The 72,089-nt window shown below is 39.2% G+C and overlaps 1 pseudogene; it reads right to left on the bottom strand.

Moving 5' to 3' along the window:
• Positions 1-49,466: 49,466 nt before the first annotated feature.
• Positions 49,467-70,590, bottom strand: LOC124508881 (vomeronasal type-1 receptor 90-like; annotated as a pseudogene).
• Positions 70,591-72,089: the final 1,499 nt, after the last annotated feature.

Raw genomic sequence — 72,089 nt, 5'->3', positions numbered from 1 at the left:
TCACAAGAGGAGCAAATGCAAATGTGGTGAGTTTCTCATGAAGGGGGTAAGGAAAACACGGGCACATGTTCTCATCTCTTCCATAGCTTACATGGCAGTTCAGGAAAACCAGCCAAAACCTGGGATGTTGCCCAGGCTTGGGACCATAAAGAGGAGATAAGAATAATGTCATAATCCCTGTAGGTACTGAAGGATATCCTAAGCCCATTCCCTGAGGAACCTGAATCCAATCTATACAAGGTCCTGAAGTGGCTGGGCTATCATTCCACCAGCAGCTGCTGAACATAGAAGGAGTGCTGTGGTTCCCAGTAAGGGACCCTGGGGGGCAGAAATCCAGGAGGTATATGCACTAAATTGTATGAGAAGAGAGCCCCAGGAGTTATTCCTCATCTCACTCCGCAAGACCCAGCCCTGTATTCCCAACCTGCTTAAATCACCCAAGAGCTTCCCCATAACATCAATAGTGGGGATGAGACATTGGGAAGTTTTTGATCACCCCCTTCAAACATCCAGGAGTTGAGGGAAAATGACAAAGTCCCCGAGGCTCATGCAAGCAGGACAGCTCAACTTGCTCAGCTGTGCATCCCTGAGGGCACGTAGTAGACACAGTATCAATGGGGAGGGGGCTTGTAGGATCCCTATCTAATTGGGAGATTCTAGTGTCCTAAAGTCCCCTGAACCTCCAATAACCCTTGGGAGATATGGAGTTACCTCAGGGTACCACTTCCCAATATGAGTTTCAGATTCTGTAGATTCTGCCTCAATCTGTAGGCAAGTACATCAGGGAAGTCCACACTGGCTATTCCAAACACACTCATGTCCTGCAGTCAGTGTGTGTAAAGTCATGCCCATGTGTGCCAGGGTCCTTGAAAGTAGGGCATGTTGAGAGCTCTCAAAGAGAGTGAGAATAGGACAGCAAAGCAGGAGAATGACTCAGCAGTCACAAATGTAGGACAATCAGGGAAGGGCTCTGATGACACTGGGATGTAGATTTCATTCAGCCCTGGGAAAACCATGGAAGGGTCTCTTCCTTCATGCCAGCCATGGGTTCTGCAGGAAAACTTCCACCCCAAGACCTCAAAAGACATGTTCCAAAATAAACCCTAGACCTGTTCTAAAATCTGCCCCAAACAACACTCCACATGATCTCATACAGCTCCTCCTGATGTTTCCTGAAGCTGCAAAAGAAAATAGATGGATCTTGTCTAAGATGCTCCAGATGCTGTAGAAGACCTCACAGTAAGTGAACCGGGAGTGCCCTCGGTCCCCAGCAACAACTTCGTTGGTGGCCCAGAAGAACCAGGCCAAGATAATATGTAAGTAAAATTGGAAAAGAAACAATGCTGGAGGAATTCCTCTCATGCACCTGACACTTTAAGGCCATACAAACAAAAGATTTTTGGGTTGCAATGAACAGAGAAGACTGTGACTCCTGGGGACAACAGAACCCTGCAAGATGGCCACCACACCTTGAGTGGGTTTCCAGGCACAGCTGATAACTGAGACTCTGAGGAGTAAGCAGCACTCCAGACCATCAATAGTGCACTGTGGGGTGAGTGTGTGCCCATTTGGGACCGTGGGCTAAGCATCTTTCCAGGGATTCCCCCTGCTCACTGCAGGACTGCTCCTGCTCCTCCTGTCCTTCCAGCCACCAGTGGGAATGTGCCGCAGGAGAGATGCAGGAAAATGCAACTCTGCCAGGGTCAATGGCCACCCTGGAATCTGCTACAGGGGCAGCCTGGCTGTATCCTTTGCATCAAAAGGCACCAGGCTTAACTGGACCCCTCTCCACCCTGACAAATATGCTTGCAGACATCTTTTCACACTCACTGTCCTCAGCCCCTTACACCCAGATAGCCCTTGCTGACTTCCAAATATAAAGCCAAGCCAGTAAATCTTGGACAGCACCACAAAGGTAGCTTTTGATGATTTATCACCTATTACTTCTCCCTTGGGTACAGGCGTCAGCACCCATCCAGGCTTTGCTGCCACCCTAGTTATATTCCCCTGTGGCACAGCCCCTGAATAACTCCTGTTGCCTCCATGCATAAGACTGTGACCAGTGCTGTCCTTAACATTGCCAGAAACACCACAAAACATACCTTTTTCAGGCTGGGGGATTCTGAAGCACCAATAGATTTAGGGAGGAGAGGCTGCCCCACATCTAAACTCTAACTTTGGAGCACTCATCACCACAACAGTACCATGTGTGGCCCCGAACATCACACTGCAATTTTGGTAAGTATGGGCCTGAACATTTAGGACCCCCTTGCAGTATTCAGGAGACACTATTACCCGAAGCTCATATCCCCAGGGCCTTGCCATATCAGAGCCCCCAGAATTAAAGGTTGGGGCCCAGCACCACTGTCTGAAAGACTCTCTTTAGAGCTGTTTGTCCAGCGCCTACTCTTAGCGGCCCTTCTCCATTGGTAAACACAGTGAGGAGAACCTTACCAAGAGTACCCCTCATTACCTGTCCAGGGCTTGCTTAGACACAAAATGCTGGGTTATGTACCATGACATTTCTCTCCAGGTCAGGACCCACTTCCTTAGGGTCTAAGAGGAGAATGCTGGCCTTGGGGAACCACTTCCTTTAGAATTGGCCAATATCCACCTTCCTCCTGGGCTGAACTACATATGAGCCTTGTTTCAATTTGAAATGCATATCTACTGCTGACCTCTGTGATCTTGGAGAAAATTAGGGGCTCACAGCACAGCATGCACAAAAGTGGGCAGTTTGAGGCTGTTGTTTGATTTTTGTGGTTGGAGCCTTTAGCATGGTAGACACAGGACCAGGTTCCTTTTTCCCACAGTTCCAGATCTGGATCTTTGACCTATATTTGACCCCTCCCTTCTGCCTTTGTTCTTCCCAGGACCCTGGTTTCTTCTCCATATTTGTCATAAATCCTGGTTCTTGTTCATCTTCAGAATTCTCCAGTGTGTGTGCTCTATAAATCAAGTGTGGAAAAGCACAAGGGGCAACATGGGAGAAAGACCTAATTAAAACTTCCTGTGGCTCAACTAATGAATTACAGAAAGTAGCAATCCTTTGTTTTAAATGTCTGCGTTTGGAGTATAAGGATAACAGTTGGAAGATACCAAGAGCCCTAGGGAGGAATAAACAGGGACATTCATCCATGCTTATTGGAATTGGTACCTCTCAAACACCAGTCTAATGAGGAACCTCTTCTACCATTTCAAATTGTCAGCAGGAGTCCACATTTAATGGACTCTACACAAGATTCCAAGACTAAAAGCCTTGTCTATGTAGCAATTTCATTTTTTTAACATTGTTGCTTGAAAGTCCTAGGCAAATCACCTATGTACACCTCTCATCTACATGTTATGGTCCTGGTGGGAAACCTCTGGGATGGGGAGACAATGGAAGGAGTTAATTCTAGCTTGCCATTGTGGGATTTGTGACATCCTGAGTTGAATATCAGTACTCCCTCCATTCTTCTCCTCCTTCCTGCAACAATAGGGATGAAAGGGAGCCATCTTAACAGGAACCAAGCCAAAATTAGTTAAGTTTTTAATTAAAAAAAAAAGAGAGAAAGACTTCTAGTTTGTGGTCTGATATGTATGCAGGTAAGACATCATCGCTCCTGTCCTCACCACAAAAGAAAAGCAGAACAACCTTAAAATAAGCAATTTCTAAATCTGACAGAGAAATGATCTCACAGGGCAAACTATCATTGTAATAATTGGACAGATGGGTGAATACAGAAGAGTCAGAGACTCGGGAGTGGAGGCTTCTGCAGGAGCAAGGATCTGGGGTGCAATATTTCCACTCTGAATGATGAATTTCTCGAGGCTCAGTGTGCACAAGCTGCAAAGGGCAAATCTCCAGGGGCACAGAGTGTGGGGCCTCCACACTTCCATGATTTACCTCCAGTAGCCCCTCCACATTCTCAAGTGAAAGTCAAAGTAAAGTCCATCAAACTTTGGACCAGGTATAAGAGAAGCAACCATTCAGAAACACACCCAGCGCCCTCTGTTCTCGTTAAGGAAGCCTTCACTCAAAGAAACTGTTTTAGGAGAGCAACCAACTTTGGTGTGACTGGAGCATAATTGTCCTCAGGAAGGGGAATGCCCAAATCAAGTCCCTCTAGTTTCCATACAGAGGAAGGGACTAAACTCCAGCTCCCACTTGAATCCTCTCACCCCATGGAATGCAAAATTCTGAGAAGCACTGTAATTGTCAAATCCCAAGGACACAGGCTTACTTAAAGACCGAGATCTCATCATAGAACAATACACCCCTTCTCCTATACATTTCTGCTGCATGAAGAGGGGCTCCTGTATCAAAATGAGATTTTAACTGAAGAACTCCAAGTTTAAGACTTACTGAAGATGTATCAAAAGAAACCCAAAGCACACAGGGTAGACAAAGTGAATAACAGCAAAAAACCTTCAAATAAACAAAGGACCCCAAAGGAAATGGTAGCTTGTATACCTATCCTAGCAGCGAATTGTGAACATAGATTAGCTCCTAGAATATAAAAAAAAAAAAAACTCAATTAGAGAGCAAGTTATTTTAGTTGGTTTTGCCCAACATCTCATGTCCAGCTTTCAATAAAAAAATACAATGCCTATTAAAATCAAAAGGCAACAGTTTGAAGAAATACAGCAAGCATCATAATCAGATTTGGATTATGACAGAGAGCAGGGAGTTATTAAGCTATGGATTTAACATATAATTAAAACCTTAATTGGTCCAATGGAAAAGGTGTAATTAGCCATGTGAGAAGAGAGATGGAAATTTCTATTGAATGTAAAGGAAACAGTAGAAATAAACACTATAATGGAAATGAAGAATACTTTAGATGGGCTTGTGGATAGTTGGGAGACAAATGAAGGAAGAATCTGTGAGTTGAAAACATGCCATTTGAAGCTTTACAAACTAAAGAAGAAAATAATGACAGAAGAAAATGGAAAATAATAAAATTGTAACATCTCTATAAAGAAAACAGGAGAGGAAGGATGGGGGAAAGTGAGGAATGTGGAAGGAAGGAAGGAAGGAAGGAAGGAAGGAAGGAAGGAAGGGGCAGAAGAAACATTTCAAGAAATTAGGGCTGAGAACTTCAACATGTATGAAACCACAGGTCCAGGAATGTCAGCACAAGATAAATATGAAGTGATCAATACCTTTGAAAGCACATTCAGGGAGCAGTAAATCAAGACCAAAGAAAAAAAAAAAAAGCTTGAAAGGAGCCAGAGGGGAAAAAGTTGTACCTGTAGAGGAACCGGTATGAGTTATTTTGAATTTATCTTCAACAACCATGCAAGCAAGAGGAGAGTGGGATTGAAGTGTTGAAAGAAAAAATGAATTGGATGAATTCTGCATCAAATACATTTCTCCTTTGATAGTGATGGAGACATAAAGTCTTTCTAATATAAACAGAAACTGGGATTGCTAACAGTAAATGTTCCTTACACTGTATCTTAAAGAAGGTCTTCAGAGGGAAAAATGATATATATGTCAGCAACTCTACTCTACACAAAGAAAGGGTTAACATCCTAGGTTAACACTCTAATGAGAAGGAATAAATGAAGGTAAAATTGTCCTTAGGGTCTTATTTTTCTCCTTTTAAACTGATCCAAAAGATTCATTTTTAATATAATAATTGCAAAAATAAATTTGATTATGATAGCTTATAAATAATGAAAATATATAACAAATTTTATTCAGTGATGGGGTGGAGAAATTGAAAGAATTCTCTTTTAAAAGTACTTGCTCTAACCATGAAGAAATATTATTGGATGAAGAAGAAGGAGGTAGAAAAGGAAGAAAAGGAGAAGAAAAAGAAGCAGCGGCAGCAAGAGAAATTTCAGTTTTCCTCTAAATGGAAATGAAAATATACAACTTATTGAAAGTGTGTGGAATGAAGGAAAGCAGTTTTTAAGAAGAAATTCATAGCACTGAAGGCATATAATAGAAAGAAGACAGATATGTAGCAATAACCTTAGTAGGAAAAGAAGAACAACGTAAACCTAAAGCAAACAGAAGAAAGAAATATCAATTACTGTAGAAATTCAACGAAGTTGAAAATGGGAAGACAATAGAGAAATCAACAAAACGAAGTTAAATCTTAGAAATAAAATGAGAGCAAACAAAAATTACTAATAAATAAATATTTGATCAGGGAAATGACATATTCTCTGATGAGATCTGTTGTATCTATACCAAATCTGAACAAACTCGAATCTTTCCCCCTTTCCCATGTGACGTTTAGTTTCTACAACCACAGTGCAGACACCGATATGTGATAATGTTTAAATAACTTCCAACTAGTAGGACTCCAATATATGTACATTAGACCTGACTAAAAGGTAAAACTTTAGTGATTCAAAGGACCCCATTAAGAAAGCGAAATGACACCCCACACTCTAGAGAAAACGTTGCAGTTCATAGAGCTAATGAGAAACATTGCTAGCATATATTACAACTCATTTATAAAAAGACAAAGAACTCCATTTAAAAATGGACAAATGAGTGCCAAAGACTATTCTCCACAGAAGCTACTCAGATGACCATTAAGCACATGAAAACGTGTCCAACATCCCGCATCATCAAAAACCTACAAACCAAAACCACCATATATCCTTTCATAGCCACAGGATAACTGTAACCAAAAAGACAGATGGTGACTGTCAGTGAAACAATGGAGAAACTGAAACCCTCTCAAATGGCTGGATGGAATGAAAAATGGTAGCCACACTGGAACACAGTCTTGCAGGTATTCAAATAGGGACATAGGGACTTAACTTTGGACCCAGCAATTGCACTTCTCTAAACAAATGAAAGATATGTTTACACAAAAACGTGTATATGCATGTTCACAGCAGCATTATTCACAATAACCCTAAAGTGCTAACAACAGCAAATGTTCATCAACTGAGGCATGAATAAACTGTCCTATATCTATACAATGAAATATTATTCAGCAATCAAAGAAGAAATTAAGTGCTGACCTATGTTACAACAAGGGCAGACCTTTTCAAAGGTTCAGAATTTTGTAAAATATTTTCAATAATGCAGTCTTCCTGAAAATATAGAGCCTCTCAATGTTTTAGAATCAATTTTATCTTATAAAGTGCAAACTTTTCATTGTACGCTACCATACAATGAAGATAACTTATACCTATGCAATGAAGAAACACTTGACTTGTTCGTTTTAATTTCAGAATTTTTTTTCTTGCCTGCACCAGGATTTGGAGTTCTATGAAGACAAGATTGTATATTTGACACTTTAATCCTCATAAACAGTCCGATTTCTGAAGTACTGGAAAGTGTCATGAAAGAGTCATTAATCAATGAAAATTTGATAAATGAGTGAATAATGTGATTTAGATACTCCTACTTCTGCATGGCACATTGATGCCATTGATTGCTCAGTCAAATTTTCCCTTGAGTATCAGAAAGATGCTGTAGACATTTCCCCTCATTTTCCCAAGTGTATATGTGAGTGTAAACCTAAAATGTTTCAGGCAACATCCTGTGCTTTTATAGACCCCTTGAATAGCGTGTCTCAACCCATTTGACTTAAACAGACCTCAAGGATATAATAAATGTTTTGACCAACAATAAGAAGTAATTCATCTGAAAACAGTCCAGAATTCATCTTAGAGTTCCCACCTCCTCCCTACATTAGCATTCTTGCAGATGCAACTTACAAAATAGACATTCTCTCTATGTAGATCATTCTCCTAGCACTTTGTTTTTAAGACCATTCATTTACAGCAAAGAGTATCTGTCTGCAGAGTACAATTCCAAAAGGATCTCTGAGTGGAAGTGCTTTGTCTTTGCAGGAATGACCATATGTACCCACTGCTGTTCCAAGATGGAACTGGAATGGGACCCTTTCCAGTTCTGCAATGGTCTTTCCCTTTCTTACTCCCCAAGATACCTATCTATCTTGGTGGGATGGGGTAGGATTTGTTAACACAGTCCAATATAGGGAATGAACCACCTCTTGTGTCACAGAAATTTTAGGAATTTCCGGTTCAGGTACACATAATTCTCCAGGACTAGCACCTGAAGATGAAGTTAACTTATAATTCTCTTTGAGGTTATAGTAAACTACTAAATGAAAATTTCACAATCATAGAATTAATGTAGCATCAGAGTTTCATCACAGAGCATGTGTTCATTTTTATTCATGTTACCATTCATTTCTGTCATGTATCGACATATCTGAACACTAATATCATAATTAACACACATCATATCATGTTCTACATTTTCAATTAACATTCAAAGTTATCTCCTAATCAATCCTGGTTATTGTATTGATGAGTACACCTTCATACCAATGAGACAGTGGCGGTGTTAACCATGAAAGATATCAAAGGGAAACACTCCCCGTTTCTGAGCACAATTTTTGTGGTTTTGAGGGACACACACCCACCCACTCAGTAGTACTGACCTGTTTGCAAGTTTGAACTATGGACAGCTTTTCTTGTCACATGTTCCCCAAAACTGCGATCAACATTTCTCAGAACATATCATGATTCAAGTGTGCCTGGGTGGCTTAGCTGGTGGAACAACCAAACTCAGGTCATGATCTCATAGTTTGTGTGTTCGAGCTCCACATCGGGCTATGTGTAGACAGCTCAGAGACTGGAGCCTGATTCAGATTCTGTGTCTCCCTCTTTCTCTGCCCCTCCCATGCTTGGGCAAACTCTCTCCCTGTACATCTCAAAAATAAATAAACATTTAAAAAAATTTTTAACATAAAGAAGCAAATAAATTAAAGAAGAAAAAATAAAGAAAATAAAGAAAAACATGGAGCTCATTCACTAAAATAAAATAAGCAGATCTTTATATAACTTTTTAAAAGTTCAGAAATTATATTCACCATATTCTTTAACTAGTCAGTTTATTTTGGTGAATTATTGAGGTGAAAAAGAACAGCCTGACTGTTCACATGTTCAGCCATGTGTGTGAACATGGTACAATGTGACTGTGGAATGTTGAGATTTTAAATGCATCAAAATTTTAACATTGACTAGTGACAAGGTAAGATCATTCCTTAAACAAAACTACTCTATGACTTAACTGAAATATAAATATAAATATATAAAATAAATATAAATATACTTGATTTGAATTTTTAATTTGTAAGGGTTTTTCTTTTGAAAGATCATTTTGTTTTTAAGCCTTGTTATTAAAACAATATTTGAAAAACTCACACAATAGGCATTTCTTAGTGTTGTTCCTTACAAGGTAAAATAGGTTCCTACACACATATTTGCAACCTGACTTTTCTTGGTCTTCCACTTTTATGATGCAAAAGTTTTAATTGTGAATTGTAGTTTAAGTTTCCTCCCACTGTAATCAACAGGTATTTGCTTGGCTACACTGAGTGTCACACAGAGTCTGACCATGTCCATTCTTCCAATGGGGGCACTCTGCTTGGTGGATGCCTCCCAGCTCTCAGGTTTAGGGTAGAGAGGGGAGCATGTGAACAACTGGCACTACCCCCCCCCACCCATTCAGATCCTATCTTGGCCAAGTGTCATGTGGCCTGGGTGGTGAGGGGCATGTCTGTAAAGGTAAGTATGTATTGGGCTCTTGCCTGGTACCAGGTGTGGTGGTTTGCAGATACCCCAAACAACCTCACCCCTGCCTCATGACACTACATTCAAGAAGAAGCATAATGTTGGAAGCCTACAGAGGTACTTCCAAGCTCACCTTCATCCCTGGAGGCAGGGAGACCAGAGAGCCCACAATACACCCATGGGTCAGAGGAATGGAGGTAGCTGGGATCAGAGGGACCTAACCCTAACAATTCCTCGACTCTGGCCTTAGTATTTCCCTGTCTGAGCACTGAGAAATGAATGGACATGAGGACCATGACCTGCACCAAGTTGTCAAGTGAGGAACACAGAAGATGACCATAACATTTCATGTCCAGGATGGAACTCCAGAAATGGATCCAGAGTTAAGAGAAGCCTGTCCCACACAACTGTCCAACCCCTGAAACCAAACCTTAAGCCTGACATGCACACTCACATGTGCTCTCAATTCAACCTGCTGGGGGAAATCACTACACTGCTGGCGGTTCACTCCCTTCCACCTCCAGGAACCAAACCCCAACCTTAACATTGGTTCTTGCTATAAGGGGGTCCATCAAGCTTGTGTGAGAAGAGAAGTGACTTGGGACCCTTGACTGCTGGCATGGAGTTGCTTATTAGAAAGCATGATTTTCACCATGACATTTCCACATGTGGCTTGTTCTTACAGAAGGAGATTCTGATCCAAAGCATCTGCCTGGCCAACAGAGGTAGCTGGAGTTTGAAGTGAAACCCTAATGCACCCAATCAAGCGGCCTCCACTCAACCTTTGGGAAGAGCCCCACACTGCTACTGGTTCATCTCCTGTCCGCTGCCAGGACTTAAACCTAAACCTATCCATGGATATGGCCTTTGGGGCACAAGCCCCAGCTGTGGGCCATGAATGGAACTGGTACTCGTGACCACCTGAGATTTCTTCAGGGAGGAAACCAGAAGTTTGTCATGACATGTACAAAGCCGGGATGGGCCTTCAGAAGTGGATCATGAGCCCAACTTTGGACTCGTGGACACTATTGGCCAGACCCTGAAGCCAAATGCTCAGCCTCACCAGAACACTACATTTCACCCTCAACTCATCCCTCTGGGCAGACCACTGCACACCTTGTTTCAGAGGCTGTGTCCACCAGGGCTGGTCCTAACGCTAACCATGGTTCATGCACTCAGGGGGGCCACCACCTAGGTCTCAGCAAAGAACAGTATGTGGGCCCTTACCCACCATAGAATGATTCAGTGAGAAGCGCTGCCACTTCCAAGGCAATCTGGAGCTACAGAAGGGGATTCTCAACTCTATACTAAACACTGCCCACACACTCAGCTGGCCCGTGAGCCCAAACCGTCTGCCTGACTTGCACCCAGACATGCACCCTCAACTAACTCCTACTTGGGAACCACTACCCTGCTGTTTTTTCCAACCCTTTTTCAGTATAAGACCTAACCCTAACCCTAGCTTTGTGTCTGGTCTTAGGCGACCCACGTCATAGCTCTGAGGAATGAATGGACTTGAGGACCCTGAACAGCGTGAAATTCATCTGGGAGGAAGGTGGAAAATCACCATGACATTTTCATGCTAGGGATGGAGCTTGAGAAAGAGATCCAGATCTAAAGCATAAGCCTGTCCCACACCAACTGCCAACTCCTAAACACCAGTCCTAAGCCTGACCCACACCCTCACATATGCCTACAACTCACTCTGTTGTGTAAATCACTGCACTGCTGGCAGTTGGCCCCCTGCCACCTCTGGGAACCAAGCCCTCACTCTAGACATGGCTCTGGCCCTAAGAGGGTCCACTAAGCAGGTATGAGGAAAGAAGTGACTTGGGGCCCTTGACTGGTGTGGAATTTCTCAGCAAGAAAGCTTGATGTTCATTGTGACATTTCCACATGAGGCTAGACCCTGCAGAAGGAGATCCTGAGCCAAAGCACCCACTTGGCATAGGAAGCCAGAATGTAAGCCTCACCTGCGTCTTATCAAGTGCCCTCCATTCAGCACTCGGGGGAGAGCCCTGCACAGCTGTTGGTTCATCCTCTGTTCCCTCTGAGGACCTAAACCTAACCGTAGTCATGAAAGTGGGCTTACGGGCACCACAAATACCATATGATCTCACTCATATGTGTAATGTAAAAATCAAATCAAAGAGGAAGAGCCAAGAAGGCAGAAGAGCATTGAAGTTTTTTTGTGTCTCTTGTCCATGAAATACATCACAGACCAAAACTAAACCATCCTACACACCTATAAAACTGAATGGAGGATTAAACCAACAATCTGCACAACCTGAACCACAGAATTCAGCAGGTACATGGCATGGAAGGGGGAACTTGGGGAAAGAGAAGCTGGCGGCGGGCAGGGAGCCACTTTTGCAGGCAGAGAGAGGACAGACCCTGGGCGGGGGTGGAGAATATGGGAAAAGCACCCCTCCCCAAAAGAAGCTGGAGAAAAAGTGGAAAATTGGAAATAGCTGCAGGGGCTAAACTAAAAAGGGAGAAAGGAGAAAGGAGAACAAAGAGAGTTTAGATTTCATTAAGACTGTAAACAAGGGCAGCACAAAGTCTGCAACTCTGCAGCATGATACCTGGTGGTGCTCTGGTGGGAAGGGTGAATCACCAGGAACAGAGTGAAGTCTGGGAGGTTCTTAGGCCACACAGAGAAAAGTGGCTGCACCACTGGAAAGACATTTGGTAGAGACTGTTGAAGCCATCTGGTCCCAGCAGACCCCAGAAAATGGCCATATTTGCTGGTGCTGGAACAAGGTCATTAAGGGGAATCCTGGTGCAAGATGTATGTTGTGATTTTCCATAATCCCTGAAAAGCTGTTGCTACGCTATCTCATGAACTTTTTCTGTGGCTGGTTGGCACCTGGCCACAGTTTCAAGACACTGGCAACAAAAGGGTCCTGCCAGCATTCCTGGGTGCAGCTGGCATTTGGCCATTGCATAGTGAGACCCTCCTGCAGAAGGGCAGGACGGGTCAAAGCTGCAGTCCTTCGGAAGAGGCAAGGGAAAACAGCTGCATCTGAGACAAAACTCGGGAGAGAGATACTGCCTGGGGCTTGGTCACAGACAGTGAAGAAGTGGGGAGTGGACAAAAGCTGAAGACAGAGGACAAATGCATGATTGCTGATCAGGGAGAACGGAGTTCCAATACTAGAGACTGGGTAGCTGGGTGACTCCATTTTCACCACTCCCACGCATGTGCATATACACCTACAAGCCCTGCAACAATCCACCCCAGTAGGCTAGCAGCACCATCTACTGGAGAATGGAAACGTTACACTGAGTCCTGCCCAGCTGGGCCAACATTGTTCTTCAAGAACACAAGTCTCACTGCCTACGTAGTTTATGGACTATAAAGTGCTACATAGTCTGACTTCTAGGGGAAAACAATGCAATTTCAGTCCAATTTCAATCTGTTAGCAGGTCCATCTACTCAATTTTGTTTGTTTCTTTCTTTTTTCTCTTTTACACTACTTTTCTTTCTCTTGAATACAGAAAGATAAAAAATCTTTTTTTCAATTTTTATTAAAAATATTTTCATTAATTTTTTAAATTTTGTTTATTTTGTGTATTTTTTTCAAATTCTATCTTACTTCCATCATTTTATTTGAGTCTACTTCATTGTATTCAACTTTTCAAATTTTCAAACCATTTCCTTTTTTTCTTCTTTCATTTCTTTTTCTTTTTGTTTCTTTTCTTTTTCTTGAATGCAGAAAAACTTCATTTTTAATTTCAATGTCTATTACAAATATTTTTTCTTTAGTTTTTTACTATATTTTTTATGTAATTTTTTTCAAATTCTAATTTACTTCCATCATTTTATTTTACTCTACTACAGTGTATTCACTTTTTCAAATTTCCAAATGATTTTTTTGTCTTTTCTCTTTTCATTTCTTTTCTTTTTCTTGAATACAGAACGAGAAACAAATCATTTTATTTTTAATTTTTATTAAAAATATTTTTCTTTAATTTTTTCTACTATATTCTTTACTTTTGTGTAATTTTTTTCAAATTTTATTTTAATCCCATCATCTGATTTTAGTCTACTTCAGTGTATTCATTTTTTCAAATTCCCAAATGATTTTTTGTTTTTTCCCCATTTTTTCTCAACTCTGTCAAACCACATTCAACTCCCAGATGGAAGATCTAGCATATTTTATTAGATATTTGTGTGTCAGTGTGTTTTTAATTGTTTAATTTTAATATTTTTATATTAATTTTCTTCTATTTTAATTTTTCTATGTCATTAATTACTTTTCTCCATCAAAATGACAAAACAAAGGAATTCATTGCAAAAGAAAGAGCATGAAGAAATGACAGCCAGGGATTTAACCAAGACAGATACAAGCAAGATGTCTGAAACAGAATTTAGAATCACGATAATAAGAATACCAACTGGAGTCAAAAATAGATTACAATCCCTTTCTTAAGAAATAAAAGAAGTAAAAAATATTCATAATGAAGTTAAAAATGTTATAACTGAGCTGGAATCATTGATGTATGCAGCAGTGGCAAGGATGGATGAGGCAGAACACAGAATCACTGATATAGAGGACAAACAGAATCATGAAGCAGAAAAAAAGAGGGAGATTAAGGCAAATGAACACGATTTAAAAATTAGAAAAATCAGTGACACATTAAAAAGGAACAACATCAGAATCATAAGGGTCCCAGAAGAGGAAGAGAGAGAAATAGGGGTAGAAGGGTCATGAGTAAATCATAGCAGAAAACTTTCCTAACCTTAGGAAAGACACAGACATCAAAATCCAGGAAGCACAGAGGACCCCCATTAGATTCAACAAAAACCGACCATCAACAAGGCGTATCAGAGTCAAATTCACAAAATACTCAGGCAAGGAGAGAATCATGAAAGCACCAAGGGAAAAAAAAAGTCCCTAACACATATGGGAAAACAGATCAGGTTTGCAGCAGACCTATCCACAGAAACTTGGCAGGCCAGAATGGAGTGGTGGGATATATTCAGTGTGCTAAATCAGAAAAATAGGCAGCCAAGAATTCTTTATCCAGCAAGGCTGTCATTCAAAATAGAAGGAGAGATAAAATGTTTCCCAGACAAACAAAAATTAAAGGAGTTTGTGACCACTAAACCAGCCCTGCAAGAAATTTTAAGGTGGACTCTCTGAGGGGAGAAAAGATGAAAGAGAGAGAGAGAGAGAGAGAGAGAGAGAGAGAAATACCAAAAACAATAAAGATTGGAAAGGACTAGAGAACACCATCAGAAACTCCAACTCTACAAGCATCATGATGGCAATAAATTCATACCTTCAGTACTCACTATAAAGTCAATGGACTCAATGCTCCAATCAAGAGACATAGGGTAACAGAATGGATAAGAAAACAAGACCCATATGTATGCTGTTTACAAGAGACACACTTTAGATCTAAAGACACCTTCAGACTGAAAATAAGGGGATGGAGAATCATCTATCATACTAATGGTCAACAAAATAAAGCTGGAGTAGCCATATTTATATCAGACAATCTAGATTTTAAAATAAAGACTGTATCAAGAGATACAGAAGGACATTATATCATAATAAAGGGGACTATCCACAAAGAAGACCTAACAATTGTAAACATTTATGTGCCAAATGTGGCAGCACCCAATATATAAATCAATTAATCACAAACATAAAGAAACTCATCAACAGTAATATCATTATAGTAGGAGACTTCAACACCCCACTCACAGCAATGGGCAGAACATGTAATCAAAAAATCAACAAGGAAACAAGGGCTTTGAATGACACACTGGACCAGATGGACTTAAAAGATATATTCAGAACATTTCATCCTAAAGCAGCAGAAAATACATTCTTCTCCAGTACACATGGAACGTTCTCCAGAATAGAGCATATACTGGGACACTAATCAGCCCTAAGTAAGTACAAAAGTATCGAGAACATACCGTGCATATTTTCAGACCACAACACTATGAAACATGAAATCAACCATAAGAAAAAATTTGTAAAGGTAACAAATGCTTGGAGACTGAAGAACATCCTACTAAAGAATGAATGGGCTAACCAGGATGTTAAAGAGGAAATTTAAAAAATTATGTAAGTCAATGAAAACGGTAACACCACAACCCAAAATCTCTGGTACAAATCAAAGGCAGTCCTAAGAGGAAAGTATATAGAAATCCAGGCCTTCCAAAGGAAGGAAGATCTCAGATACAAAACCTAACCTTGCACCTTAAGGAGCTGGAAAAAGAACAGCAAATAAAGCCCACAACCAGCAGAAGACAGAAAATAATAAAGATTAGAGCAGAAATTAACCCTATAGAAACAAAAAAAAACCAAAAAACAAAAACAAAAAACAAAAAACAGTAGAACAGATCAATGAAACCAGAAGCTGGTTCTTTGAAAGAATAGGCAAAATTGATGAACCACTAGCCAGTTTGATCAAAAAGAAAAAGGAAAGGGCCCAAATAAATAACATCAAGAATGAAAGAGGAAAGATCACAACCAACACAGCAGAAATAAAAACAAAACTAAGAGAATATTATGAACAATTATATGCCAAAAGTGTGGGTAATCTGAAAGAAATGGACAAAGTCCTAGAAACATATACACTACCAAAACTGAAACAGGAAGAAATAGAAAATTTGAACAGACCCATCAACAGTAAGGAAATTAAATGAGTAATCAAAAATCTGCCCAAAAACAAGAGTCCAGGGCCAGATGGGTTTCCAGGGGAATTCTACCAAACACTGAAGGAAGAGTTAACACCTATTCTCTTCAAGCTGTTCCAAATAATAGAAATGGAAGGAAAACATCCAAACTCTTTCTATGAAGCCAGCATGACCTTGACTCCAAAACCAGATAGAGACCGCACTAATAACAAGAACTATAGACCAATTTCCCTGATGAACTTGGATGCAAAAATCCTCAACCGGATCCAACAACACATTAAAAAAAATATTCACCACAATCAAGTGGGATGTATACCTGGGATGCAGGGCTGGTTCAATATCCACAAAATAATTCATGTGATTCATCACATCCATAAAAGAAAGGAAAAGAACCATATGATTCTCCCCATAGATGCAGAGAAAGCATTTGACAAAATACAGCATCCTTTCTTGATAAAAAACCTCAAGAAAGTAGGGATAGAAGGAGCATACCTCGAGATCATAACAGCCGTATATGAACGACCCAATGTTAATATCATCCTCAATGGGGAAAAACTGAGAGCTTTCCCCCTAAGGTCAGGAACAAGACTGGGATGTCCACTCTCGCTACTGTTATTCAACATAGTATTGGAAGTCTTAGCCTCCACAATCAGACAACACAAAGAAATAAAAGACATCCAAATGAGGCAGGAGGAGGTCAAACTTTCACTCTTCGCAGATGACATGATACTCTATATGGAAAACCCAAAAGATTCCACCAAAAAACCTCTAGGGCTGATTCATGAATTCAGCAAAGTTGCAGGATATAAAATCAATGCACAGAAATCATTTGCATTCCTATACATCAACAACGAAGTGACAGAAAGAGAAATCAAGGAATTGATCCCATTTACAGTTGCACAAAAAACATAAAATACCTAGGAATAAATCTAACCAAAGAGGTGAAAAATCTATACAGTGAAAACTATAGAAAGCTTATGAAAGAAATTGAAGAAGACACAAAGAAATGGAAAAAGATTCCATGCTCCTGGATAGGAAGAACAAATATTGTTAAAATGTCAGTACTACCCAAAGCAATCTACATATTCAGTGCAATCCCTATTGAAATAACAGCAGCATTCTTCACAGAGATAGAACAAATCAGCTCTAAAATTTGTATGGAATCAGAAAAGACCCCGAGTAGCCAAAGCAATCTTGAAAAAGAAATCCAAAGCAGGAGGCATCCTAGACTTCAAGCTATACTACAAATCTGTAATCATCAAGACAGCATGGTACTGGCACAAGAACAGACACTCAGATCAATGGAACAGAATAGAGAACCCAGAAATGGACCCACAAAAGTATGGCCAACTAATCTTTGACAAAGCAGGAAAGAATATCCAATAAGTCTCTTCAGCAAGTGGTGCTGGGAAAACTGGACAGTGACATGCAGAAGAATGAACCTGGACCACGTTCTTACACCATACACGAAAACAAACTCAAAATGGATGAAAGACCTAAATGTGAGACAGGAAACCATCAAAATCCTCGAGGAGAAAGCAGGCAAAACCTCTTTGATCTTGCCCGCAGCAGTTTCTTACTCAACACGTTTTCGGAGACAAGGGAAACAAAAGTAAAAATGAACTACTGGGACCTCATCAAAATAAAAAGCTTCTGCACACCAAAGGAAACAATCACCAAAACTAAAAGGCAACCCACAGAATGGGAGAAGATATTTGCAAACGACATATCAGATAAAGTGTTACTATCCAAAATCTATAAAGAACTTATCAAACTCAACACCCAACATCCAGTGAAGAAATGGGCAAAAGACATGAATAGACACTTCTCCAAAGAAGACATCCAGATGGCCAACCGACACATGAAAAAATGCTCAACACCACTCATCATCAGGGAAATACAATTCAAAACCACAATGAGATACCACCTTACATCTCTCAGAATGGCTAACATTAACAACTCAGGCAACAACAGATGTTGGCAAGGATGGGGGGAAAGAGGATCTCTTTTGCATTATTGGTGGGAATGCAAGCTGGTGCAGCCACTCTGGAAAACAGTATGGAGGTTCCTCAAAAAACTAAAAATAGAACTACCCTATGACCCAGCAATTGCTTTAGTAGGCATTTTTATCCAAGGGATACAGGTGTGCTGTTTCGAAGGGACACATGAACCCCCATGTTTATAGCAGCACTATCAACAATACCCAAAGTACAGAAAGAGCCCAAACGTCCATCGATGGATGAATGGATAAAGAAGGTGTGGTGTGTGTGTGTGTGTGTGTGTGTGTGTGTGTATGTATGTATATATATATATATATATATATATATATATATATATAATGGAGTATTACTCAGCAATCAAAAAGAATGAAATCTTGCCATTTGCAACTACTTGGATGGAACTGCATGGCATTACGCTAAGTGAAATTAGTCACTCAGAGAAAGACAAAAATCATATGACTTCACTCATATGAAGACTTTAAGCAACAAAACAGATGAACATAAGGGAAGGGAAACAAAAATAATATAAAAACAGGGAGGGGGACAGAAGAGATGAGACTCATAAGTATGGAGAACAAACTGAGGGTTACAGGATGGTTTATGGGAGGGAGGATGGGCTAAATGGGCAGGGGCACTGAGGAATCTACTCCTGAAATCATTGTTCCACTATATGCTAACTAATTTGGACTTAAATTAAAAAAAAAATTAAATAAAACAAATTAAATAAATAAACAAATAAACAAACAAACAAACAAACAAATAAGCATATATAAATGGAGTAAATTGTTGGAGGAAATCCACCATGCTAACTACAATAAAGAGAAATTAGAGCTTGATATAGCAATATCAAATTACATTTCAAAACAATATAATATTGATAAATAAGGACATTGCATAATGTAAAAGGAACAATTTGTAAGACAATAAAACAATTCTTAATATGTATAGCCTCACAATGAAGCATCAGATTGTGTGAAACAAGCATATAAACACAGAAATGAAAGGAGGTCTAGACTAAACCACTGTAATATTTGGAGTTTTCAAACTACTCTCTCACTAATGTTCAGATCCAGGTGTCAGGAAATCAGAGAAGACATGAATGAACTAAAAAGACCACCAATTAAGTGAATTCTGGAAAAGGCAAATTTGTGAACACAAAAAATAATAATAATAAGTGTTTGACATTTTAGAGATGAAACAAATGACTAAGCAGGAAGAGAATTTTAAGGAAGTGAGTTACTCTGTGGAATTTTATAATGAGGGATGTATGTCATTATGCATTTGTCCAAATGCATAGAGGGATCCCTAAGATGAACTACAAACTGATGATTGCAATGTATTCATATATGTTCATCCTCTATTACAAATGTATTCTGGTGAGTGATGTGGATAGGAGGAGAATCTATACATGTTTTGTGGTAGAGGGTATATGAGAAATATCAATACCTTCCTCTCAATATTGTTGTAAACTTAAAACTGCTGTAAAAAAAAAAAGAGGGGGGGAAAGGCTGAATAGTTTTCAAAACTTGATAAAAGTCTTAAATCTACTCCACCAAGAATTTAAGTGAGCTCCAAGTAGAAAACCTTAAGATGTTCAGAGAAAGACAAATTATAATCGTACTATCAAAAGTCAAAGACACAGGGAGAAACCTGAAATCCAGGGGAAATCCAGGCCAAGGTGGTACAGAGACATAAATCCATCGTTGGGTCAATCTCTGCTCCAAAGTAGGGGAAAATAAAACAAAAGTAGACAGAGAAGGACTTTCTGCCCCAGAGACCCAGGCCAGGGAGTGGTTTGTGGCTTGTGAGAATCTTGAAGAACCTAATGTACTACCACATTCTGGTAGGTGCCTCACAAGGAATATATAGTCACTCCTTTCCCTTTCAATTCTGTTTCTTTCTCTAATTGAGGACTTTCACTCCAGGAACTGAGATGATATTCACAAACATCAAATTTAACTTCTAAACATTGAAGTTCAGAAATAAATCCTAATTTCTTTTCTCCACCACCATTTGCACCACCTCAGGGAATGGCACCACTGTTATCCATCTAAGTGTTCAGGTCAGGGACCTAGGACTGTCAGGAGTCCTCGGCTCCCATTCAATCCTTCACTGAATGCAAAAGGTTCTACCTCAAAAGTACATTCCCTACTCTCTTTCTCACAGTTCACTACCACCCTTGGACTGTGGTAACCTCCTTCCAGGCCTCCCTGCCTCATCTGCACATGGCAGCCTGAGGGTCTTAAGCATGAAAATTACCTGCTCACTTAGGTAAAGCACAACATACTAACTGTCCTGAAAGTCTCTGCCTGCCCTTCCCCCAAGCATAACTTTCTTAATTCTTCTGAAATAAACTAAGTGTATCCTGCCTCAGAGACTGGTCTTATGCTCCCCTTCTCTCATCCTCTGGTCTCTTCTGAGGCCCCTTCCCAAAGAATATTATTGATTCCTGGACCACCATCCAATTATCTCAAATATCCTTCATTATTTACGGGCTTGTTTATGTATTTCTTATTGAGGCATCAAGTTTCATGAGTGTGGGATCCTCATAGCAAGTGCCTGGTGCTAAGAACTAAATTAACAATTACTAAGGAGTAGCAGGTTAAGGAGTGCAGAAACAAACAAAAATCTTATGAAATAGCTGTTATTACTTCCTTCTTTCAGGGAAGGTACCTGAGCCATCATTCCTATCTGGCACTCATCTTGTGTAAGCACTTATGGAGTTTTAGAAGCCTCTGATGCACCCCTTGTATGTGGTTTGTGACATGGACACCAAGATATACATCTAGAGAACAGAGTTTTCATTAACTCAGCATTGTGTAGGCTGTGCACCCCTTTCTGCTTCCTAGGAGACTTCTAAATTTCAGGACTCTCCACCTTCTTCATCAAGGGCATCCTGTCATTCTTTGAGGACATGGAACATTCCAAAGTCCTATTCCTATTGTCTTCCAGAAAGCAGTCCAGCTTATACAAAATCCACAGTAGACACAGGTTATTGATCTGATCTATAAACTCCCTAGCATTCTCAAGCTGAGTGTAAAGACTTAGAAATTCAAGTGGAAAACTGCTGCCAGGAGGGCACCTTACAGGAAGATTTTCAACCCCAGGACATATGTCCTGCATGAAAGCTCTACCTTGCATAAAATTCACTCAGTCATTTCCACAAAAGCATTTTATAAGATATTTAAATGACCAAGATGCTCATTCCAGAATTTTTTATAACCACAAAAACTGGTGAATAGAACTGTCCATTAATACAGGATTTGTTGAGAAAGCATTTTATGTCCCTCCATTGAAATGTTACCAAATTACTAGAAGTAAGACTTACATAGGCTTTTAATGACATAGGAATATGTTTATGAAATTATACACGATAAAATGTATCATTTAAAAGCAGGAATAAATAACTAAAATAAAAGTTATACTGCATAATCTTAAATTTTGAAATGCATAGAGGAATGACCAGTAGAAAACATGCTAATTATGAATGGTGTGTTATATCCAAAGAGAAGCTTCTTGTCAGTAATTTAACACTTTATTTGTTCTCCATCCCTGTTGTAACACAGTCTATAAGAAGATCTGGCAAGGATTGGCACCACTCCAAAGTGACTCCTTTAATGAGAAGAAAGGAATATAAACTCACACACCAATGTCCCCAAGTTCATACAACTAAACCTTAAAACCTTCAGGGAAGAAAGACTGCCTTAAAAATCGCTGTGATGCAGCCCTGGTAGATGGACTGGGGATACTTATGTGGTCTGACTTCAATAATTGCTCACCAAGGGGAAAGAAACAGGGAGAAAGCCCTACACTTCAGTGTGACTACAGCCACAATAGACACACTGGGGATAGGCATCTGTGCTGAATGCAGGTCTTGCCCACCAATGAAAGCCTCTCAGGGGACAAGGCAAGGAGAATGTCTTGCAATTTGGTGCAACTGCTTCCCAGGGGAAGGATAAGGGCAGGCATTTGGTTTGATGGCTGACACCGCCCAACTACATGCACACAATGGCCCCACCCAAGCCTCTTACCAGCAAAGGGGCCAAACCTTGCATGGTACACACATAGCAGGCTAAGTGAGGCCTTACAAGGGAGCCTTGGAGGAGGATGATATAGAAGGATCCTAGAATGATGTTGTCCCATGTATACACCAGGATAACAGCTATATCAGTGCAACTAAATCAAAAAAATGACAGATGGCATACCATAACAGACTCCCCACAATTAATCATGGTGAGGAGACTACTTAAAAAAATAGAAGCTAAGACACAGGTGGGTACCAGACTTCCAGATAAACTAACCACAAATGAAAAGGACACCACAGAAGCAGAGAGGGGAGAGGAATAGTCCCTACATAAGGTACCACAGATATGGACAACTTGAACTGGGAAGATGAGTCCCCATAATATCTGGCTTTGAAACCCAATGGGACTTAACTTTGCAAGTTTATACATCCTGCAGAGATTAACTCGGGTATGTTAAAAATCAGTGAGCTTACCTCTGGGAGAGCCAGAGGGCAATAAAAAATCCTTTAAAGAGCCAGCATTACAACCCCTCTGACATACAGCATAGAAGCATCAGTTTGAAAAATACCCGGGGTAAAATTGAAAGATATTTATTTGCTAACCTCAGAGCATGCACTGAAGTGGTAGAGATGTTTAGAAGACTTCTCCAAAAACAATAAAGCAGGGACCATAATTTCTTTTGCACCCCACTCAGCCTAGATAACCAGACACCTTGGGAACCAGTGTCAACCTTCCCCACCTACCTTGCTAATATTTTGGGCCCTGCCTTTTCCCTTAGCACGCATCCCTTCTAACTTGCTTAAATCAGTATGAGACCCTCCAAAATGGGCTCATTAATACTCTCACTCTACAAACTGATCCAAGAGCAACCAGTGTCACTCTGAAGTAACACTTTCCCTGGGAAGAGGTGAAAATAACCACACACAAGTTCGAATTCAGCCTCAGGAGTGGGCTGATGGCAGACATCTGATCTGACAGCTGACCTCACTCACCAATAAAAACCTCACAGTGGGGATCACAAAGACAGAGAATTGTAGTTTGGGGTCATTATAACCCCAACAGATTAGGATCAGACATTGGGTGTGACTGCAGGTCCTGCCAATCAATGAATGCCTCTTAGGGGCAATGCAAGGACAGCACCCTGCAGACCGGTGAGATGGCAGCACTGACAAAAAGGCTGAGAGCAGCCATCTGGTCTGAACCAACTACAAGCCCAGGGTGGCCAAAGACTGGCCCTTTAACAGAATGGGAACTTAATACTGCCCACAACAGAGAAAGTGGGCCATGGCATCAAACTGTACTGAACACAGACACAACTCAGCCACAATAGTAGGCCACATACAACACATATAGGAGACATCCCCGAAGTCCCTGAAGTGCATACTTCTGGTGATAAAGAGACATTGCACTATAGGGCACTGCAAGACTTTTTCTACAGAAAGCCAGAACTTTTAAGTACAGAAGACATACCTGACAATCCTAAAATGTAGGAACAAACTCAGAAATTCAGACAAAATTAGGAGACATAGGAATGTCTCCCAGATGATAAAACAACACAAAATCACAACAAAGGAGCTAAATGAAATGGAGATGAGCATATACCTGATAGAAAATTCAAGGTAATAGTCATAAAGATACATCTTGGACTTGAGACCAGCATGAGGATCTCAGTGAGCCCTTCGACAAAGAAATAGAAATATATATTTAAAAATAATCTATCAGATATGAAGAACCCTATAATTTAAATTTAAAATACACAGGAGGCAGAATAGGAGTTAAGATGTTAGAGTAGAAAGGATACCTTGGGCTCGTCTTGACCCTGGAACACAGCTAGATCAACATCAAATAATTTTGAACACCTAGGAAATCAATCTGCAGATTAAGAGAACAATCTGCATAATTTGAGATAATGAACATGGCAGGTATGCAGTGCAGTGAGGTGAATTGGGGGAGAGAAGGGCTGAGGTGCCACAGAGGGGATGGATCCCCTTTTATGGAAAGGAGAAAGAGAGAGGAGGCAAGAGAATAGCGCATAGGGTTCACACAAGGAAAGCACTCCTCCTGAAAGTAGCTAGAGAGAAAGCGAAAACACATATGGGGGACTGCACAAGAAGAGGAAAAAGGAGAGGGTTACAATACCAACAGTTTTTATAGACAGCGGTATGCAAAGTCTGAAGTTTTTGAGCTCATGGCCCGGTGGTGCTCTACTGAGGAAGTAGGGGAGAGACCCAGGATTGGGCAGCATGGTCTGAGGATCCCGTGGGTTCAATGGTGAGAAGTGTTTCCCCTGCATGGAGTGCATTTAATACAGGCAATATGGCTTTTACATGATCAAAAGATCCTGTGGGCACCATAGAGTTGCTCTGTTCGTAGACATAGCAACAAAGATGCTCAGTAAGAGCAGGAAACCCTGGCACCAGCTATGTGTTGTGATTTACCATAAACTCCAATGTTGCCACTGAGCAGTTCCATGACCCTTTTCTGGGAGAAGTCACCCATTGCTCAGTGACATCCTACCCTAGAGGATCAGTGGGATACTCAGCCACAGGATTGTCTGAAGTGTGGGAGTTTGAAACACAGCAGAGCCTCAGATGAAACTCTGGATGGAAATGCTGCCTTGTAGGTAGACTGTTCTGACACGGACAGGGGGAAGACGGAGAGCTGACGCAGCCAGACACACAAGAGGGGTGACTTATTGTGCATCTGTGAGGGCAGGAAGTTCTGCTCTGGAAACTAGAGAGCTAGGAAAAGCCATTTTCAACCATTAGCTCAACAGCACTAATTGACCTCAGTTAGCTAAACAGAGCCACCAAGTGGAGAATGGGGCCATTACACAAAGCCCTGTCTCCACACCCCCCCCCCCCAGCACCCTGCAGCCACATCTCCAGTAGGGCAAGAGGGCCTGAAAATCAAACCAGCAGGCCCCTCCATCAGAAGACCATCACAAATCCCTTCCAAGTGCTTAGCTTACTGATCATAGATTACTGCAAATTTTCAACTCTAGGGGAAACTTGATCTAGCTTCCATTGGTTTGGTTTGTTTGTTTTGCTTCTGTTTGTTTTGTTTTTCCCTTGAATAAAGAAAGATAAATTTTTAAATTTACCAATATTTTATTTGTCTTATTTAATTTTATTTATTTTCTTTTTTTTAACCAATCATTTATTATCAACCAGATCAAAATACACCCAGGATCTAGCTTCCTCTATTTGATTTTTTTCAACTAAAATTATTTTTTTTTTCCAAAATGAAATGACTGAGGAATTCACATCAAAAGAAAGAAGAGGAAGGGGTACTTGGGTGGCTCAGTTTAGCGTCCAATTTCTTTTCAAGTCATGATCTCATTATTTGTGAGTTCTAGCCCCACCTTGGGCTTTGTGCCGACAGCTCAGAACCTGAAACCTGCTTCAGATTCTGTGTTTCCCTCTCTGTTCCCATACCCCACTCACACACTGTCTCACTTTTCCTTAAAAGCAAATAAACAGGAAAGGAAGAAAGGAAGAGAAAAAGAGAGAAAGAAAGAAAGAAAGAAAGAAAGAAAGAAAGAAAGAAAGAGAAAGGTATGACAGACAGTGATCTAATCAATACAGATAAAAGTAAGATGTTTAAACTGGAATTAAAAAAAAATTATAAGGATCCTAGCTGGGCTTGAAAAATGAATAGAAGATGGGGTGCCTGGGTGGCGCAGTCGGTTAAGCGTCCGACTTCAGCCAGGTCACGATCTCGCAGTCCGTGAGTTCGAGCCCCGCGTCGGGCTCTGGCCTGATGGCTCAGAGCCTGGAGCCTGTTTCCGATTCTGTGTCTCCCTCTCTCTCTGCCCCTCCCCCGTTCATGCTCTGTCTCTCTCTGTCCCAAAAAAAATAAATAAACATTGAAAAAAAATTAAAAAAAAAAAAGAAAAATGAATAGAAGATACCAGAGAATCCCTTACAGCAGAGATAAAAGAACTAAAATCTAGTCAGGCTGAAATAAAAATGCAATAACTGATATGCAAACCTGAATGGATGCCATGACAGTTAAGATGGACAAAGCAGTGAAATAAATTAGTAATATAGAAGATAAAATAATGGAAAATAATGAAGATGAAACAAAGAGGGATACAAAGGTAAGAGATTATAAAGGTAGAATTAGGGTTCTCAGAGACTTATTAAAATGGAATAACATTCTTATCATAGCATTTCCAGAAAAGGAAGAGAGAGAAAAAGTGGCAGAAGGTTTATGGTGAACACAATATAGGTGAAAATATACTAATGTGGGGAAAGAAAAAGACATAGAAATCCTAGAAGCACAGAGCACTACTATTCAATTCAACAAAAGTTGGGCATCACCAAGGCATATCATAGTAAAATTGACAAAATAAATAGACAATGAAAGAATCCTGAAAGCAGCAAAGGGAAAAAAAATGTCTTTATCCTACAAGGGAACACAGATCAGCATCTTCAGATTTCTCCACAGAAACTTGACAAGCCAGAAGAAATTCCATTTTGTATTCAACGTGCTGAATGCGAAAAATATGAAGCCAAGAATAGTCTATCCAGCAAAACTATCATTCAAAATAGAAGGAGACATAAAGAGTTTCCCAGACAAACAAAAACTAAAGGTGTTTCTGACTGTTCATATAGTGGGCCGGGGGTGGGGGGTGGTGGCAGAGAATGGAAGCAAAAAAGACTAGAAAGAAACAGAATATCACAAAAACCCACCATTTTACAGGTAAAACAAAGGCACCAAATTCATACCCTTTAGTAATCACTTTGAATGCAAATGGACTAAATGATCCAATAAAAGACACAGGAAGCAGAATGGATAAAAACAAGACCCATCTATACACTGTCTACATGAGAATCATTTTAGACCTAAAGACATTGGCAGAATGAAAGTGAGGGGTTGAGAACTATCTTTCATGCTAATGGGTTATTGGAATAGCCATACTTATATCAGGCAAACTACATTTTAAAACAAAGAATATAAGAAGAGAGGTAGAAGTGCACTATATCATGATCAGTTGGTCTATCCACCAAGAAGATCTAACAATTGTAAATATTTACGCTCTCAACTTGAAAACACACAAATGTATAAATCAATTAAAAATAACATAAATAAACTAATTGATTAAAAATACAGAAATAGGACGGTACTTTAACACCACCCTTACAACAATTGACAGAATATCTAAGCAGAAAATCAACAAGGGGACAATGGTGTTGAATGACACATTGGACTAGATGGACAAAACAAATATATTCAGAACATTCATCCTAAAACAAAACAAAAAAAAATGCACATTATTTTTAAGTGAACATGGAACATTCTCCAGAATAAATCACATGCTGTGTCACAAATCAGACCTCAACAAATACAGAATGATCATTCCATGCATATAAAATTTGAAGTCAACCACAAGAAAAATTTTGGAAAGCACTCATATCCATGGAGGTTAAAGAACATCCTACCAAAGAATGAATGGGTTTACAAGGAAATTAAAGAAGAAATTTAAAAAAAAATACACGGAAGGCAATGAAAATGGAAACATGACAGTCCAAATCCTTTGGTGTTAAGCAAAGGCAGGCCTAAGAGGGAAGCATTGTAATTCAGGCCAATCTCAAGAAGCAAGAAATGTACCAAATGCACAACCTAATTTTACACCTAAAGGAGCTAGAAAAGGAAAAGAAAATAATGTTTAAAGCCATCAGAAGAAAACAAATAATAAAGATTAGAGCAGAACTAAGTGATATATAAACTAAAAACAAAGCAAAACAAAACGAGCTAGTATATATATATATATATTTTGTTTTTGTTTTTGTTTTTTTTGTTTTTTTTTTGTTTGTTTTTTTTAAATGGGGGACCTGGGCGGCTCAGTCAGTTAAGTATCTGAATTCGGCTCAGGTCATGATCTCAGAGTTTGTGAGTTCATGACCCTCATCAGGCTCTGTAGTGACAGCTCAGAACCTGGAGTCTGCTTCAGATTCTGTGTCTCCCTCTCTCTCTGCCCATCCCCTGCCTATGGTTGTCTCTCTCTCTCAAAAATAAATAAACATTAGGGGCGCCTGGGTGGTTCAGTCGGTTGAGCATCGGACTTCAGCTCAGGTCACAATCTCGCGGTCGGTGAGTTCGAGCCTCGCGTCAGGCTCTGGGCTGATGGCTCAGACCCTGGAGCCTGCTTCCATTCTGTGTCTCCCCCTCTCTCTGCTCCTCCCCCGTTCATGCTCTCTCTCTCTCTCTGTCTCAAAAATAAATAAAACGTTAAAATAAATAAATAAACATTAAAAAATAACAAAAAATTGATTAACCCTCACCCAGACTTATTAGAAAAAGAAGAGAAATGAACCAAAGAAATAAAATCACATCTTCTTTGGAAGAAGGGGAGATCACAGCCAACACCACAGACACACAAACAAGTATAAGAGAATATTATGAAAAATTATGTCAACAAATTAGTCCATCTAGAAGAAATGGACAAATTTCTGAAAACATACATACTGCCAAAATTAAAACAGGAACAGATAGATTTGAACAGACAGATAACAAGCAATCAAAGTGAATCAGTAATCAAACATCTCCCAAGAAACAAAACTACAGTGCCAGATGGGTTCCCAGGGGAATTCTACCAAAAATTTAAAGAGATTTGTGAACCAATAGTTCACAAAAATTGAAATGGAAGGAAAACTTTCAAACTCATTCTGTATGGTCAGCATTACCTTGATTCTAAACCCAGACAAAGACCCCCACTAAAAAGGAGAATTACAGGCAAATATCCCTGATGCATATGCAAAAATTCCAGTGATGATGCAAGAATTCCACCTGAGTCCAACAGTACATTAAAAGAATTATTCACCATGACCAAGTGGGATTTATTATAGGGCTTCCAGGCTGGTTCACTACTCTCATACCAATCAAACTGATACACCACATTAATAGAAGAAAGAACAAGTACAATATGATCTTGTCAATAAATGCAGAAAAAGCATTTGACAATATACAGCATCCATTCTTGATTAAAAAACAACAACAACAACAAAGTACGTATAGATGAAAAGTTACGTATGAAAGATCCACTGTTAATATCATTTTCAAAGGGAAAAAAACAGAGCCTTTACTCTACAGTCAGGAACAAGGCAGGGATGTCCACTCTAACCATTACTATTTAACATAGTGCTGGAAGTCCTAGCTCACCAATCACAAAACAAATATTTTGCAGACTATGATTCTGGATTTCTCTCTTATCAGCAAGAGAATGGACACAGAACTGAATATGAGGGAGGCGAATGTCTAGGAAGAGACAAGAACCCTGAACAGGGCTTTTGTCCCTGCATTTATAGAGCACTCAAGATCTTACACAAGTGGTGAACATGAAGAAAATAAGAGGTTACACACGTGGTGAACATGAAGAAACAATCAGACAGTAATCACTAACTTGTGTGAGTAAGAAGCAAGGTGTTTGGGGTTGGGGGGGGGGCAAGTGTAGTTTGTGATCAAGGTTCATTGGTGCCAGATGGAAAGTATTTTCCTGCACGTGATATAACAATTTACTCGTGATTCCATTATAATATCTCGCTGGCTAATCCTGGGTGCTTTCGCCCTGTGGTGGCATCTTTTCACCCTAAGCTTTTTCCTAACCCACTTATAGAAGTGGAGTCTACCCCACACACACACACACACAAATAAAAGACATTCAAATCAGCAAGGAATAAGTCAAAATTTCACTATTCCCACACAACATGATATTCTATGTTAAAAACTCAATACACTACCACCACCACCACAACAACAACAACAAAAAAATCACTAGAACTGATACATGATTTCAGCAAAGTCCGAAGATATAAAGCCAATATACAAAAATATTTTCCATTTCTACACACCAACAATGAAGACGCAGAAATAAAGGAATCTCTCTTACACTTGCACCAAAAACCATAAGATATGTAGGAATAAACCTAACCAAAAAGGTAAAATATCTGCATTCTGAAAATTACAGAATACTTAGGAAACTGCAGGTGACAGAAAGAAATTTAAAAATATTCCAGGCTAATGGGTTGGAAGAACAAATGTCGTTAAAACGATTATCCTACCAAAAGCATTCTACACATTTACTGCAGACCCTATCAAAATATCACCAGCGTATTTCAAAGAGCTAGAACAAAGATCCTAAAATTTGTATGGAACAACAAAACACCAAGAATAGCCAAAGCAGTGTTGAAAAGAATTGTATGGTAATTTGTGGGGAACAACAAGAGCCCATGAGTGGCCAAATAAATCTTGAAAAGAAAAACAATTTGGAAAGCCTACGTGTCTCCATCAGTTAAACGTCTGACTCTGTCTCAGCTCAGGTCATGATTTCATGATTTTATGAGTTTGAGCCCCACATCCACCTCTATGCTGGTGACTTGAAGCCTGTGGGGATTCTCTCTCTCCCTCTCTATGCTCTCCCCCCACTCATGCTGTCCCTCTCTCTCAAGACAAACATTATTAAAAAAAAAAAAAAGAAAAGAAAAAGATGCTAGAGCCATCACAATACCAGACTTCAACCTGTGTTACAAAGCTGTAATCATCAAGACAGTATGGTACTGGCAGAAAAACAGACCAGAAAACCCAGAAGTTGACTCACAACTCTATGGTCAACTCATCATCAACAAAGCAGGAAAGAATATCCAATGGAAAGATAGTCTCATCAAAAAAATTGTGTTGAGAAAACTGGACAGCAACATGCTGAAGAATGATACAGGACTGTATTCTTACACCATAAACAAAAATAAATTCAAAATAGATGAAATAACTAAATGTGAGAAAGGAAAGCATCAAAACCCTAGAGGAGAACACAGACAGTAACCTCTTTGACCTTAGCAATAGCAACTTTTCAAAAGACATGTCTCAGGAGGCAAGGGAAATAAAAGAAAAAATGAACTAGTGGGACTAGATAAAAAATTTCTGCATAGTGAAAGAGACAGGTAAACAGAGGTAGAGACTCATGTCTTCTGTAAACAACCATCTGCCTGGCGCCAGGATTTTGTTTTCTATTGAACCAAACCCCTATCACTGCATATCTTCAAAATCCCCTTTCCCCCACATCCATAAGTTAATGTTCACAGTTTCATTGTCTCTTTGTGCATGTCTATCATGCTTGTAAGCCTTCTGATCTTAATAAAGACAGAGCAAAGACCCTTATTTGGGGTCTTGTCTCCTCCCAGACATTAACCTCTCTTGCATTTTTAATCCTGTGTCTCACTCTCTTGATGGACAAGAGAGAACTCCAGACCCAGAGTCTATGACAGGAAATAATCAGCAAAACTAAAAGCCTCTGAGATGGGAGAAAATATTTACAAATGGCATATCTAATAAAAGGTTACTATCCAAATTTATTTTAAAAATTATCAAACTCAACACTCCCTAAAACAAATAATCCAATTAAGAAATGGGCAGAAGAGAGGCACCTGGGTGTCTCATTCAGTTAAGTGCCTGACTTCAGCTCAGGTCATGATCTCTCAGTTTGTGAGCTCAAGCCCTGCATCGAACTGTTATCATTGCAGAGCCTGCTTGGGATCCTCTGTCTTTCTGTCTATGCCCCTCCTCTGCTCATGCTCTCTCTCAAAAATAAATAAACATTAAAAAAAGAAATGTGCAGAAGACATGAATAAACATTTTTCCAAAGAATTCCAGAGGTTTAGCAGACACATGAAATGATGATGAACATCACTCATCATCAGGGATATATAAATCAAGACCACAATGAGATACCACCTCACACCTGTCAAAATGGCTAAACTTGGGGCGCCTGGGTGGCGCAGTCGGTTAAGCGTCCGACTTCAGCCAGGTCACGATCTCGCGGTCTGTGAGTTCGAGCCCCGTGTCGGGCTCTGGGCTGATGGCTCGGAGCCTGGAGCCTGTTTCCGATTCTGTGTCTCCCTCTCTCTCTGCCCCTCCCTCGTTCATGCTCTGTCTCTCTCTGTCCCAAAAATAAATAAAAAACGTTGAAAAAAAATTAAAAAAAAAATGGCTAAACTTGACAACATAGGAAATAAGATGCGTCCATGAGGATGTGGAGAAAGGAAAAACCTCTTGCATTGTTGTTGGTGCAGTCATTCTGGAAAACAGTATGAAGATTCCTCATAAGTTAAAAGTAGAACTACCATGTGAACCAACAATTGCATTATCAGGTATTTACCCAAAGGATAGAAAAATGATTCCAAGGGAAATGTGCAACCTGTTGTTTACAGTAGCATTATCAACAATAGCCAAAATATGGAAATAGCCCAAATGTCCACTGATTGATGAATAAATAAAGAAAGAAGAGGTGGTCTTTCTTTTCAATAGAATATTACTTGGTGATCAAAAAGAATGAAATCTTGCCATTTGCAACAATGTGGACAGAACTAGAATGGATTATGCTAAGCAAAATAAGTCAAACAGAAAGACAAATGTCATTTTATTTCACTAATATGTGGCATTTAAGAAATAAAACAGATGAACATAGGGTAAGGGAAAAAAGAGAAGAGAAGGATGCAAACTGAAGGTTGTTGGAGGGGAGGTGGATGCGTGAATGGTCTAAATGAGTGATGGATATTAAGGAGAGCACTTGCTTTGTTGAACACTGGGTGTTATTTGTAAATGATGAATTACTAAATTCTACCCATGAAACCAATATTACATTATTTGTTAACTAAGCAGAATTTAATACAAAATTCAAAAAAGAAAAAAGAAGCAACACGTTTAAACAAAGTAAACAAATAAAATGAAGTCAATTTTAAAGTTTTATTTCATGAGTTTAATTAGCAGCAGTGCCACTGGAGGAAGGAGTGTTTGGGAAGCACATGGAAGGAGAAGCATAAAAATGGGAGAAAGGGGATGAAACTATCTCAGCCTTCAAGATCTGTTCATAGCCTTTTTCCCTAAGAACTTATGTCACCTTCCCCACTGGGGATATCTTGGATTCTGGCTGGAGACCGCTGCCTGGAATCCATTGTCTGGGACACATGCCTAACCTAAATTTTGGGTAACTGGTGACTGCCCAAGGATAAGTCTCCCAGGGCACACTGGCACCCACAGGAAGCAGTGCAAGAGCAGGACCCACCAGGGCCATTGACCCACTGCACGGGAAGAAAATTGGGACCTCCACACAAGCCTCAGTGTTTTTATTTTAAATGAAATAAATGGTCAAATAATCAAAAAGGAAACAAGCCCCAAAGAAGAACCACACTTACTATGGGGAGGCTCACTATCCCTGCCTCAGTGGATGCAAATTCTGGAAAGAATTTTGGGTTAAAGAACAATAAATGGTATTTGTTTTGTGATATGCTCTCCCAAGATATTTTTGGAAAAGTCAATGCCCAAGGTGTCAGCTGGGATTTCAGCCCTGGCCTTGAACCTCCTAATGGCACTGAGTAATTTTCCAGAATCACCGTCTCCCCCACAAGGGTTAAAATTCTTGTAAGGCCAGTTTAATTGTAATTATCTCCTTTATCTTTTGTTTGTCTGGAAACTCTTGATCTCCCTTTCAATTCTGAATGATAAGCTTGCCAGGTAAATTAGTTTTGGTTGCCATCTTTTGTTTTTTGTTTTTTGTTTTTTTTTTTCCCCTTCAGCATTTTGAATATATCTTGACACTCCCTTTGGCCTGCAAAACTTATGCTGAAAAAAAAGAAAAGAAAAAGAAAAACAGTTGATATTTTTGTGGGGTTTCCCTTGTAGGTAACTAATTGCTTTTCTCTTGCTATTATCAAAATTACTTTTAATCGTTAATATTTGATATTTACTTTATTATGTGGCATATTGTGAACCTCCTTGTGCTCATCTTGTTTGAAACTCTCTGACCTTACTGAACCTAGACATGTATTTCCCTTCCAGGCTGGGGTAGTTTCCAGCCATTATTTTTTTCAAATGAGTTTTCTGCCTCATTCTGTATGTTCTCCTTCTTGGACCCTATAGTGCAAATTTTTATTTACTCGATGTTGAACAAAAGATTCCTTAACTTATCCTCATTAAAAAATATTTTCTCTTTTTTTTCTTTTTTGGCTCTTCAGCTTGGGTGTTTTCCATTAGCTGTCTCTAGATTTCTGATTTGCTCTTTTGCATACCCTAATCTAATATTGATTTGCTCTAGGGTATTATTCATTTAAGTTATTGTAGTATTAAAAAATTATTGATTCTTTTAAAATATAATTTGTATCTCTTTTGAAGATACAAATTGAAGAGTGTTGAAGAGTTCATTCACTCTTCTCTTCAGTCCATTATGTCCATTACTTTGAACTATTTATCAGGTGGATTGCTTATTACTGTTTCATTTAGCTCTTTTCCTGGGTTTTTGTCTTTTCCTTCATTTGGAGCATCTTTATGTCTATTTTTGCTTCACTCTCTGGAAGAACAGGTATTTCCTCTCAACTTGAAGGAATGGTCTTATATATGGACATCCTATTTGTAGGCTGTGTGTGATTGTTGTCTTTGGCTGGCTCACTTGATATGTGGTTCATGTTGGCTGTGCATCCCACTGAACCGTCTGCTGGGGATTCCCTGCTGTATTAGCTGGAGATGAACTAGGAGTAGGCAGGGGCAGGCTGGACTCTCCACAGGAAGCTGGGCATAGCAGGACAGAATTAAATATAGTGTATACAAGCCAACAGGTCCTGGGGCTCCTTGTGCAGTAGTACCACTGGTGGGTTGCCTGAAGCAGAGGCAGGTGGGGACTGGGTGACCTCAGCCACTCTGCTCAAAGGGCACTCTGGGAAGACACTGGGAATTAAAGTGGTGTAGGCTAGGAGTGATAAGGTGTGTTTTGTACTTGTGTCACCTTGGTGAAACAGCCGGAGACATGGTGAATACTAATCAGGAGTATTTTGGTGTGCACTGTGTTGGGGTAACCTCGGTGGAATGATTAGGACTGGTGTGGGATAGGGGCCTGGAGTTCAGTGAGGCAGCAGGGAAGCTGGGTAAACTGAACGCTGCTTCTGTTCACACTATCAAGGTTGATGGGAATGTAAACTGTGGAACTCATTAAAGGTTACTCAGACCTTTCAAATTGGAAAGAGTTCTAACTGCTCTCATGCTGTTGGGAGGGTTCTTGAGATGGTTCCTTTTTATTCTAGCTGTCATTTATACTGTGACCATTTACTAGTAATATAGGGCTGGTTCCTTTATATTCCAGTTACCAAATAAAATGCAGCTTTTATTGTTTTATTCCGTGTCCCATGTCAGAGGAAGCTCTTCAGGGTACCTCAGTACTATCCCTCCCTACTGCATCTTATGATGTTGGGGTGAGAATTTCCTTCTGTCTGGTGTCTTTATCCCTCTTGCCCTTCTCTGTGTGCTGTCTCTATTTGTTGTGTAGTTCTTCAGTACCACTCAGTTCTTCAGGGATAATTGTTCTATAAATAGGTTTATATTTGGTGTGTCTGTGGAGGTGGTTAGTGCAAGTTCTTCTTATATCAACCTCTTGGACATCATTTCCTATATACACAAATATAAAAATAATGAGGACTTCCAAAGTCATGCATGTTTCAGAAATTAGAACCCAGACAGCACGTGGGTGGGGAAAAGTGTGTTTCTGAAGTAGTAGGGCCAAGCCAGTAGGACATTATGTGTCATAACAGAGTTATCATTGACTGGTAATAATTTCTGGATATTACCTATAATTTATTTTGTATTCCCCCATTCTCTTAGTTACCTGTACTTTTATTTATTTGTTTGATTTCTAGGTAAAATTAGTCTAAACATTTGTCACAACATTTCACCTTCTTAATAAAACCCAGGACCAAATAACGATAAAAGGGCTTTCTACTCTATTTCTGAAAATAGTCTGGAAGGATTAATCAATTATTTCAAGAAGTTGGCACAAGACCATTTATTACTAGTTGGAACAGGGATCCCTGCCAGTGTGAGTGATTCTCTGATGAGTTGGTTACCCCATGTGTATGAAAAATCCTCAACCAGCCTCACTGTCAACCATAAGTATTTTCAGCTTTGGTAATGCAGAACCCTGGCTTAGTGCTTGGTAAAGTAGTCAAACCGTAGGGAAGTCAGACCAGGACATTCTGGATATTCATACTTTTATTAATAGAGCATTATAGAGCCTGGATTAAGTGCAAGACAATATGCTTAGGACAATTAAAATTGCCTGTCATGTAAGCAATAAGTCAACTGCCCTGTAGGAAACACATTTTAGTTGGATGCTTTTAACAGCTCTGTTTTATAGCAACCAACATAGAAGTGTATTCAGGGAAAGGAGATGTGGTAAGGTAAAGAAAGTGAGATGAGGAGTCAGGCGTAGGGGGTTAGATAGTTGCCAATGGTAATGGACGGAAAAATGGGTGGGTATGGTTATGGGGAAACAGAAGGATCCCAGAAGAGGAGCAAGATGAGGAAGGGCAGAAGGTAAGGGACACATACAGGAAGTCTGAGGAGTTTTCACAAGAAGGGAGAGTCCAGGTGGGAACCAGAATGTGTGTGTCCCTTGCCATATATCTCCTACATGTTGCCTTTTGTAGAAGATGAAGAGTTTGGAAGAAACGTTTGAGCAGGAAAGTGGGTGAATCAGAGCTGAATTTTACAGTAGTTATATGGCAGTATTGTGTACGAAGATTGGAACTCAGAGTTTCATATAAAGTAGACTTTTTATAATAATTCCTTTCAAGCCTTGGTTCTGAATTGTAAGCCTTCTACTTCTTTGAAACTGAAAGAGAGATGGCCTTTCTTAGAGATACTTTCAGCTTCTTACATTCAAGTACTAATCTACAGTTTCCCTCATTAAATTTAATTTTAACAAAGGCAAGGAAGATAGGATAAATCTTCTCAATCATAATGTTTCAGAGTTACATCTCATGTCTCCTACTAGTTTTTAGAACATTCCATGTACTATTCAGGGCACTCCTGACATCCCTGATGTATCCTGTGTACAGAGGTAAAACTTGCATTGATGAGAGGGGATTCCTAAATTCCTCTATTCTTTTTCTGAGGAAAGAAAGTGAGGATGACGCCAATGGATTCCCTACCTTTCTCATTACCATAGAGACTAGGTTTTGCAGCCACATTTGAAGCTTCACAGATCCTAGGTGACTTTAATTGTACTTTCTGCAAAAAGTATTATGACTGGGTCTCTGGGCACAAAACCTTCCTCTACTTGGTCAGGGCAACAGGATGTCGTGGCCCCAGGATTTTGGTAAGCTTACAGATGGAGATTGATGGGAGCATGCTGGTTCTGTTCTACATTATTTTTTTATTACCTAGTATTTTCTATTTTATTAATACACCATATTTTATCTGTTCAATTCAAAATGGATGATAGACCTAAATGTGGGATAGGAAACTGTGGGGAATAAGCTTAGAAATTCCCTGAGTTTACACCCATGGGTTCACAAGGCATAAAGAAATACATAGTCATAGGATGCTTATACCTGAGTTTGGGTAAACAAGACTGGTACCACAGAATAGGGAAGTGCAAAGGCACCAAGAATATGGAGGTGCAAAGGCACCCCAAAATAGAGAGGGAGTGCAGAGCCCCCAGAATAGAGAGGGGGCAAAGGCCCCAGAGGGGCGGAAAGGCACCCAATACAAAGGTATATGAGGTAAGCAAGATTAGACGTTCTGGGTGAAAGCATCCCCCAATTTAGTGCTATAGCAAAAAGCTGCTGTCACAGGAGGAAAATACCAAGGTAGGTAAACAGGTAAATTGAGCTACAGACCGTTGCACTGCAGATGAAGCATCCCAGAGTGGAACTGGTTAACAAAAGAAAAGGTGCCTTGTTAACCCTGAGGTTATTACCCCTATCTGCCTTATCCCCTAGGATACCTAAGATAAACAGACATGGCGCCTCCTGTCTGACATTAACAACCATTGGCCCATCTGCCTAGCACCAGAATTTTGTTTTATATTGACCCATACTCTAAACACTGTATATCTTCAAAATCCCGCTTTTCTCTCACATCTCCAAGTTAATGTGCCCATTTTCTTTGTCTCTTTGTGTGTGCCCATCATGTTTGTAAGCCTTCTGATATTAGTAAATATGGGGCAAGGACCCTTACTCAGGGCTCTTGTCTTTTCCCAGACATAGCCATCTCTTGCTTCTCATCCTGTGTCCCACTTTTTTGCTGGCCAAAAGAGAACTTTAGACTTAGAGTCTATGACAGGAAACCATTAATATCCTTGAAGGGAACACAGGCAGTAACGTCTTTAACATTGGCTGTAGCAACTTCATACTAGACAAGTCTCCAGAGGCAAGACAAACAAAAACAATGATAATCTATTGGGACCTCATCAAGATAAAATCTTCTGCACAGGGAAGGAAACAATAAGCATATGTAAATGGCAACCTTCAAGATGGAGAAGATATTTGCAAATGATATGTCTGATAAAGGGTTCTTATCCAAAATATATTTTTAAAAAATTTATTAAACTCAATCCCTGAGGGGCACCTGGGCAGCTTAGTTAGTTGAACATCTGACTCTTGGTTTTGGGTCAGGTCATGATCTCAGAGTTTTGTGAATTCAAATCCTGCATCTGGCTCTGTTTGGTATTTTCTGTCTCTTCATCTGTCCCTGCACCTTGCATTGTCTCTGACTATCTCAAAATAAATAAACTAAAAACAAACGAAAACAAAAACTCAGCACCTGAAAACTGAACAATCCAATTAGAACATGGGCAGAAGACACGAATAGACAATTTTCCAAAGAAGACATCCAAATTTCCAACAGACACATGAAAGATGCTCAACATCACTTATCATCAAGGAAATACAAATTAAAACTACAATGAGGTATGACCTCATACCTTTCAGAATGGCTAAAATCTATATCATAAGGACTTTGACAAGGATCTCAATTACATTGTTGATGGCAGTGCAAACTGGTGTAGTCACTCTGGAAAACAGTGTATAGTTTACTCAAAAATTAAAAATGGAATGACCCAGCAATTTCACTAGTAACTACCCAAAGGGTATAAAAATACTAATTTGAAGGGATACATGCATCCTGATGTTTATAGCATCAATACCAACAACAAAAAAAAATATGTAGCTAAATTATGGAGAGCCCAAGTGTCCATCAACTGTTGAAATGATAAAGAAGTTGCTCATATATACAATGGAATATTACTGAGAATAAGAAAAGAATGCAATTTTTTTTCATTTGCAATGACATGGATGGAGCTAGAGACTACGATGCTAAATGAAATGAGTCCGAGTAAGACAAATATTGCATGCTTTCAATCATATGTGGAATTTAATAAAGAAAAGAACATGGGGATTGGGGAAAGAGAGACAAAGGAAAAAACAAACTCTTAACTATAGATGACAAACTGATGTTTATTGGAAGAGAGGTAGGGATTGGGTAATATAGGTGGTAGGTATTAAGGAGGGCATTTATGTGATGCAAGTTTTATCAATAATCGCAGACAGGCCAGAGCTCAGGGGCATGTGACTTGCAGCAAACAGAGTAGACAGCAAGTGCTGCACTGAGCTCCTCTCAGGAGGTGGTTCTGCATCTATGCTGAGCAGCATGGGAGGGAAATATCTGCTGAGTATTCTTTTGTCCCTGGAGAGACATCTATGCAAATGCCACTTCTCACAGATATGCTCCAAGAGTGAACAATGTCTTCCCTATGAGCCTTAGGTGTTCCTCAAATAATACCTTGTGCCCTTAGGTTGCTTGCCTGTCTTTTCACCAGGAGTAGGACAGAGTCCTCAGAGGTCTATCCCAGGCAAACACACTAACCTTTAAAAATCCAGTCTGAGCCACACCGGTTTCCAAAACTGGTGAAAATCAGTCCCTCCGGTTTTCCCAGCCAGTGGTTTTGAGGAAGTGTTGTCCTTGTGCATTCGCCTGTGTTCCTCTTTCTCTCTGCCTCTCTCCTTTCTATATTACCAGGGCTCCCTCCCCTCTGCAGAGTCTGTAATCTGGTTCTCCCCCAAGCCACATCTCTGCACTTCCTACATTACTTGATGTGGTATCTTCTCTCCCTCTACTTGTGCTGTCTGTTCTGTCAGTCCTCAGGTAAAATCTATGGGTATTCAGAATGGTTTCATGATTATCTAGTTCTGTTAGAGTGATGAGACCAGCTTAGGGTGTACCATCTTAGCTCCCTCTGAGGGTTCTATAATGATTGGGTCTTAGTTTCAAATGCTTTTAATATATTTTTTTAATTTTTTTAATATTTATTTATTTTTGGGAGACAGAGTGCAAGTAGAGGTGGGACAAAGAGAGAGGGAGACACAGAATCTTAAGCAGGCTCCAGGCTCTGAGCTGTCAGCATAGAGTCCGACATGAGGCTCGAACTCATGAAGCGTGGGATCATGACCTGGGCTGAAGTCGGACGCTAGACTGAGCCACCCAGAAACCCGAAGTGCTTTCAATATTTATTGAAAGTATTAGTTTTAGTTCTATAATCTATCAATATGGTGCATCACATTGATTGATTTGGAAATGTTAAACATTTGTCTTTGAGAGATAATACGTGTTCATTGTATGTAATTATTTGTAATTTCAATTTTATTAGTTAACATATAACGCAATACTGGTTTCAGGAGTAGAATTCTGTGATCCATCACTCACTGTATGTAATTGTTTTTATGTGCTGCAATTTGCACGTTTTTAAAAAAATAATTCATGTGTCTACATTTATGAGAGATAATGGTCTGTAATTACTCATGATGGTTTTATCTGACTCTCTTTTCTGGGTCTCATACTGGCAGGTCTCATAAAATGAATTGGCAAATGATTGGTCAATTTCCCAGTTCATTCTCTGTTTTTGAAGGGTTTACAAAGGATTGGCATATATTTTTTTAATCTTTCATAAATTAAGAAGAAATCCATATGAGTTTGGACTTTTGTGTGTGTAAGAACTGTTTCTTTACTCTTTTTACTTTTTATAGATTTATTCATATATAATATTCGCTCTTGAATTTATTCAGATAATGTGTGTTTATCTATATAGAAATATAAATTTAGTTTGGAGTATTTCATGTATGTATATACTCAGTTGAGATGGATAAATAAGGAATAATATAGAAGAATGAGATTTTGGGGAGACAATGAATACTACTTTCACAGGGTTTTCTGTTTTAGGAAACAAGTATAACTACCACTGGTGTACTTTTTTTTAAATTTTAACTTTATTTATTTTTTATTTTTTAAAATTTACATCCAAATTAGTTAGTATATAGTGAAACAATGATTTCAGGAGTAGATTCCTTAATGCCCCTTACCCATTTAGCCCATAGCCCCTCCCACAACCCCTCAGGAAACCCTCAGTTTGTTCTCCATATTTATGAGTCTCTTCTGTTTTGTCCCCCTCCCTGTTTTTATATTATTTTTGTTTCCCTTCCCTTATGTTCATCTGTTTTGTCTCTTAAAATCCTCATATGAGTGAAGCCATGTGATTTTTGTCTTTCTCTGACTGACTAATTTCACTTAGCATAATACCCTCCAGTTCCATCCATGTAGTTGCAAATGGCAAGATTTCATTCTTTTCGATTGCCAAGTAATACTCCATTGTATGTGTATATATATATATATATATATATATATATATATATATACCACATCTTCTTTATCCATTCATCCATCGATGGACATTTGGGCTCTTTCCATACTTTGGCTATTGTTGATAGTGCTGCTATTAACATGGGGGAGCATGTGTCCCTTTGAAATAGCACACCTGTATCCTGTGGATAAATGCCTAGCAGTACAATTGCAGGGTCGTAGGGTAATTCTATTTTCAGTTTTTTTTTGAGAAACCTCCATACTGTTTTCTAGAGTGGCTGTACCAGCTTACATTCCCACCAACAATGCAAAATACATCCTCTTTCTCCTCATCCTCACCAACATCTGTTGTTGCCTGGGTGGTTAATGTGAGCCATTCTGACCGGTGTAAGGTGGTATCTCATTGTAGTTTTGATTTGTATTTCCCTGATGATGAGTGATGTTGAGCATTTTTTCATGTGTCGGTTGGCCATCTGGATGTCTTCTTTCGAGAAGTGTCTATTCATGTCTTTTGCCCATTTCTTCACTGGATTCTTTGTTTTTTGGGTATTTAGTTTGATAAGTTCTTTGTAGATTTTGGATACTAACCCTTTATCTGATATGTCACTTGCAAATATCTTCTCCCATTCTGTTGGTTGCCTTTTAGTTTTGCTGATTGCTTCCTTCGCTATGCAGAAGATTTTTAGTTTGATGAGGTCCCAGTAGTTCATTTTTGTTTTTGTTTCCCTTGCCTCCAGAGACGTGTTGAGTAAGAAACTGCTGCGGGCAAGATCAAAGAGGTTTTTGCCTGCTTTCTCCTCGAGGATTTTGATGGCTTCCTATCTCAGATTGAGGACTTTCTTCCACTTTGAGCTTATTTTTGTGTATGGTGTAAGAAGGAGGTCCAGGTTCATTCTTCTGCATGTCGTTGTCCATTTTTCTCAGCACCACTTGCTGAAGAGACTGTCTTTATTCCATTGGATATTCTTTCCTGCTTTGTCAAAGATTAGCTACCCATACATTTGTGGGTCAATTTCTGGGTTCTCTATTCTGTTCCATTGATCTGAGTGTCTGTTCTTGTGCCAGTACCATGCTGTCTTGATGATTACAGCTTTGTAGTATACCTTGAAGTCTGGGATTGTGATGCCTCCTGTTTTGGTTTTCTTTTTCAAGATTGCTTTGGCTATTTGGGGTCTTTTCTGGTTCCATACAAATTTTAGGATTCTTTGTTCTAGCTCTGTGAAGAATGCTGGTGTTATTTTGATAGGGATTGCATTGAATATGTAGAGTGCTTTGGGTAGTACTGACATTTTAACAATATTTGTTCTTCCTATCCAGGAGCATGAAATATTTTTCCATTTCTTTGTGTCTTCTTCAATTTCTTTCATAAGCTTTCTATAGTTTTCAGTGTATAGATTTTTCATCTCTTTGGTTAGATTTATTCCTAGGTACTTTATGGTTTTTAGTGCAACTGTAAATGGGATCGATTTCTTGATTTCTCTTTCTGTCACCTCATTGTTGGTGTATGGGAATGCAACCGGTTTCTGTGCAATGATCTTATATCCTGCAACTTTGCTGAATTCATGCATCAGTCCTAGAAGTTTTTTGCTGAAATCTTTTGGGTTTTCCATTTAGACTATCATGTCATCTGCGAAGAGTGAAAATTTGACCTCCTCTTGGCTGATTTGGATGCCTTTTATTTCTTTGTGTTGTCTGATAGCAGAGGCTATGACTTCCAATACTATGTTGAATAACAGTGGCGAGAGTTGCCATCCCATCTTGTTCCTGACCTTAGGGGGGAAGCTCTCAGTTTTTCCCCATCGAGGATGATATTAGTGTTGGATCGCTCATATATGGCTTTTATGATCTCGAGGTATGCTCCTTCTATCCCTACTTTCTTGAGGTTTTTTATCAAGAAAGGATGCTGTATTTTGTCAAATGCTTTCTCTGCATCTATTGAGAGGATCATAAGGTTCTTTTCCTTTCTTTTATTGATGTGATGAATCACGTTAATTGTTTTGTGGATATTGAACCAGGCCTGCATCCCAGGTATAAATCCCACTTGGTTGTGGTGAATATTTTTTTAATGTATTATTGGATCCGGTTGGCTAATATCTTGTTGAGGATTTTTGCATCCATGTTCATCAGGGAAATTGGTCTATAGTTCTTGTTATTAGTGAGGTCTCTGGTTTTGGAATCAAGGTAATGATGGCTTCATGGTAAGAGTTTGGATGTTTTCCTTACATTTCTATTTTTTGGAACAGTTTCAAGAGAATATGTGTTAACTCTTCCTTAAATGTTTGGTACAATTCCTCTGGAGGCCATCTGGCCCTGGACTCTTGTTTTTTGGCAGATTTTTGATTACTCATTCGATTTTATTATTGGTTATTGGTCTGTTCAAATTTCTATTTTTTCCTGTTTCAGTTTTGGTAGTGTATATCTTTCTAGGAATTTGTCCATTTCTTCCAGAATGCCCATTTTATTGGCATATAATTGCTCATAATATTCTCTTGTTGTTTTTATTTCTGCTGTGTTGGTTGTGATCTGTCTTCCTTCATTCTTGATTTTATTTGGGTCCTTTCCTTTTTCTTTTTGATCAAACTGGCTAGTGGTTGTTTATCAATTTTGTTAATTCTTTCAAAGAACCATCTTCTGGTTTCGTTGATCTCTTCCACTGTTTTGGGGGTTTTGATAGCATTAATTTCTGCTCTAATCTTTATTATTTCCTGTCTCCTGCTGGTTTTGGGTTTTATTTGCTGTTCTTTTTCCAGCTCCTTAAGGCATAAAGTTAGGTTGTGAATCTGAGATCTTTCTTCTTTCTTTGGGAAGGCCTGGATTGATATATACTTTCCTCTTATGACCACCTTTGCCACATATCAGAGGTTTTGGGTTGTGGTGTTATCATTTTCATTGACTTCCATATATTTTTAAATTTCCTCTTTAACTTCTTGGTTAGCCCATTCATTCTTTAGTAGGATTTCTTCAGTCTCCAAATATTTGTTACCTTTCCAAATGTTTTCTTGTGGTTCATTTTGAGTTGCATAGCATCGTGGTCTGAAAATATGCACGGTTTGATCTCAATCTTTTTGAACTTACTTAGGGCTGATTAGTGCCCCAGTATATGATCTATTCTGGAGAACGTTCCATGTGCACTGGAGAAAAATTTATGTTCTGCTGCTTTAGGATGAAATGTTCTGAATATATCTTTTAAGTCCATCTGGCCCAGTGTGTCATTCAAAGCCCTTGTTTTCTTGCTGATTTTTTTTATTAGATGATCTGTCCATTGCTGTGAGTGGGGTGTTGAAGTCTCCTACTATTATGGTATTACTATCGATGAGTTTCTTTATGTTTGTGATTACTTGATTTATATATTGGGTGCTGCCACATTTGGCGCATAAATATTTACAATGGTTAGGTGTTCTTGGTGGATAGACCCCTTGATTATGATATAATGTCCCTCTGCATCTCTTGATACAGTTTTTATTTTAAAGTCTAGGTTGTCTGATATAAGTATGGCTACTCTGGCTTTCTTTTGTTGACCATTAGTATGATAGATTGTTCTCCATCCCCTTATTTTCAATTTGTAGGTGTCTTTAGGTCTAAAGTGGGTCTCTTGTAAACAGCATATAGATGGGTCTTGTTTTCTTATCCATTCTGTTACCCTACGTCTCTTGATTGGAGCATTGAGTCCATTGACATTTAGAGTGAGTACTGAAAGATATGAATTTATTGTCATCATGATGCTTGTAGAGTTGGAGTTTCTGGTGTTCTCTGGTCCTTTCTGATATATTTTTGCTTTTGATATATATATATATATATATATTCATCTTTTCTCCCCTCAGAGAGTTCCCCCTTAAAATTTCTTGCAGGGCTGGTTCAACCACCACTGTACTTTCTACTTACATTTACTGTGTGGACAAACACAGTACATGATCAAAAACAAAAACAAAAAAAAAACAAAACAAAACAAAAATAGGGAACTGTGCCATTTGATTGTGAATTTTATCAAGACCGGAGACTAATCTGACCTTCTCTTCTACATCAATAATTAGAGAACCAAAATAAATTTGAATAAAGACATACAAAATGACATGAATAAAGAATGGTGTTGAGATGTGAAAATTTTATGCAAGAAGTGGTTAACAATTACACATACGGGACACCTGGGTGGCTCAGTTGGTTAAGCATCCTATTTCTACTTAGGTTATGATCTCATGGCTCCTGATTTTGAGCCCTGTTTCAGGCTCTGTGCTGACAGCTCATTGTCTGGAGCCTGCTTTGAATTCTGTACCTCCCTCTCTCTTTGCCTCTCCCCCGCTCACACTCTCTTTCAAAATAAACATTAAACAAAAATTTTAAAAAGGGGTGCTTGGATGGCTCAATTGGTTAAGTATCTGACCTCAGCTCAGAGCATGATTTTGAGGGACCCAAGTTTAAGCTCCACATCATAGTGCTTGCTCAGTCTCTTTCCCTCAAAAATAAAAACGCATTTAAAAATTATTTAAAAAATTAAAAAAACAATTACACATGCAAGATGTATACTCATATAGATATAATTCAAATGAGTTCAATATTTAAAACAAAAATTCATGTAAGACAGACACTAAGACATTTAAAATTACATTAGGTGACAATAAAACCATCATAGTCATAAAGTAGTTTGTATATATGGCAAACAAAACACTCTTTACAAGTGCTAAATAGCTTTATTAGAAAGTTTGAGTAATTCAGGAGATAAATTGGAAGGATTTTTGATGAGGAAAAGGGGGATGCCAGAGAAACACATGCCAGAGTAATTAATTCAAAAGGCACATTTTAAGGCTTAAAAAACCATAAAATATATGAAAGTAGAAATCTTACATGTCATATTTCTGGGCTCTGTGAAATGACAATAGAAACTATCAATTTAAGGAAAATCAACAAGTAGCATCTCACTAAATAAATATCTCAAATAACATCTTTTGCATAACTACCAGGTAGAAAATCCAAATCGAAATTACTTCTACAACAATTTGTATATACTAATAAAGCATATTAAGTGAAGCAAAAGGACTTGAATACACAAAGTAGTTCTACCAAGAGTAACATAATGTTATAGAAAAACAGTAATGCATTGTGATACACAGACACACTCCATTAATAGTGACTGATTACCCAATCAGAAATTTGTGCAAAATACAAAAATACTTACAAGTATTATTAAATTAATTACGTTGTAAAAATTATATTGTGATACAGTTACTTAAAATATGGCAGAAATTGCCCATATGTATAAAAAAGAAATATTTATAAGATGTTATTGTCTGTCAAAAAGTGTGTATATGGGGCGCCTGGGTGGCGCAGTCGGTTAAGCATCCGACTTCAGCCAGGTCACGATCTCGCGGTCCGTGAGTTCGAGCCCCGCGTCAGGCTCTGGGCTGATGGCTCGGAGCCTGGAGCCTGTTTCCGATTCTGTGTCTCCCTCTCTCTCTGCCCCTCCCCCGTTCATGCTCTGTCTCTCTGTCCCAAAAATAAATAAACGTTGAAAAAAAAAAGAAAAAGAAAAAAAAAAGTGTGTATATGAAATATTTTCATGTGTACTTGTGAATATCTGCAGTTTTAGTAAAATAATAATAATAATAATAAATGTGTTCCAAATTCCTTTAGTGCAGATAACTAAAAGTACTCAAAATTTAAAAGAACCCTTAAAATATCCAACAAAGCTAATAAAATATAAGAACATTCCAGGACCTGAAGTGAGTCCATAGCAGGATCTAAAAGAGTAATCAAACTAAGAACCCACTTCTCCATCCAGATCCTGGTTGACCACAAGGCAATAGATTGAACCTGTGTTGATTTTCCAATCTGCCCTGAGAGTGAGTGGAACAAACAGAGAGAGTGGAGAAATCCAAAATGTGATATGTACAAAATTTGTAACCAAATTAGAAAGGGTGAGACACACAGATAAATAAGCTAATGAATAAAGGGTCACATAATACAGATATAATCAATATATTCAAAATATTTAAAAAATAAGTTTATTTATTTTGAGAGAGAGAGAGTGCACAGAAGTGGGGAGGAGCAGAGAAAAGGGGAGACAGAATCCTAAGCAGGCTCCATGCTGTCAGCACAGAGCCTGATGCGGGCCCAAATCCATGAGCTGTGAGATCATGACCTGATCCAAGATAAAGAGTCAGAGGCCCAACCAACTGTGCCACCCAGGTGCCCCTGTTCAAAATATTTCAATAAATACAATGGAAAAATAGGAAATCAAAATACATGGAAAGAGAAACAAGCTATACTCTGGTGAAGAATATTGGTAAAAGAGCTTATATAATTAGGCTAAAATAAGTTAATTTAGAAAACAAAATTGTAATTAAACATTAAATGAGTCCAAGTTGATGAAAGAAATAGTAAACTAGAATATTGAGCAGAAATATCACAGCCAAGGACATTAAAGACTGGACATTCATGTAAAATACAGTAGTCACTACAGATAAATAAAGATCAGGATAAGAAGAAAAATCATTTAATTGTTGCACTAGAGTATACAATAACAATAGTATAAAATACAAGAATGATTAATAAGTTTCTAATTTAAAAACTAGACAAAGATGTTCAAATCAGAAATGAACTGTAACAAAATAGATAAATAATGAAACGCCAAAGAAAAGGAATATCCATAGGGTATACTAATTGAAAGGGATACATGCCCTCAGATATTACAGCAGCATTATCTACAGTAGCTAAATTCTGGACACTGTCCAAAAGTCTATAGACTGATGAATGGATAAAGAAGATGTGGTGTGTATACACACACACACACAATGGAATATAACTCTGCCATTAAAAATGAATGAAATCTTGTCATTTGCAACAATAGCAATGGAGCTAGAGCATATTATGCTAAATGAAATAAGTCCATGAGAGAAAGGCAAATACCATCGGATTTTACTCATATGTGGAAGTTATGAAATAAGACAAACAAGTAAAGGCGAAAAAAGAGCGGCAAACCAAGAAAGAGACTCTTAACTATAGAAAACACATGGCTACTAGAAGGAAGGTGGATGAGGGGATGGGTTAAATCTGTGATAAGGATTAAGGAATGCACGTGTTGTGATGCATACCAGGTGTTGTATGGGAATGTTGAATCGCTATATTGTACACCTGAAAATAATAGTTCATTGTATTTAATTACCTGGAATTCAAATGAAAACCTTAAAAAAGAAAAGGAAAAAAAAATAAAAGCATTTAGAGAAAGAGAAACACATTTGAAAGTAGTGAAAGGTAAAATAGAGAAAACATACAAATGTGGGAGCAAAAATCTTTGTAGCCTTAAAAGAAGCCAGAACATAAGAGAAATAAATGTAAATCGTGCAGAGAGAAAATGTCATTTCATCTAAAATTGTATACATAACTAAATATCTTGAAATTAAAATTGAAATTAATATAAAAATATTATGCTATCTATAAGGAATACCAACATTGTACTAAAGTACAATAGTGCTGTATTAGAGTATAACTTCCTTGTATAGAGAGAAAATTTTCCTTAAGGGAGATGAGAAATAAAATGCAAAATGAATGACCTTGTAAACGTGGGACTACCAAATCTTCCTGAATACTAAACTACTGACACTGGAATGTCCTTGGCATCATAAGTTTCAAATACATTTAGATAAATTAGGATATGATGTTAAATTATACTTAAATTAAAATTGAATTTTAAATGTTACATAAATACTCTGCTGTTTGAATAAAAGCAAAATAATCAGTTTTGGAGGCAACTATTTCATGAATATGTAGTTATACATTGGTTGAAATTTTTCCACACTTTTGAAGCACATTTTTATCCTTTTACCAGGACAAATTACCACCAATGCATTGACAGTGGCATACACATTGGACACAATCTTCTCAAAATCCAGGATGACTGGATAATATCCCCGTAACAAACATGAAGAGAATGAGATGATGACGTCCACCCAGTATATGACCACAGAGAAACTCACCAACAGGACAGTCTGGGTGGCTCTTCTCTCTGTGGAGACTCTTGAGGAGGGGCTGGTACTGTGAAGATGCTGGTACTGCCTCTGATGAATGGGCAAGAGAATCGCCATGTATTCACTTGACAACAGCATGACTCCTATAAAGAAAACATCCCTGGGTAATGTCAAAATGAGGAGTCCCCTGTTGATAGAGCTTATGGAGGAAAGTGAGCCATATTTACTGACATGCAGTAGATATCTCTGGGTCACAGTAGAAGAAGCAGCAGTATAGAAGATGCAGTTACTATCAAGAGACAAACAGAACTCCTAGGATGATAAAAAAAAATGGAAGATGTACTGTATGTACTTATGTTTAAACCCTGCCAACCAGGAGGTGCTGGGGCTGCTGCTGATGTCCTGGAGGATGCTGTAGTGCTCATGTTGAGACCGCACAATACATGCCTGTGCTCACTTCGGCAGCACATATACCACACAATACAGGCCACAAAACTCAATCTCACAGCTTACATCATGCTCAGTGGTGGAAAAACTAAAGCGTTTCCTTATATAATTTAAATAAGGAAAACAATGTCCATTCTCATGCCTCCTATTCAGTATTATATTGTAATTGCTAGCCAAAGTAATTGGATTAAAAAAAATAAGGGCATCCAAGTCTGAAAGGAAACAGTAAATATATATTTGTTTGCAGATGGCTTAATTCTAAATATATGTACATAAAACAACCACAGTTAGAACAAAAACAAATTTAGTAAAGTTCTAGACTAAGATCAACACATAAAAAGTCTTTATACTACCTAAGAACCCTAAAACAAAAAGATTAGTAAAACTAGACAGGACAAAGCAGGTAAATTTGTGAGTTGTGTGGGGTAGTGTTCCCCATCAAGGGGAGAATTAGGCAAAGGCCAGGAATGGAAACCATATGGACTGAATAATGACCTAATGCACCGGAGGATACGGGTCAACAGGGGAGAGTTGTAGGATGCAGTAGGAGAGGCAAATGGGAGTCCCACCAGGTAGGACCTTATAAACATGGTATAAGGTATTTGAACTGCACTACAAAGATAACGGTGCCTCTGGAAACAGGTCCTCTGGGAGCTGTGAATTCATGCCCTCTCCCATATGTCCAGGAATTGGTTATCTCCATAGGGATTCAATGCATGGTTCACCCAACAATGGAGAAGGAGCACACTGTGTCCTGGGAAATACACTGTCCTGTTCACTGGGACAGTGCTTTGTGGCACAGGCACTTAATACAGTTTAAAGAAAGAACCTGGATGGATAGCTGTTCAACTACAACTCTATACTGCATAGTACTAAATTGGCTTTGTTTCTTTAAATGTGGCTTGTCCTAAAGAACAATGCATCTGTTAGGGCAAAATACCTACTCTGCATGGACTAGATTGAGGAGTTTAGTCCCTGTGCCCTCGGAGGTCACATTCTGGGGGTGGGGGAACTATAGATAGAAGAAGCAATCACATTTACTGTAGCATCCTGATACCACCAGTGTGTGTGCACAGGAGAGGGGCAGGGTGGTCTGGGATATAGGCTAGATTGGGGGGGGGGGGGGCGGCGCTCTCTGTGAGGATCCTAACGGAGGTCGCCAGGGGATGAAGAAGATGGAGGCAACAGAGAGCACATGCTCTCAGGTCATGCACTCATACAAAGAAGAGCATATGAGCAGATGGAAAGAAGTTCTTGTTTTAGTTTCCTTGATGTCTTCTCATTTTTATTTTTTCCTTCCTTCTGCTTAGCTTGGGTTTATTTTGTTTTTCCTTTTTCTAGTTTGTTGTAGTACAACTTTAGCTCATTGACATAGACACTTACAAAACAATCCTACCAATAACTACAAAATTTATATTGTTTTCTAGTGCCTGCAGAACATATAGGAAGTTAGGCTGTATCTTGGGTCATAAAACAAACCTCAACAAATTTGAAAGAATTAAAATCATACAGACTATATTGTTCAACCACAATAAAATCATACTAAGGAATGAAAGAAAAAATATAAGAAAATCCCTAAACAATTAAAAGATAAAATAAAACTCTATATAATTCATTGGTGGAAGAAGAAGTCTCCATTGAAAGTAAAACAATTAAATTATAATAATATATGGCATACTAAAATTTGTGGAGCACAGTTAAAGTTGCCCTGAGAGAGTGTTAATGCAAGGATTAAGTGCTTACATTGAGGAAGAAAAGCCTCAAAGCAATAATCAAAATTCACATCGTGAGAAACATAAAACAGAAGGGCAAAATTAGCCCAAAATAAGTAAAAAATAATATGAATAATAAAAATTAGAGCAGAAATTAATGAAATTGGTTGAAAAAAAGAGGGAACTCAGTGAAAGAGTGATCCGTAAAGTTAACCAAACTCTGGCAAACGGATGAAAAAAGAAAACACAAATTCTCAGGATCAGGAATGAACTAGCGGTATGAATTCAGACTCTGCACATACCAAAAGATTAATAAGGAAATACTGTACCTACACAAATAGGACATCTGAGAAGAAAGGACCAAGATTGCAAAAAGCACATACTACTCCATGCCCTCCGTTGAAATAGGTATTTGGGATACTCCTATAACTATGAAATAAATCAGATTTGTAATTTTAATACTCTAAAAATGTTACTCCAGATGTAGATTATTTAAATGGAGAATTCTTCCAAGCATTTTAACAAAACTGACCTCTGTTTTGCATATTTTCCAGCAAATAGAAAGAAAACAAGGAAGTACACTTCTTTTTTTTTTATGAAGCTGGCATTACCTTGAATCTAAACATGAAAAAGAATATCAATAAAAAAATACAGGCTAACATCTTTCATGAATACACCTCCCAAATTCCACACAAAATATTATCAAATAGAATTCATTCCTACAGAAAAAGATCCATACACCATGCCCACATGGAGATTATTTCAGAAATGTGAGACAATTACAATACTTAAAAATCAATTAAAAAAATAATCCATCCTATCCCCAGGCTACTAAAGAATAACCACATGATCACGTCAGGTGATGCAGAAAAGCAATTCACAAAATTCAATACACATTCACAAAAAAAAACCTCAGAAAACAGAAAAATAGAAGGAATTCCTCAACTTCATGAAATATCTCTATAAAAAAGCTCTACCCACATTATACACAATAGTGAAAAACTGATGTTTTCTTCCTAAAGATCAGAAACAAGTCAAGGTCATGTTCTCCCACCATTCTTATTCAATGCGGTGCTAAAATTCTAGATTAGCAATAAAGCAAAGAAAGGTGTGAAGGAGGTATGTAGACTGGAAAGAGAAAAATAAAATTGTCCATACATTAGTATAGCATGTTTGCATATGTAGGAAATTCCAGCAATTATCTATCTAGAAAGTTCTAGTGAACCACAACAAAACAGAAACTGCTTTAGATCTAACATGTGAATTCAGGAAGCTGTCAGGATACAGGACAAACATAGAAGAATACCTTTATTTCTATTCACTAGCAATGAAAACATTGCAGATGAAATTTTATTTTATTTTATTTTTGAATTTGTTTTTTTTTATATATATGAAATTTATTGACAAATTGGTTTCCATACAACACCCAGTGCTCATCCCAAAAGGTGCCCTCCTCAATACCCATCACCCACCTTCCCCTCCCTCCCACCCCCCATCAACCCTCAGTTTGTTCTCAGTTTTTAACAGTCTCTTATGCTTTGGCTCTCTCCCACTCTAACGTCCTTTTTTTTTTTTTTCCTTCCCCTCCCCCATGGGTTCCTGTTAAGTTTCTCAGGATCCACATAAGAGTGAAACCATATGGTATCTGTCTTTCTCTGTATGGCTTATTTCACTTAGCATCACACTCTCCAGTTCCATCCACGTTGCTACAAAAGGCCATATGTCATTTTTTCTCATTGCCACGTAGTATTCCATTGTGTATATAAACCACAATTTCTTTATCCATTCATCAGTTGATGGACATTTAGGCTCTTTCCATAATTTGGCTATTGTTGACAGTGCTGCTATGAACATTGGGGTACAAGTGCCCCTATGCATCAGTACTCCTGTATCCCTTGGGTAAATTCCTAGCAGTGCTATTGCTGGGTCATAGGGTAGGTCTATTTTTAATTTTCTGAGGAACCTCCACACTGCTTTCCAGAGCGGCTGCACCAATTTGCATTCCCACCAACAGTGCAAGAGGGTTCCCGTTTCTCCACATCCTCTCCAGCATCTATAGTCTCCTGATTTCTTCATTTTGGCCACTCTGACTGGCGTGAGGTGATACCTGAGTGTGGTTTTGATTTGTATTTCCAAAGCAGGAAAGAACATCCAATGGAAAAAAGACAGCCTCTTTAACAAATGGTGCTGGGAGAACTGGACAGCAACATGCAGAAGGTTGAAACTAGACCACTTTCTCACACCATTTACAAAAATAAACCCAAAATGGATAAAGGACCTAAATGTGAGACAGGAAACCATCAAAACCTTAGAGGAGAAAGCAGGAAAAGACCTCTCTGACCTCAGCCGTAGCAATCTCTTACTCGACACATCCCCAAAGGCAAGGGAATTAAAAGCAAAAGTGAATTACTGGGACCTTATGAAGATAAAAAGCTTCTGCACAGCAAAGGAAACAACCAACAAAACTAAAAGGCAACCAGCAGAATGGGAAAAGATATTTGCAAATGACATATCGGACAAAGGGCTAGTATCTAAAATCTATAAAGAGCTCACCAAACTCCACACCCGAAAAACAAATAACCCAGTGAAGAAATGGGCAGAAAACATGAATAGACACTTCTCTAAAGAAGACATCCAGATGGCCAACAGGCACATGAAAAGATGTTCAGCGTCGCTCCTTAGCAGATGAAATTTTAATACACAATTTGTCATCATTACAACACTAAGATCAAAGACTAAAAACCATGCACAAGACTTGTATGCTGAAATCTATACAGCACTGATGAAAGAAATCAAACATCTAAATAAATGAGAGACATATCATGCTCACAGGTAAGAAGATACAACATAGTAAAAATGTCATCTCTCCATATTGATAGATAGGTTTCACACATTTCCTGTGGAAAGCCAAGTAATATTTATTTTATAGACACAGCTTCATTTTCTAGAAATGAAAAATGAAATGGAATGGAATGGAAATGAAAAGGAATTAGGAGAGGTCAAACAGCTTTGAAAAGGAATAAAATTGGAGAAATTAATATGCTCCATCTGAAGATGTGGTGTTGGTGGAGACAAAGACACAGATTCAATAGGGAAGAGGGGACAAAGAAATAGAACTATGACAATATGAATCACTGATTTTTGGCAAAGGTAAATAATGCACTTTGTGAGGAGAGTCTTGTCAGCAACAGGTGTTAAAGCCGTTAGACATGCATTGGCAAAGAAACAAAAACAAAAGAAACAAAAATACCTTGATCTAAACTTCACTTCTTATACAAATGTGAACTCAAATTATCACAGCATAGATTCAAAACAAAACATAAAGCTATAAAACTTTTACAGTGGAGGCACAGGAGAAGATCTTTAAGACCTAGGGATTGGTGTGTTCTTAACCCAAGCACTAAAAATGAAAACACTTGATAAACAGAACTTTACCAAAATTGAAAACATTTATTCTAGTAAGAGCATTTGCTCCTACAAGGAGCATGAAAAGACAAGCTATAGACTAGGTAAAAATATTTGCAAACCACATATCTGATAAAACAAACTAACAAACAAAAAAACTTCTCACTAGAATATTTAAGGAACATTCAACACTCAAAAGGAAAAAAAAAAACTACTCAAAGAGAAAATGGGCAAAACAAATGAACAGACATTACATCAAAGAGAACATGTAGGTGGCAAATAAGCACATGAAAAAAACAAAAAAAAAAGCAACATCACAGCCATGAGGGAAATGTAAATGAAAATGCCACCTGTTAGAAGAGCTGGAAAAAAAAAAAACCAGTACGAACATGAAATGTTGGAAAGAAGCAGCTCTCTCAAACATCATTGGTGGGAATATAAATGAAATGGCACAGCCACTCTGGTAAGAGAGTTTGATACGTTCAATACAAGCTATTTTTAAACTTTAAAACACAGTAATCAGTCTCCTGGACTGATTGAGATACCATAAAACACTGTGCACAGATGTTCACTGAAGGTTTATTTGTAATAGCCAAAAGAGTAGAAAACAAAATATCCCTCAAAAGGTGACTGGATGAACAAACTGTGACATATCCACACAAGGGAATCCTACTCAGTGATAAAGAGGCCATAAAGCTGAAGCTGTGATACACAAAACTTGGATGGATCTGTAGGGTATTACCCTGAGTGGAAACAAACAAACAACATCACAGGTCATGGCTGTAGGATTCTCTTCATGAAACAAAAAAGACAAAACTCCCCAAATGTAAAATAAATGGTTAATTGTCATGGCCAGCGATGTTGGGGGGGAGGGGTGAGTAGCATGAGGGGGATCTTTTGGATGATGGAGCTGTTCCACACATGGATTGTGCTGTTGGATATGTGAATGTACATGACAAACTGACAGAGACAGACATGCCCATTGTGCCACTGTCAGTTTCCTGATGTTAATATTGTCCTGCAGTGATGTAAGATGTTACACTGGGGCAAAATGAATAGATGCTGCCTTTGTGAAATGACCTTTCTGTACTACTTGCAGCTTCCTGTTAATCTATAAATCTACCTACCTACATACCTACCTATATTAATGATCTACCTGTCATCACTTCTCAGAATAGTTGCCTAAATCTAGCAGTCCCACCCTGGCTCCCTGGAGCTCCAAGCCTCCCCAGAACCATAACCTGTGGGTGTCAAGCAGCAGGGAAAGAGATAAAAGGGGTCTGGTGCTGGGCTGTGACTGGGCAGGTGCTGAGCTGTGACAGACTTTAACCAGTTGTGTAACAGAAGCAGAACCCAGACTACTCCTCTAGAGCTGATGCTTTTCCTTTGAGATGGATGGGCCAGAGCCAAGACCTGGCTCACAGTGGACTGTCCCAATTTTTATCTTTCCTTAGGAGACCACCTCTCATTTGCCCTTTTTATCCTCTCCTGAACCCTGACATCTCCTGTGTCTCCTTTTCACTTGACCACACCCCCACTCCAGGTTGTCTGCATTTTACACATAAAGGAATGGAGACTCAAGGAGTGAGGAGTTCTGAGCTCTCAGCCCATCCAGGAGCCTGATGTTTCTGGAAAACCAGGGTGTGCTGAACAGGGTCTGAGCTGCTATAACCAGGAGTTTCCAAAGGATGGGATCACAAAAGCGACCCACATCCCCCTTACATCTAAGTGACTTGGACTCCACTTGCCTCCCCACAGGCTCCTAAAAGCAGGAGCCCTCATGTCATGTCAGATACCACCCATCTTAGAGAAACAAACTTCCTACTTCCCATGTCCCCCTGAAATTCATGTTCCACCTCCAGAGTTATCTTTCTCATGGTTTCCATCAGTTTATGCCCAGGTGCTAGGAGCACCCTGTCCTGAGCACAACTCAGTAGCCATGGGACTAGACTCTTCCCCTGCACCTCAGCTGGAGTCACAGATAGGCCCCAGCCTACTGTGATCTGCACCTCACCTAAGCTTCAAATCCACATTCCTGGAGCTAAGAGGGACCATTTTCCAGGAAGAGCTGAGCCTGGAACCTTATAATTGAATTCCCTTCTAGTCCCAAGTGCCCAATTCATCATGGACTCTCAACTCTGTTCTTTTTATTTTTTTATCTTTTAAATATTTATTTATTTTTGAGACAGAGAGAGACAGATTGTGAGTGGGGGAGGGACAGAAAGAGGGAGGGAGACACAGAATCCCAAACAGGCTCCAAGATGTGTCCAAAACAGGTTCCACAGAGCCTGATGTGGTGCTTAAACCCACAAACCATGAAATCATGACCTGAGCTGAAGTCCAATGTCTGACTGACTGAGTCATCCAGCTGCCCCAACTCTGTTCTTGAGAGTAGCCACTTTCCTTCATGCCCATGCACACCCTACAGTCTCCAAGGCACACCTGTTCCCACCTCTCTCACTCTCTGCCTTACTCTGCCTCCCAAACCCTTAAAGACCCAATTTGAATCCCACATGTCTCTCCCAATAACTGAATTGCTTCCTTGGTCAGAACAAAGCCCACCATCATAGCTCCTCGCACCTCTTTCTTTGCCTACCACACTGATACCACACACTCTCAAACAGAGACAGGGAATGGTACAATGCCTCTGGCCTCCCTCCATCCTGGTTCTCTGCTCTTGTCACATTTGCTCTCATACTGCTTTTTACTTTCTATCAGAATGTGCTGACCTCAGCAGCTGTCCTTGAGTTCTATAAATCAATGTTTGAGAAAGTGTTGATGCATACAGGCAGGTTGTACTCAGTGTCAGCTCTCTATAGTTCAATGACACATTCTCAGAGCTGTGGAGACCCCTATCCACCACCGTGACAATATGATGAGTCATAAGATGCAATATTGCCTGCAACCTGGGATGTGCATTACAATAACCCACGGATTGTTTCTCTTAATTATTCTGAAATGATCACCTTAAATTATTTATTTAAAATTCATGTAAATTGTAAACTCATGCAATGCCCCCACTTCTGGAGATGATCACACTTTTCTCAGCCACCCTTTTATGCCATCTTTGGTGGGTGGGAGTACGTTACCCCTTGGACAATATTGCCTAGGAAGCAAAATCTTCCAGGAAGTCCTTTGTGTGCACAATGAATCTCTGCACTTCATGGAGCTGAGTCTTCCTGTCACCCCACTACTACACCTGTTCTAAGGTCTGTACCTCTCCCTCCAGGTGGAAGCACCTCCCTTTAATCTGGAGGACCTCAGACAGTGACCCCTCTGTGCTAAGGGCCTGGGTCGCCTCTACAAATTCCTCCCAACCCCCTCTTCTCCTGTCGTGAAGTTTAATACAAAGTCTTCAGATAACTGGTTTGTCTCATCTTTTAGGGCCTGGTATTGTTTTCTTCTGAGTAGAACTCCCTGAAAGAGGAAAAATTCAGGTGACAGGCCAAAAGGACTTAAGGCTGAAGTCAATCCTGGGTGATAAGGACTCAATTGTCCTGTGCTCTACTGGCATGCAGAAATTTTGGTGGAAACTCTCCTGGTCAGCACACTGTCCAGGGGACTCATTGGCCCAGTGCCAATCTAGAACAGAAGGCCTGGTCTCACAATGCTCTTAGTGGGCCTGTTGTCCTGGGAAATCAATTGCTTACTTGTCTGCTGAGTTGGAGGGCTCCTAATCAAAGAGCTACCAGTTCAGGCTGGTTTCCCAGTGAGTTTTCTGTCCAATGCTAAGCTGAGATGGAGGGCTTATAGTTTGAATGCTCATAGTGGGCAATGGGTTTGCCATCAACAGGGGAAGACAACCCAGGCAAACAACAGGAGGAATAGCAGGAACAGTTGTAGCTGAAGTGTCATCACTCTCCTCAGTGCCACCTGGGTCTTGACTGGCTTTTATAACAGCACTGGTGTGTCACAATGCCTTTTAGTGATGTCACAACCATGCCTGGAAAATCACCAGGGCTCCCTCAGGTTGGCCTTGTTCAGCTGGCCAATCACTGAAGGCTTTCTCATTGGCCTTCCTGACATCATCACCTGGACACTACGTTTTAAAGGAATGTTAACTTTCCTTCATGATGAAAAATTAATATGTGAGATCTATTTTTACTAAAGTCATGGTGAGGCCAAAAGAGTCAAACAATACAAACCCAAATGTGTCACTCAGAGTCATCTTTAAATACAACACAGCAAAATAAATCAATACATGGATCATGAGACCCCATGAAAGGTCACATGTCAGTATTAAATCTAACAACATGACTTTAGAACAAATGCTAATCTCAACTCATCCATCAAAGCCTAAAAATAAGTCGAGAAAATGGTACATACTATGCATTGTATATCTTACCATAATAAAAACATTAAACCTAGAGAAGATGAAGCTGAGACAGAAATTATCAACTAATTGCCAAAATGACATTCAGCACTCATAAGAAGGGTATAAAAAAATCCAGATTTTCAACACTGTCACAGTCTCATGTCCACCCTCTAATAAAAAATTACTTGACATCCAAATAAGCAGGGTAATGGGACTCGTGACAATGAGAATAAGCAGTCCACAGACGAAGACCCCAAATGGCAGGTGAAAATGTGAAAAGAGCCATTAAATATGCTCAGGAATTAAAGGAAAATACACATGTGATGCGGGGACAAAGGGAAATCATAAAGAATAATAAAATAGAATTTACAGAGCTGAAACTAGGATATGTGAAATGAAAAATTATACCAAATGGGCTTTAAGAATGAAGGGATGAGTGGCACCTTGGTGGCTGAGTCAATTAAGCATCTGACTTCGGTGCAGGTTATGATCTCATGGTTTGTTGGTTCAAGCACCACGTCTTGTTCTGTGCTGACAGCTCAGAGACAGGACCTTGCTTCAGACTCTGTGTTTCCCTTTCTGTCCCTCCACTACTCATGTTCTGTTTCTTTCTCAAAAATAAATAAACATAAACAAAATCAAACAAGAAAGAATGATGGGTTGATGCAGACAAATAAAGTGTGAGAACTTGAAGATACAGCAATAGGAACTATGCAAATGGAAGCCCAGAGACACTAAGAGATAGGAGATAAATGTAAAGAGCATCAGTGACTCGTGGGACAACACAAGAATGGGTGAGACCCAACAGTAATTGCCTTAAATCTCCAAACTGGATAAAACCATAAACCCATCCATGCAAAAGTTTCTGTGAACCCCAAGCAGAAAAACACAAACACAAAATCAGACAGTGACCTATAATAATGAAGTTGTGGAAATGAGTGAGAAAGAAAAATCTGAAAACATTCAGAAAGCACACGATACATATGGCTAAAGGCTAAATGGGCTGCCAACTCTTTTTTAGAAGAAATTATAAACCAATAATGTTAAATGACATCTTCAAATCATGAAAGAAGGAAAATGCCAATGACAATCTCAAATTCCACATCTAGAAAAATTTCCTTAAGTAAATGAAGACAAATAAATCCATTTCAGGCATATCAACACTGCAAGTGGCATAGAATAGACACACACTACAAGAAATGTCGATGAGAGTTCTTCAGGCCAACAGACAATGGTAACAGATGGGCACTGGTATGTAGGAAGTAATGAAGAGGGTACAAATAGTAACTGGAAAAATATCAGACTTTCATCATCTCATTTAAAATTTTCCTCTAAAAGATACTGTAAGGTTTAAGGAAATGTAAAAGCAACATACTGCTTAGTCTATAGCAAGTGTCAAGTAAAACAGAAGACATGAATGTCACAAAGGTCAGAAAGGGGAAATGGAAGTTTATTATTGTGTTCGGTTGTATATTGTTCATCTAGTGAAGTAACATATATATGCGAGGAAATATTATTTGATGGCAGAGGTGACAGATTAAAGAATCAAGTTATAAATCCTTGAGCACATACACCCCAAGTTTATAGCAGTTATATGAATAAAATCTAAACTATGGAAAGAACCCAAATGTCCAAGAGCTGATGAATGGATAAAAAAGGTGTAGTGTATATAGGCAATGGGATATTACTCAGACATAAAAAAAGAATGACATCTTGCCATTTGCAATGACATGGATGGAGTGTCAGTCAGAGAAAGACAGATATCGTATTTCACTCATATGTGGAATTTAAGAAACACAACAGATGAACACAGGGTACGGGAATGAAAAATAAGATAAAAACAGAGAGGGAGCAAACCATAAGAGATATTAAACACACAGAAGAAACTAATGGTTGCTGGAGGAGGGGTGGATATGGGAATGGGTTAAATGGGTAATGGGCATTAAGAAGTGCAATTTATGGATTGAGCGCTACGTGTCATATGTAAGAGATGAATCACTAGGCTCTACTCCTGAAACTAAGAATACAATTTATGTCAACTAACTTTAAATTGAAAAAAGAAGGAGAAGAAAAATGAGGAGGAGGAGGAGAAGGAGGAGAAGAAGGAGAAGGAGAAGGAGAAGGAGAAGGAGAAGGAGAAGACAAGGAAAACAAAAAGGAAGTATGCTTAGGATGGAGCCATTGCCTCAATAGTCAGGATACCTAAGTGCTGGTCCTCATTTGCACAAACCAAGGGTTTGTCTTTGGGCAAGTAATTTCTCTGCTGATAATCAGTTGGTCTATCCATAAAAGGAGGGGATGAACTCCAAATTTTCCTCCCACAATAACAGTACATGATCACAACAAAGTCATTCCACCACAAGACATTTACCAAGCAAGTAGAAGGAAAAGACCAGAGACCTCAAAGGGAAGTATACTCATAGAAATTAAAAGCTGGCAAGCAGCTGCCATGACCCACTGGAGGGAGTATAATAGAGGCTCACACAGATCACAAGGAGGGAGATAAGAAATGAGAATGAGGCCATGGAGCTCAGTCTTGAGAGAAGACAGGGTGGGTGATTAACCACCAGCAGAGGGAGCCTACAGTAACTCCTCTCTCTTCCCTTTCCCCTGGCTTTGTGCAAATGCCCTTTTGAGTTTCCTTTTCTCTGTGAAGGTGTTTTTGACAGACACACCCATGTGTTTTCTCAGAGTGCCCTGGATTTTCTTCTGCTAGAGCACTGATCCCACAGCACAGCTATCTGTTTCTTCCACTGCACAGTCAGGAGTTCCTTGAAGACAGGGATGAAAGACAGGGTCTGACACAAAACTGCCTCCTTCCCTGATTTGTGAACACTCCTCAAGTACTTGCTATCTGCTACTACTGTATTAGCAAAGAGACACATGAGGGGCAGGGGGAACACAGGTGGTCTCTGCTTCATGGAACCTGGTTTACTGGTACATGTTAAAAAGGGCACCAGGGACAAGTCCACAGAGGAGGCGATGCATGTGTTGGGGGAGGGTAATTGGAAGACCAAAGGAAAAAAAATGCCTCATTGGTCAGAGGAGGGATTGGTTCTGGAGTAAAGAGCGGAATACACAGAGCTAGGGAGTCCATGGTCAAAATTTGGTCTTATCTCAAGAAAACTAAAAGGTTTTATGTTTTACAGCCCTAGTGGTCAGCTTTGGTCAAGACATCTACAGGGCTAGTCTTCCAGCAAATATTCATGACAGAGCCACCTCTGTCATGCTGCTAGATGCTGCTTACTTTCAATAGCCAAATTATAGAAAGAGCCTAAATGTCCATCAACTGATGAATGGATAAAGAAGATGTGGTTTATATATACAATGAAATATTACTTGGCAATGAGAGAGAATGAAATCTTGTCATTTGCAGAAACATGGATGGAACTGGAGGGTATTATGCTAAGTGAAATAAGTCAGACTGAGAAATACAGATACCATATGTTTTCACTCATATGTGGATCTTGAGAAACTTAACAGAAGACCATGGGGGAAGGGTAGGGGGAAAATGTTACATAGAGGGGAGGGAGGCAAGCCTTAAGAGACTCTTAAGGACTGAGAACAAACTGAAGGTCGATGGGGGGTGGGGGAGAGGGGAAAGTGGGTGATGGGCATGGAGGAAGGCATTTGTTGAGATGAGCACTTGGGTGTTGTATGGAAACCAATTTGAAAATAAATTGTATTTTAAAAAATAATAAAAAATTAAAATTTACAAAAAGCTAAATTCTGCTCTACATCTTTCCCACCCCTTTTCTTTATGGTGTAGCACACCACAAATATGTCCCATCCTCTTCCCAGACAGAATAGATTCATCTGTGCTATAAATCAGTTATCTTAAACCTTTGAATGTACATTCCAACAGGAAAATCTTTTTGCCCATGCAGCCTGAAACACACATCCATTTTCAAACTATATTCATGCTCAACTGTGTTTTTATACACAGCGTCAAACTCACACGACCAGGATTTAAGATATGGGGAAGGTGGCGGCAGTTAAAGTTTCTTTACCCACACACAGGAATGTCTCTTTTTCTCTGAGTCTGACTCCCATTTGTGAGCTGCACGTGGGCATCACCAGGAGACAACCTGCCCCTGTGCCACTTACTAAAATCCCCTATCTGCTCATAACATAACTACTACCAAAATACAAAAGCAACTCCAATTACAAAGAGATATTACACAAAACAGCATGGTACTGGCATAAAAATAAGAACATAGATCAATGGAAAAGAATGGAGAGAATAGAAATGAAACCACATACATATAACTAATGAATTTACAATGAAGGAGCCAAAAACACACAATGGGGAAAGGACAATCTGTTCAATAAATGGTGCTGGGAGAACAGACAGCCACATGCAAAGCAAACAAACAAAAAAAAGGAGCCTGGGCCCCTGCCGTCAACCACACCCAAAAGTCACTTCAATATGTGTTAAGGAGTGAAACATAAGACCTGAAACTATAAAACTGCCAGAAGAAAACATAGGTGGGAATCATCTTGACATTAGTCTTTGAGATGATTTGGGGGGGGGGGGGGGGAGGTTGACACCACAAGTAAAGGATAAATATAAAATAAACCAGTGGGACTACATCAAACTAAAAAGTTCAGCACATCAAAAGAAACAATCAATGAAAATTAAAAGACAACCTTTTGAATGGGAGAAAATATTTTCAAATCATAATGTGAAAAGAGACTTGTGTGTATACTGGATAGGACACAATAGCCAAACAATGAAGCTGTGGAAGGTGCTGAAATTACTAACCAGCATGGAAATGACAAGCAACATCACAAAGGCTATCACCTCACACCTGTCACAACAGATCTTACTAAAAAAGACAAGAAATAACAAAGTTTGGCAGGACTGTGGATAAAAGGAATCCTGTGCACCATTGGTGTGAAAGTAACTTGGTACAGACCCTCTGGAAAACAGCATGGAGGGTCCTCAAAAACATTAAAAATGGAACTACCATAAAATCCAGCAATTCGCTTCTGGGCATTCATCTGAAGGAAACAAAAACACTAATCCTAAGAGATATACCCACCCTCACATTCACTGCAGCAGTATTTACAATAGCCAACATCTGGAAACAGCCTATGTGACCATAGATGGATGAATGGGTACAGGAGACATCACACACACACACACACACACACACACACACACACACACATACTGCAGTTACTATTTAGCCATGAAAAGAATGAAATCTGACCACTTTGTCAACATGGATTGACCTTGAAGTCATTATGCTCATGGAAATAAGAGACAAATACACACGATCACTTATATGTGGAATCTCATAAAGAGAAAAAGCTCACAGATACAAAGAAGAGATTAGTAGTTGAAAGAAGTGGGGTCAGGAGGTGGGCAAATTGGCTGAAGGTGGTTAAAAAGCAGCATGGTGACTCTAGCTAGTGATCTTGTCTAATACTTGCTAAAAGTTGATTTTCACTATGAGAGATATTGTGAATATTCATGGTGGTGAATATTAACATGTATTTTGTTGATATTTTTACACTATATATAAAATCATTATTTTGTACACATAAAACTAATGTAATATATCATTTACATCTCAATTAAAAAAACACCATACAAGGTGTAAGAAGATACATTGGAAGAACATGAATATTTAATGATTAAGAGTATATTACCCTTACTGGTGATCCTTATTGGGTACTTTCTTAGGATAGACAATGTGCTCAGTATTTAACTCAGATTATCTCATTTAAACAATAAACAACCCTAAAAAGACCTGCACACTAGCTCATTTTGTAGACAATGACACTCAGGCTTACTGAAATTAAGCAATTTTCCCAAGACAGCAAACAGTAGGGCAAGGATTCAAACCCAGGACCTTCAAATAGCAAAACTAATTCAGAGCACAAGTGATGAACATTCCCTAAAAAGTAACTCACCTGAAGCAGATAACTGCAGGCTCAGGTGACAGGATATCTGAGGAGATGTGGGAGGGAGGGATTCCAGGGGGTGGAACTACAGGAGCTATGCTGCACTCCCACTGTGGGGAGGTTCACAGGTCCAGGACTGTGGGTACCCTGGAAACTCCTGCTTCAAACTCTGCCTTCACTCCCAACCACCGCCACCCACCAGAGGACCACAGGCTGGGGAGGATTCTGATTGGCTTGTCCTCTATGACATCATGTATGCCCAAGGCATACTGCTTGGGATGTTGCCATGATGTCATTTGTGATGCAATCCTCCATTATTCTTCCTAGTGCACACGCCTAGCACACACTAGCATGCGCACACACACACACACACATGTATACACTAGTGTACACAGGGGTGTACATTAGTACACATCTAGGACACACAGTAGACCACAGCATCATGTCTAGCACACTCTACTACTCACTAGGATACAATAGCACACAAATTAGTACTCATATTAGCACAAATACAAGTAAATGGCTAGTAAACACATGAGTACACGCTAGTATAAAACTGCTATGTCAGTACACACAATAGTATGTCCAGTACATACTACTACGCACTAATACACTGTAGCACACAAGCTATGCTCAATGTAGCACAAGTACTAACACACAGCTAGAACACATGCTAGCTAGCACACAGAGTTGTAAACCTATTACACACTATCACACACTAGTATATATGTTAATACTAGTGCACGCTAGTATATACACTGTCATTTACTAGTACACACACTAGTACATACTAGCATATATTAGCACATCTCATATACACTCATACACACTTGTACACATGCTAGTTCCCAAATATTATTTCACACGAGTACAACTATTAGCACACACACAAGCATATGCAAGTACACGTTAGTATAGACAAGAGCACACTCCAGCATTATTTCTACACTCACTGGCACACCTAGTACACATACAAGCAAACACAATAGCAGACACAAGTACACTTGCTATATACACATGAGTGTGCACTAGTGGTAGTTGTACACTCATTGGCACACTTAGTACACATACTATCACACACTCTAGTACATATGCTGGTATACATACAAGTGCACACTGGCACACCTACAACACATTAGCACACACACGTATCACATGTTAGTATACACATTATGACACACTAGGATTAGTTGTACACTTACTGGCACACTGAACATACATACTAGTACACACACAAGCACACACAAATACACATGCTAATATGCACATGAGCGCACCCTAGCACTAGCTGTACACTCACTGGCACACCTAGTACACATACTAGGACATACTGTAGTACATATGCTATTATACACACTAGTACACACTGGTACACCTAGAACACATTAGCACACACAGTGGCAGACATAAGTACACATGCTGGCATATACACTAGTGTAGTGAACACAACTATCAGTACACACAATAAAACTCCTGATACGCATCAAGTGGCATGTCTGACACAAAACTTGTGTGTCTAAATACTGAATTTACTGTTCTCAGTACCAAAAATATATACTGCAAGGGGAGCCTGGGTGGCTCAGTTGGTTAAACATCCGACTCTTGATTTCAGCTCAGGTCATGATCTCACATTTTGTGGGTTGAGCCCCACATCAGGATCTGCACTGACAGTGTGGAGCCTGTTTTGATTCTCTTACTCCTTCTCTCTCTGTCCCTCCCTGACTCTCATCCTCTCTCTCAAATAAATAGTTTGGTTTACAATTAAAAGTAGCTGGCAATTGAAGAATGTCATTTGAGACTTTTCAATTAAATTTAGTCTCCTGCAGGTATAGTATGTATAAGTTCATGTGTGCAAATAATAGTGGGTAGGTACAAAATATCAATTTGTGGCTTCCAGCAAGAAATTGAGTAATTTATTATGATTAACAATAATTTCCAAAAAGACATTTTTGGTTTGTTTTGCTGTTGAATAACATAAACCAAGAAATTAAACAATTTTGTTTTTCAGGTTAAGACCAGTTGTTTGATAGAAACATAATTTTGTGTTATGAAAGAGAGAAATAGAAAACTCTTTTCTAAGGCAGTTTTTTCTGTTAGGAGCCATGATCATAAATGTATAAATACCAACACTCACACACACACAACCTGTGGCAGCTGCTCTGATCATCTAGAAAAGGAGATGTGGGGCAAACAGAAAAAGAAAGACAAACAAGATCACCACAGAGAGAGGACACATGCACACATCTGATGAAGTAGGGCATTAATTTTCTATCCATTTTAACATGTTTATGCTAAAGAGTTTACAGAGGTGTGGTGCATTTGTGGGACACAGCACACCTCAGGGTTCTCCTTGGCAAACCTGCCCTCTTGACTGTATGGAATCAGAGTGTGACCCAGTGAGTGTATGAGAACTACCCTCTCTGTACTTACATTAGCACAGAGTGTGTTTGTGAAGGACAAGTGCCTGGATCACTGCAGTGTAACTCCCGTCCTTCCAGTGTTGCTTATTATTAAACACTGTCAGTCTTAGTGACATAAATTTCAAAGTGTTCCCAACACAGAAAGGGTTAAGGGCATTTCTGTTTTCACCAGGACCCTTACACAAATTAGTATTAATAGTATTCAAAAACAAAGAAAGCTGGATTGAAATCCAAAAAGAGTAAATTTAAAACACCTTGATTTCAGTGTATTTTTTGGAAACAAGACTATTATTATAACATGCTTATTCAATATATTTAGCTTACACTTGTGAAAACAAACAAACAACAAGACAGCAAACACGGTTTTCCTGGGCTAGGTTTAAATGAGGGAAGGGAAGTATCAATATAACAGGTGACCCTGGTGGAAAACCTCATCATGGATTACTTAAATGTCTATCTATGGGTGCCTAACATTTACAACAACATAGGATTATATGCAAAGAAGATGAAATCTCTCTTAAATGATACTTTTTGGTAATTGTATGGGGTACAGGCACTGAAACACTTATAACAAAATTTTTGAAATGGCTTTAAATCACTTCTATTTCAATGGATGCAGATTGAAATGAAATAGCCACACTGTTGAGTATCTTGACATTGACAAATGGTCCACTGTGAACAACTGGTGGGTACTAGGCATATTATATTTATAATTCAATTGAATCAGACAAGCTCTAAGTAGCAAAGTTGAGAACCCACTGCTGGCATGAAAGATACAGAAGAACACCTTTCTGAAAGTCATCAAAACGTAACAGAGTCACAACAATTGTATAATGTGTCTATTGTGGGTAGACATGAAATCTTAACAAAACCTGAGCTACATTAGTGACTGGTTTTATTCAAGTAACATTTCATTTTACAATATGCTAAATGTATGTGCTTTTTTATGGTTTTCTATTTTATATTTCTATGTCATATATGTGTCCCTGTGTTATTTTCATCTTTATATAGTTTATTTTTTCCACTGAGAATTAAATTATACTGTTTTATTAATTGATCAAGAGCAGGATTGGTCATTGATACATATGTTTTTCAAACTCATATAACTGTTTCAAAGCATACACTGAGGAACATTTTCAACTTGTAAGTACAAAATGAATTCTGTTACACACTTCAGTGTCATTGATGAGAAGTTGCTACAACCAATGTCAAAGAGGTTACTGCCTCTGTTCTCTAAGATTTTAATGACTACAGGTCTCATCTTTAGGTCTTTCATTCATTTTGAATTTACTTTTTTGTATGCTGTAACAAAGTGCTCCAGTTTCATTCTTCTGCATGTTGCTTTCCAGTTTTCCCAATACTAGTTGCTGAAGAGATTTTTTTCCCATTGTTCGTTCTTTCTTGATTTGTCCAAGAATAATTGACCATATAACTGTGGGTTTATCTCTGAGTTTTCTTTCCATTCCACTGATCTATATGTCTGTTTCTATGATGTCATCATATTGTATTGTTTATGACACTTTTGTAATGTAACTTGAAGTCCAGAATTGTGATGCCTCCAGTTTTTCGTTTTTAAGATTGCATTCGATATTCTTGGTCTATTGAGGTTCCATATAAATTTTAGGATTGTTTTCTCTAGTTCTGTGAAAAGTGCTGGTGGTATTTTGATAGATATGGCATGGATTTGTGGATTGCTTGGGGTAGTAGATACATTTTATTAATATTTGTCCTTCCTATCCATGAATATTGAATGGCTTATAATTTATTTGTGTCATCTTCAATTTCTTTCATCCATATTTTGTAGTTTTCAGAGTATATTTTTTTTCTGGAGGAAAGACTGAATTCTCTTTTTATTCTCTCTTTGCAAAACATAACAGAAAAGCATTGTCACGTAAAAAGCAATCAAAGAATAGGCAAGCGAAAAACAGAAAAAATATGGAAACTTGACAGGTAGTTATTTAATAAATCATTATATTTTTCTGAATTTTTTAATGTTTATAGTATTTGGCAACTTTGTTAAATTTGTAATTTGTTATAATTTCTTTGTTATTCTAAGTAAATTCTTATTTCTATCTAAAATTTTATTTGCAACTTTGTATTCTTATTCTTTTCCTTTTTTTTTACTTTGGATAAGTATGATCTTTCATATTCACGTTGATTATTTTTTATATTAAATATAATTTATTGTCAAATTCGTTTCCATACAACATCCAGTGCTCATCCCAACAGGTGCCCTCCTCAATGCCCTTTCACCCCTTTGGTTAGGTTTATTCTTAAGCATCTTATTATTTTTGGTGCAATTGCAAGTGGCATTGTTTTCTTAGTTTTTCTTTCTGCTATTTCATTAGTAATGGATAGAAATGCAACAGATTTCTGAACATTCATTCATTATCCTGAAATTTATTGAATTCATTTATCAGATCTAGTATTTTTTTGGTAGAGTGTTTGGGGTTTTCTCTATAGAGTATCATGTCATCTGCAAATAGTGAAAGTTTTCATTCTTCCTTAACAATTTGGATGCCTTTTCTTTCTTTTGGTTTCCTAATTTCTGTATCTATGACTTCCAGTGAATCATAGGGCAATTGAGTGCCCACACACCAGGCTTACCAGCAGCACTCTTGCCAAACCCCTGCAACCAAGCTTAGCACCGGACAAACATGACACCTGGACAATGGAGCCATTAGGAGCCTTAAGAGCATAAGAAATGCAACCCATGTCTGCACTGGGAAAAAGAATCACGACAGTGGGCTAAGTGGGAGCCCTCAAATGCAACAAAGGACGGGAAAATTGAGTGCCCAGAACACCAGGCCTTCTGGGACACCTGAGACCTCCAACCCAGCTGGGCAATGTGCAAGTGAAGACCCTGGGCACCAGGCTGAGGGACATTCCTCTGAACAGTAGCCCTCCAAACAAGAAGATCAGAAGGCAGCCAAGTCCAAGAATACCAGGCTTGGGAGGAACCTGAAAACCATGAGCCTTCCAACCCAGATGGACACTGGCAAAGGAGACCCCTAGACATGGTGAGTGGGAGTTCTCTAACTTGGAGTTCTCTTTCCCAGAAGAGAATAATGCTATTGGGTCCTCACAACACCAGACCAACTGGAATCCTTCGGCCCATGTCCTTGTACCCAGCTCAGCACTTGAAAAAGGAGTCATCTGTACACTGTGCTGACAAGGAGCCCTCAGCTCATGAGCCTTTCAACCAAGCAGAGCACAGGGTCATCGAGTCCCCAGAACACTACACCCACCAGGAGCCCTCAAACCACAAGCCTACCAAAAGAGCTGAGCACTGTACACAAGAATCCCCTGGATACCAGGCTGATCAGAAGCCCTCTTATCAAAAGTCCTGACCAACAGAGCACAGGGCAGTTTCCCCAGAAAACTGGTTGACCTCAGGCTGGGAGACCTCCAACCCCATCTGGCACTGAGCAGATGAGTTTCCAGGACATTGGACAGTGCAGGAGCCCTCAGACAACAAGCTCCCCAACCCAGCAGAGAATAAGACCATCAAGTCCCAAGAATACCAAGACTTCCAGTAGTGCATTGACCCAAACCTCTGCAACCAAGCTTGGCACTGGGCAAATGAGTCCCTCAGACATTGGGCTTACTGGGAACCCTTACATAACAAGCCTACTAGCCAGGCTCAGCACTGGACAAATGTGTTATCTGGACAACAGGATGACCAGGAACCTTAGGAGCATAAGTCCTCCAATCCAACTCTGCAGCAAGAAAAGAAGTCACCTGGACTCTGAGACAAATCGGGGGAGCCTTCTAACTTAGCAGAGAACGGAGCAACCAAGTCCCCATAATACCAGGCCCACTGGAATCCCTGAGACCATGACATCTCCATGACACACGGACAACTCAGACACCAGACTTACCATATGCCCTCTGATGGGAGACCTCCAAGCCAGCAGAGACCTGGCAATCTAGTTGTGAGAACACCAGACAAACTTGGAGTCCATGGACCATAATTAACACATCCCAATGCTGGAATAGAATCTCCCCAGACAACAGGCTAGCCAGGTGGCTTCAGAACAAAACCCCTGCCACCCAGCACATTATAGGACAATCGGATGTACAGAATACTAGGTCTATGGGGAGCTCTTTGGTAATGACTCCTCTAACCCAGCTTTATACTGGGCAAACAAGTCTCCAGGACACCAAGTCAACTGGGAAACCTTCAACACAGGAAGAAACAGGGCAACTGAGTT

The sequence above is a fragment of the Lynx rufus genome, unplaced genomic scaffold (assembly GCF_022079265.1).
Source record: "Lynx rufus isolate CCGP_SWC_20201006 ecotype Redwood Valley unplaced genomic scaffold, mLynRuf1.p SCAF_1, whole genome shotgun sequence".
Taxonomy (NCBI): domain Eukaryota; kingdom Metazoa; phylum Chordata; class Mammalia; order Carnivora; family Felidae; genus Lynx; species Lynx rufus.
This window is presented reverse-complemented; position numbering and strand designations above follow the sequence as displayed.